Source organism: Megascapheus bottae, chromosome 8 (genome assembly GCF_031878675.1).
Source record: "Megascapheus bottae isolate mThoBot1 chromosome 8, mThoBot2.hap1, whole genome shotgun sequence".
NCBI lineage: Eukaryota > Metazoa > Chordata > Mammalia > Rodentia > Geomyidae > Megascapheus > Megascapheus bottae.
This window is the reverse complement of record NC_143516.1, coordinates 49,323,670-49,395,758: the sequence shown is the minus strand read 5'-3', so window position 1 is coordinate 49,395,758 and position 72,089 is coordinate 49,323,670.

Sequence of the window (72,089 nt, the reverse complement as noted above, 5' to 3'; positions counted from 1 at the left end):
CCATTGTGTATAAGTACCACACCTTTTTGATCTGTTCATCAAACTGAAGGGCATCTGGGTTGGTTCCATACTTTAGCTATGATAAATAGTGCTGCAATGAACATCATTGTTAATTTCTTAACCAGAGTTTTCTTTCTTTTTTCTCTTCCTTCCCTCCCTTCTTTCCTCCCTTCCTTCCTTCCCTTCTTCCTTCCCTTCCTTCCCTCCGTTCTTCCCTCCCTCCCTTCTTTCCTTCCTCCCTTTCTTTTTTCCTTTCTTTGTGCTGTGGTTTTAAGTATAAATCTTTGTCTTTTGTTCTTGTGCTGCTTTTAAGATAAAAAAGAACCCTTCCCCCATTTTAATTAAGATCCATTGGTTGTACAAGTGGTTTTCACATGTCCATATAGTCATACAATGTACCTTGAATTCACGCACCACTTCATCATTCCTTGTTATTCCCTTTCCCTCTTCCCAAAACAATTCTCACAGCTGTAAATACAATATTTTGATTATGCTTTAAAGGATTATCTCTTATAATATGTCCCTTTTATATAAGAGAACATTTAGAGAAGTCAGATAATATTTGGGGTATTAATCTTCATGACTTGGTGGTACTTTCCTACTCTACCCTTTTTCTTTCCTTATCACTGGCATAGGAAATATGAAAAGTGAATCTGATCCTTTTTATAGCAGCAATATTCACTGGGTTGCCTTTATACTTAGGAAATATTTATGATCATTGTTTAATGAGTAATAATGACTAAAGGACAGTGCTTGCTTTAATTAGAATGACATAATATAACATTTTAAAGTAACTATGACAAACCAGAGGACTACTATTATTTTGTTATGATCAATGCAATACTAAATAAGAATATTTATTTTTTAAATAATAGAACAGGTACTTTTATTGGTAAGTTTTGTTCATTTGTACATTTATCCATTATTAGGTATGTATAATCTAACATTAGAATAACATTCTAATCTTACTATAATATATGATAGGGAATTGGCTAATTATTTTTGAATGCTTATTATTTAAATTGAGTTTTATTGACTTTTTGTAATTGTGCTAAAGGATTTCTGGCGATATTTCCTTATATTATTACAATGAATTTGAGTCATATTTTTCCTGTTTTATTTTTTTCCTGTTAGTTTTTCTTCCTCCCTCCTACCTTCCTTTAATCTCCTCTCTCTCTTTCTCCCTCTCTTTCTCCCTCCTTCTGTCTCTCTCTGTCTCTGTCTCTGTCTCTGTCTCTCTCTTCTCCCTCCTCCAGCACGTATTTTTTTAACTCTAAGCTTTGTGCTTTGTGTACTAGACAAGTACTCTTACTGCTGAGACTTGCTTCTAGCATTTCTTGTATTGGTTAGTGCCATTCCATTTGTTCTTCCGTTCTTGGCATGTGTATGGGCCAACATTCACCTTTTTAAAATTTCCCAGCTGGATTACACACCACTTTGCCTAGCTTTTCCTGTTGAGATACAGTCTCATACATTTCCGTCCAAAGTGTACCTGAAGCTCTGATCCTTCTGATCTGTATTCCACTCACTGGGCGGACAATTTTTTTTTTCTTTTCTCTTACACTGACTGTTTTGGACATGCCTGATACTCTACTATTTGGGCCATATTCTGAATCCAGCATTTTATTCAGTAAATGGAAATAAAATTGCTTGAAAGTTATTTAGAATTTTCCTTTTCTGTTGGCATCCAGCTGCAATCCTCAGATCTCAGCATCCCGAGGATGATGACGCATTTGAGCCAGGGCCACTTGGCATCAATTTTTCCTTTTCCTTCTCTCTCTCTTTTTTTAAACATAAGGTGAAAAACTAAAAGTATTACATTAAGTTGGAAAGCATTGTAATCCATATGTATGCAAATACAAATGTAATGATGTTTAGTGACACAAAATACAAACACTTGGATAATCATCCTGTAAATTTTTACCTTCAATTTTTAACATATTTTATTGTTTTTATAAAGGTGATGTAAAGAGTGGTTACAGTTACAAAAGTCAGGTAATGAGTACAGTTTTTTTGGAACAGTGTCACCTCTACCCTCATTTCTCCCAGATTTTCCCTACTGCCTCCCCTCCCCTACAAGTTATTTAGATCATTTTCACCATAAAGTCTAGTGAGTATAAATGCTGCATTTATTCACCCTTTTCCCATCCATTTCTGTGTTCCCTCATATACTCCCCCAAACATACATACAAGACAAATGATACAGAAATTTAAAAAAAATAAATGAGAAAACAACAATGAAGCAAAAAAAACAAAGCAAAATAACAGAACACCTCTTGTTTCCATTTCTTAGAGTTCATTTAATAAACATCATTTCATATGATCATATGCACACAATTATTGAGGTCTTTAGGCTCTTCTAAGAATTTCTTAATTCCTTCAGTATTATGTTTTACATTAAAGAAATAATCTTCATTATTGTATGAGAGACAGCGCTTATAATTTCAAAATTGCTAGGTAACACACTGGCTTATATGATGATTAATTTAATAAGTAATACAAAAAGAAATGCTGGGCAATTTAGTATCCAACTAGATAGTCACCTACAGGAACAATGGGAGAATGGATTTGAGAAATTGTTGGAAATTTTGGTAATTTATCTATATTTTGCTCTGCAATTCTCCTGAAAAATCTGAAAAAGGACCAGGAATTGGAATAGTGGTCGAGTGCTTGCCTAGCATGCATGAAGGTCAGGGTTCGATTTCTTGGTACCACATACATAGAAAAAATGCTGGAAATGGCCTATGGTTCAAGTGGTTGAGTGTTAGCATTGTGAAAGTCCAAGGACAGTGCTCAGTCCCTGTGTTCTAGACCCATCACTGGCAAAAAAAAAAAAAAAACCTGAAAAACGCATAGATCTTAATCACCAAGAAAAGTGAAAAAGCATACATCTGAAAAACAAAACTGGGAAAAAAACACTTGTGAGATATAAATGAATCCCAAAATGATTTCACATAGTTATAGTTTTCCCTTGGATTCTAGTTGTTAAGGGTATAAGGCTTTTAAATGCATTAATTGATTTTATTAAAAGTATTGAGACTCTGGCATCTGGTGAGTATCTTTATTTTTTTTGGATTTTGTTTCCTTAGATGAAAGGTTTTTTTTATTCTGATTCATAACTACTTCAAAAGTTCTGAATGATACAAAAAATAATTGTATACATTGAGCTCCTGCACCTCAGGAGACGTCTTAGGACTTTTTAAACATTTGCAGCATCATTTGGCAATCCTCACTGCCACCAACCAAATGCTTACTTTGCTACAATTGGAAACCAATTTGGAAGCTCACATATAAATATGAAAGCCAAATTTTTGACTGAAACAAATGTTTTCAAATGAAACAAATGCTTGGGTTGTTCTCATGTGCCCAAACCAAATATTTTTCTTGTAACAATGAATATGCTTCCAAATTATCCACACTCTACATGGTTTGCTAAGTAAATGAGACTTTATATTAAATAATTCATGATAACTTCCTATATGTTTTTTCTACTGGATTGAAAAAATCAAATGCTGACTGTGGTTTGAAATTTATTGTTCTGGAGTCATAGGAACAGAATCTTTGAACTTTTTCAGAATGTTCATCTTAACTTCTGCTTTTCAGCTTTTCCATTTTCATTTCAAGTATAACTTATTCAAGAATACCTTTCTTTTTAAGTCAATTCCCACAACACTTCTATACTTATTCCTTTAATTTTATTTGCATTTTACATTTCAATGGCTATAGGCAAAATAAGGGCAATGAATCATATGATAGATAAAATGTAAGCAACAGTTATTCATTAAGTAAGTGAAAGACAATGTTACATACCCCTCGAGTTTGATTTGAAGACTGAGTTTTTTCTTAGAAGATACTCAGGTCCTGGCACACAGAATACAAATTTTTCAATCCATTAATGTAAACTGGATGAAGTCAGGATTTTTACCACGAATGCATTCAGAATACATTCTAAATAAATAAATATTAAAGAAATAAGAATAGAATCCAAAGTGTAAACCTACTCAGAATACTATTTTATTTTGAAGATGTACTTCAGTTAGAGAGTAAATATGTTAAGCAAATAGAAATGTGGAACCTTCAACTATTAAGTGGCACAATTTAGTTAAAGCTAAATGAGAAAGGAAAATGTTGTATTTGTCTGTTAAGAAATTTCATTTTAGAAGCACTCTGAGCATTTGAAATTTATTGATATTTGATTTTGCTCAGCTTAAAATTAACTATTATTTCCATATGGCTTGATTTATTTTGTAAAATACATAAAAATAATATTATGAAAAATGGGAGAAAATTAAAATGTGACTAGATATTACTATAAAATTCTATAAGTCTGCACAATATAGTAGACTACAATCCTAAATTGATGTTGCCCATTAGAAGACAAAAAAAATCTAAAAATATCTTTTTTTATGCAATAGTACATGATAATTGTGAACACAGCGAACAAAAAGACAACATATTAATTGTGGGGAAAAAAATAAAGTGGAATAATGGGGGGGGTTAAGATAAATTAAAGTGCCATATGCTGAAGGCTCAGCTTCTCAGGAAGCTGAAATCTAAGGATTGAGGTTCAAAGCCAGCCTGGACATGAAAGTCTGTGGAACTCATCTCCAATTAACCACTAGAAAACTGGAAGTGGTGTTGTGACTCAAGAGGCAGAGCACTAGCCTTGAGCTGAAGAGCTTAGGGTCATTCATGATGGCTGGTTGTATGGCCTAGTGGTAGAGTGCTTGCGTAGCATGCACGAGAAGACCCGGACTTGATTCCTCTGTACCACATACATAGAAAAGAGCCAGAAGTGGTGCTGAGGATAAATTGGTAGACCTCTAGCCTTCAGAAAGTCTAAGGATGGTGCTCAGGCCCTGAGCTCAAGCCCAGGACTGGCAAAAAAAAAAAAAAAAAAAACAAAAGATTAGGGTCAGTGCCCAGGCCCTGAGTTCAAGCCCATAGATAGATAGATAGATAGATAGATAGATAGATAGATAGATAGATAGATGATAGATAGATAGATAGATAGATAAAGAGGAAACAAATTATTTGGAATTTGCCATTCCTGACCCTAAATCTGTTTCTTGAGTCTTTGCTTAACTGGCACACCATTAACACTATGATCCAGTGTTTCTCATGTAATATTGCTTATCATGTCTTGTAGCTGTGTGTAAAGCTCACAAGCTCTTTCTTTACTACGATAAACACCAAGGTCTTTTCTGAATTGCTCATTTCAGAGCTGAGTCAGGAAGATGTATACATATACTTGGACAGATATAAAGAAAAGAAAAGAAAAGTACAAAGGATTTTAAATTACAAAAACATTGGGAGGGAAATTGTATCTTGCCTGCCTTAAATTTTATTTCTCCGATTATTTTAGTTTTAGATATATGCATGTTGTCAGGTCAGTCTGACTTTTCTGACCTGGACGGGGTGCTGGACCATTTCCATTTAAAAAATCTCCTTTTTTCCATGTACTTCATTTTGTGTGCCTGAAAGCTATTTCTTTTCACTGCATTCTTTCAGTTACCTTCTTCATGATGTCAAAACATCACAAAATAGATAGTATCTCCTATGAAAGGCATAACAAAAGTCTATATGGACTAGGCAACTTTGAAAAAAACTATAGAAGCAATTTCTTTGAAAAATGTAATTTGAGCACATCTAACTTTCAATGTTTAACCAGTCTCAAAAGATAGCTTTTAACTATGATATTTTTCATTGAATATCAAGTGAATCAATTGTTTTTTTATTTTATTATTTAATAATTTTTATTGTGATTAATAGAAGGGTTACATTATATTCATCAGATAGAAGGTGTATAACTTCACAAACATTGATACCCTTTCTCATGACATGGTCCCCATTTCCCTCCCACACTCCCCCCGCTTATCTTGATTTCCCCCCTTTTTTATCCAATTTCAAATAACCTATTAAGCACATATAAAATATTTCAGATAACAAGGTGAAATATTGTAACAATATGAGGTAACCAAGGGACAGCAAAAGAGATGAGAGTTAACATAGTACATTAAGGACAGTAGTCACTCATTATATGGCTTTTGTTTTCTTATCCTGTACTCCTCCTCATATTTTTATCCCCATTTCCCTCCCCTCATATTTCCCAATCATCTTGTTTTCCACCTTCCCTTCCCTAGTTTAAATAAACAAATAAATATTTATACAGTATTCTAGGTAACATAGTCAGATACAGTAACAACATGAGATTAATAATAAGAACAAAAAAGAGAGGAGAAATAACATATTGTATTAAGAACAACAACCGCTCTTGTTTCCATATTCTAGAGTTCCTTTCATTTACTCTTATCCTATATGACCTTATGTACATAGGTTTTGAGATATTGTATTCCTCTGCTACGAGGAATAAAAAATCAAAGGCAGAGTTATTAGGGATGCGGGAACAAATAATGGGACAGAAAGAATGTGAAGGTAAGAGAGGGAATGAATTTGGCCACATCCTGCACATTCATATATATACACATACAAAGGATTCTGCATAAATGTTTGCCTATGCCATATAGAATTCATTATGCATCCTGTTGTTATTGGATTTCTTGATCATGGTCATTCTAACCGGTGTAAGGTAGAATCTCAGAGTTGTTTTGATTCACATTTCTTTAATAACCAGAGACATCGAGCATTTCTTCATGTGTCTGTAGGCCATTCTTATTTCTTCTTTGGAGAAGTCGCTCTTTTAGTCCTTGGCCCATCTTTTAATGAGATGGTTGTTTCTCTGGAGATTAATTTTAGAGTGATTCAATTTTTTGAGCTGTAGATATATTTTAGATATGAGGCCTTTGTCCATTGTATGGTTAGTGAAGATTTCTCCCACTCTGTGGGCTTTCTAGTTAGTTTGCTAGCTATGTCCTTTGCCATACAGAAGCTCTGCAATTTAATGCAGTTCCATTTGTCCAATCTTTTTTTTATTTGTTGTGTTTCTGTGTATTTATTAAGAAAGTTTCCACCTGTGCCAAGGAAGCTTAGTGTATCTCCTATTATTTCTTCTAAAGTTTTTAGGCTGTCTGCTTTTTCCTCGAGGTTTTGATCCATTTGGATGCTGACAGGGATGTGGCCAGGAGGGATCACTACTACACTATTGATGCGAATGTAAACTCGTTCAACCACTATGGCAGTTCCTCAAAAGACTAATGACTTATGACCCAGCAATTCCACTATGTAGCATTTACCCAATTGTCCAGAAACAAGGACATACTAAAGCCACTAGCACAAGGACATTGCAGCACTATTTACCACAGCAATGATATGGAACCAACCCAAATACCCTTCAGTAGATGATTGGATCAACAAGATGTGGTATTTATATACAATGGGATTCTATGCTGCTATCAGAAAGAATGACATCGCCCCATTTTTAAGGAAATGGAAAGACTTGGAAAAGATCATGTTAAATGAAGTAAGCCTGACACAAAGAACATAGACTCAATGGTTTCCCTCATTTGTAATGATTATTACAAACATAGGACTCTCTTAGCAGAGGATTACAGTAGCTCAAACCCTGGATCCATAAGGCCACATAGGATGGGGCCAAATTAATGGACCTCAAGGTCATGGAAACAATAACTTAATTACAAGTGGCTATTGTGCTTTGTTTTGTTTTTTTTTTCTCTTCTCTTGTGCTGCTGTTTGGTTAATCTCATATTATTGCATTATCTGACTTTGTCACATGGTTTATTATATTTATGTTTATTTGTTTATTTGAAATAGGAGGGGAAGAAAGATTAGGGGAGGGAGAGTGGGGAGGGAAATGGGGACAAAAACATGAGAAGAAGTGTGTGAAAAATAATACATCTTCTATCTTGTGAATATAACTGTAACCCCTTTATACATTAAAATAAAATATTTTTTTAAAAAATTCATTATTCATACTTATTAAACTAATAGAATTTGATATCTAAGGACATCATACTCAGAAACAACACACCAGAAATATTTCCTTCTGTGTGTCTATAACAATATTAATTAATCAACATCTCCATATTGTGTATCCCCATGTCACAATCCTTGATAGCCATTGTAATCAGAACTACTTTTTTTGCATTTTGTTTTCTTTAAATTACTAATGGGGGTCTAGGAATTTGGCCTAGTGGTAGAGTGCTTGCCTACCATGCACAATGTCCCAGGTTCGATTCCTCAGTACCACACACATAGAAAAAATGCCATAAATGGTGCTTTGGCTCAAGTGGTAGAACTCTAGTCTTGAGAAAGCCCAAGGACAGCACTCAGGTCCCGAGTTCAAGCCCAGGACTGACTAAAAATTAATAATGCGTAAAATCTTACATGGTAAATGTTTGCTTAATGACACAAAGAAAATATATGAAGTTATGGAAATGAAATAAACACTTGAAAATAATGTCAAATAGAGAGAACCTATACAAAATTCTTACCATAAATTTTTATCTAATGGACAAAGAGTAGCTTTGACAAGGCCTTTGTAAGAATGAAAGGCTAGACAACTGCTAATGAAAAGGCTTAGATCTGAGAATCTCAGCTCAAGGCCAGTCTAGGAAGAATAATTCATGAGACCCTATTTTGAAATAACTAGCACTAAAACTTGGACACAGCATCTGGCTCAAGTGCCACGCATTCCAGCTGTAAGCAAGCAACTTGAAAAATAACTTGAGGACCTAAGTTCAAGTCCTACTAGAAACCTATATGCACCTTCAGGCAAACAATAGGAAAAGCTGCAAATTGAAGTTATATTAAGTAGCATTAGTGGTTACCATCCACTTTCAATTCATAATATTTTCATTCAGTAGTTACTTCTACTAGCTTTAAATTAACTGAGGGGGGCATTTATTTCATTGGCTCCGAGGAGAGGACCAGGTATGCTGTAGAAAATATTGTCTGCAAAGGCATCTCAACTGTGAATGGCATGTATCCTTCAGGACAATATCCTCTGTTTGTGTACAGCTCATTGTCATACTTCCCAATGTTTAGCAGAAAATAAAGCCTCAACAAGGTCTAAATCATTGTGTGCAAGTCTGAATAATTGTCCCATGAGTTACCAAAGTCTGTTCAAATTCTTACCAGTAAAGACATATATAATTGATATCTGTTTCATGGAATTTATTTCTAGTTCATTAATGGAATTTAATTATTAAAATATATAATATAATCCTATTATTGATATGTAAAGTAACTACAATAGTAGATAAGCTTAATAACAATATCTTTTACCAGCATGCCTACTTTGAAAAAAGTACTCTATTACTTTGAAATTTCTTTGTATGATGATTTTCCATCCAATTATCTATGAGTTTTGTTGTTCTTAAAATTTTGTTATTCTCTTCTTGTTGTTCTGTTTACCATGCTGGAAAATGAAGTACATAAGTTTCATTGAAAAATTTTTTCATGGCTTATATAGTATTTTCCATTTATACTTATATATAATTTTATATGTCAATAATATTTGATGTATTCTTCTGGTAAAAATTTGTTTGGGTCTCCCATTTTTATTTGAAACAAGTAATGTTTCAAAAATCATTCTAGCTTGTTTTAAGCAAGTATCAAAAAAGAACTCTGCAGAATAGGCATATGCTCAGCCAGTTTTGTCAGTTCATAACACATTGTTATGTAGTTATTTTACTAATTTGAACCAATAGTGCAATAATTTTTTAGTTTCTTTACAATTTCATCTGTACATCTTATTGACAAAGCTGCTTCTCATATATTATGATTACCTACTAAGGGAGAATTATATCACATTAGATTTAATTTTTATTTCCCTCATTTGTAGTTTTGAAATATCTACCTGTTCATTTTTAATGTGTATACTTAGGGCTTCTGAGATTTATCTTTGACTAATAATTTTTGTTTTACTTACAATAGTTTTTTTTCTTTTTTAATGTTAGCCATTTACCTTAACATATTCTGCTTTTAAATTGTCTTTTTCTTTCCATTTTTTTCTTCAATGATATTGTAAGCTTGAATTTTTTTGCCCATTCTGGGCTTGAACTCAGGGCCTGAGCACTGTCCCTGGGCTTTCTCAAGGCTAGAATTCTATCACTTGAGCCACAGGATCACTTCCAGATTTTTCTACATATATGATACTGAGGAATTGAACCGGGTCATTGTGCATGCTAGGCAAGAACTCTACCACTAGGCACATCTTCAGGCCCTTGATTTTTTTTAATATTGTTTGAGTTCATCCCTGTATTATTCTGCTATTTGATAATGGAGAAATTATTTTCTAATAAAATCATAAAGTTCTTCATCTCTATTTTTTTCTGAAAGTTCTATTTCCTTTTTCTTTAATTCTACATCACCTAGCATATTTTTGTGTATGCTAAAGATAAATTTCCAATTGCACAAGCATAATTGATATAAGTTCCACCAGAATCAAGAATTCAACTTTGTAATAAGTCAAAGACCCCTATATAGCGAATACTTTTCCTTTATTCTAACATTTTTAATTATCTGACTAATGCCATGAGTATTTACCTTGATGTTACATTAATGTATGACATTTGATATACTGTTATGCTTTTTTTCTTATTTCTTGCTTCTTCCCAGGATTATCATTAAGATTTCTAGCGTTTTCTTTTTGGTTAAAATTTCCTGTTTATCTTGACAAGATTTATGAAATAAATTTCAAGGATTTTTGGGTAGTATATCTATCCATGTTATACATGTGCATATAGATATACATATATAGAATATAGAATTTTCTTTAGAAATGCATGCCACTTGTTTCTAGGTACTCTTTTTCCTTTGATAACTGTAAATGACATAATTTACATTGTCTTAACACATTTTCTGGGCTGTTCTTATTAGGCAGAGGAATATAATTGTATGTTATAATTTGAAAATTTGATACAGAAAATCTTTACCATATCTTATCAGAAAATAATTTATTTGTTGTTTTTGTTTAATCTAAATACATAATTATGCCATCTATAAATATTTGTGCCTTCAAAAATTATACATAGAAATAAGAATAATATGATAACGTAAAATTACTTCCATACATAGTACTTTAGTTGCTACTACACCAAACCAATATTCTTATAAAAATGAGAAAAATACAGAACCTAAAGTCTAATACTTTATGTCCATCATAGACATAAAACTAGTATTCTGTAAAATTAAATCATGTCATCAATACTTAGCAGTAGCTCTGATGCCAAACATGATGTAAACAATTTTTTCCTTGACTTGCTTTAAGTTTGCTTGCTTTAAAATTGAGATATTTGAAGAAACAATGTTTTAGTTTATTTCTTTAGTCTCTTCAAACATTGCTAATTTAACACAAATAATATGATAAGAAAAAATAAGTTCATCATGATTTATTTCTTCAGAGGCCATTTTACATATAGTATGGTCATTAATCATCATAAGGATTTTATGAATATAGGTGCATTATTTCTCAGAACAATTCAGTGAGTTTTTAAAACATGTTGGAAGCTAGTATTTATTTTTTGCTGATTATATAAAACATGACACTGATTAGACTGTATTAGCAACTTTTAAAGAAAAAAATTACTATAGGGGAGGCATAATTATAACAGAAATGTTTTTTATTTTTCACCACAAATTCTACATGACTTTTTACCTGGTGGTAAGTAGTTTCAAGTAAATTGGACTTGTTAAAATTAATTGTTAACTTGTAAGTAAAACAAATTTATCCCTTAAATATATATATAATCATCCTATATGATTGTTATTCAATCGGAGATAAATTAGAAGTATTTTAGCTAATCTGATAATAACCAATCCATAATAACCAATACAGAATGTGAGATGAGGACTGATATTATTGTGATTTATTAGGATTCTCTTTTTTTCATATAGTTTATTGTAATTAATAGAAGGGTTACATTATATCCACCAGATAGAAGGTGCATTATTTCACATACATTGATACCCTTTCTCATGTCTCCCACCCCCACCCCTCATCTTGTTTTCCCCTTATTAGGATTCTCTTACTTAATCTTTGTTACTGATAATGATATGGACAGACCTTAGGCCATTTCCAACAACATGTAACTAAGTATTTCATGGGGAAATTCATCTCATTGCTTAAACTATACAGGAAATATTAATTTGATAATAGTTACCTAATTTGTACAGATCACTTTATTTCATTTTAGTTTTGGTCTCTGCAAATCCCACTCAAGTCCATAAGACATTTTCCTTGAAGTATTGTTTCCTGGGTGCTATTGCAGCCTAGTAGCCTTGAATGCTATAGATTGTGGCAAATCTACAAACTCAATGCTAACAACGAAGGAGAGAATTAAGATATTGCATTTAGGCATGTGTATTCACTCACCACCTAACATGGAAAAGTAATGAGTGTAACCCTCACAATGGTGGAGAATTGGGAGCTTTTAAATAGGGAGTTTAATCTCCTTTAGAGCAAAGCCACAGTCTCGGTTGCCCTAGGTTTTTGGCAAGGTTCCCAGAAGCTTCAGTCATTCATGAGCTTCACACTCTGTTCTTAGGAAAATTGCACTGGGATCTTCACACGGTGCAAGCAATGCTCTCATTTTGGACGATTCATCTGTACAAAATCCCCTCACACATGTATGTGCACGTGCTTGGTACTTAACTCAGCCACCACCGAAGAATGGAGTACTACTGGGATTTGAACCTGTAGTTGCAGGAAGTCCAAATATTTCAAACCTTATGTGTTGACTATAAAAACATTCCCTCTGGCTGATTATTCTGGAATTAAAATGTAGTTTATGTTAAGCAAGCTGGAAAATTCCCAAATCAAATAATCTTGTTTAGAAAAGCTTGTTCTTCTCTCTTTGGAAATGCTGAAAGCCACGGTTTTATTGCACCTCCGTCTCTCTGATTTTTTTTTAGTGCATTCCATGTTGTGATTCACAGAAGCTCTGTGTAATTTGAATGAGACTTTTTTCCTCTGTGAAACATGATAGATGTGATTTAAATATCCAGTGAAATATTTAATATTTGTTTGCTTATTTAAGTTCCAGAGCTTCAAAAAACTGGCTCTATATTGAGTTTTAAAAGCAAGGGATAGTCTCAGCACATACTGATCATTTAACAGACTATAACATGAGAATGCATGTTGATTGGTTTTGTTAAAATGGCTACATGTACACACCCACAAAGTTCCTTTATGAACTTTTATAATCGATGTTCATTTGATGTATACATTACTTGAAGTTGTCAATTCCAGCATAATAACAGGTGCATATTTCAGTTCATTTACTCTGCTTTAAAAGATAAAAATTTATATAAATGTCCAGCTTGAAAAATGTGAGAACAGGAAGCCTAGTGGGGCAGTTTGGAAATACATACAAATACATGTTCCTAAATATAATTAATTATACACACATACATATATATTTTCAATGAACAGTTAAACAGAAAATATAAAATGCAATGCATTCTGAAATAACAGATAGCATCAGAAGTAAAAAAGAAAGTCTGTTATATATCTTCTTAATACAAATGGTTTGCTCATTAGCTTCGCTGAAAATAAACAGGTTTATTGGAATCTTTCACGGAAATTTGTGTAGTAATTAAGCTATTTTAGTTGTTGAAGTTGCATAATCCTCAGGTAATATTAATTGTCAACATGAAGGGACCCTTTAGTCCTCCAGGTTGGGATGGAGACAGTCAGATATCCCAAACATACCGCTTGTTATGCCAACATCATGCCAGCTTATAATAGCTCCTTCCTTAGAAAGCAATTTTCTTTGATGTCATGTTGTCTTTCCTTCCATCATTTTCTTGCCTATTATTAATTTTTTTTGTGTAACTAATTTCAGTAGGGTTTCTGTGATTTAAAATAAATAAATAAAAAGTAGCAGAGAGAGGGCATGTCTGTAATCTTTTTCATTGATGGAGAAACTGAGGGATTCCTGGGATCAAGAATTCAGCAGGTGATCACATTACATTCCTGAGGCTACATTGCTTGCTCCATTTCTGAGGCGGCCATACCTTAACATGCAAAGGACAGAATGCAAGTAAAATGTGAGAAGACATTTGACAGGTTTTATTTCAAGTCTCTGTTTTGGAACATACATATTCAACTTAGTTCCATTTCTCTGTTTTTCTTAACCTAGGCAACAAAGAAATTACTTTCTATGGTTTTGGCATATTTTTATTTCCCCCCAATAGAAACCTTGAAAACAATAAAAACTAGATAAAATCATGTGTAACTTCAGTATTTTTTTGAAAAGCTCAATTTGGTATTTTCTGTAGATTTTATTATTAGCTGTACAGTATCAGATTAGAATTATTGAGGGGTGTTTGACCTGTTTCTCTGAAGACAGCTTAATTATTATGTAAATAAAAAGGATGAAAGATATTACAAAACTTGTGCAAGTATTCTGTAAATACCCATTTGTTTCAAATGTATCTATTTTCCTTATTGATATTTGTAATCAAGAACTAAAAATAAAATTAATTAATTGCAAATTAAAATTTTTGAGCAAGCATCCAAAACTGCTGCTACCAGCTGATGAAAAAAAATTTGAACTACTTAAGATTCTTTATATTATATTAAAATATGTAGCAATGCAGAATATAATTAATGATTCCCTACACAGAGCCTGCATTTCTTTTAAATTGCTTTAAAATATTACAAAAATATGGGTAAGTTTATTATTTACTAGTAACTTAATAACCAATTTAAGTTACCAGGTTAGAATGGTATAGTTGGAAATTTTATGCAAATGTAACTACACAGAAAAATTATTTGCATTTTTGTTAAAATAAAGGATTTAAAGGACTTCATTAGCATTTAATAGCATTCTTCCACTTTGTGGTTTTGTTTTTACTGATATGTATTTTATTAGCTAATATTCTCTCCAGCAATTGTGTGGCCATGTTTATTTAAACAATGAAACTAAACCTAGGCTATCTTTAAACTGAATTTAGGTTTTGAATTTTCTGAAACAAAACATTATATTTGTTTTTATGAATCATTTAAGGCTCTTAAGCCTTATACAATTATACATTACAATTTGGCAGTTTTTTCGAGTTTAAATTGATTTAATAGATACTTTACATCTATTAGGTAAATATGAATATTTCCCTTAAAATATATTAAAGAATTAGAGTGTTGATTTTATTGTAAAACATTGCTATATAATTCGCTTTTTGATGTAAAATCCTGAGGACATTTAAATTTAGTTCAAACTCCTTTGGAATTGCTTTTCTCACCTAAAATGACAACTTTGTCTTACTCATCATTCGGTAGTCATATTGTTACAACTTAAGAGAATAAAAGGCATATTTTATAATTACTATATTTTTAATTGTGACAATTGTCATAAAATAAGTTCCTACATTTTCTTCATCATTACTCTTCAGATGAAAATGAGAATATTTAGTTTGAGAAAGGTATTAAAATTTTAGTAAAAAAATGAACATTTCACAAATGCAATTGCTTGGCAGGTTTAGCTTAACTAAAATGAAAACAGTTCCATGAGATTTAAAGGTTGAAATTGTGATTAAAGAATCAAAGAGTTCTTAGAGAATAAATTGGTGAAAAATTTCTCCAATCAAAAAGGCAATATTGGAAGCAAGTTGTATTATGAAATCTACATTAAAGTGTTGGAAATAAAGCAATACAAGCTATTTTACAAGTGATCCCTTATTCAAATGAGGTTACTTGTGTCATAATGGAGACATTAAACCTAAAAGAATGTCTTCTGTTGATCTATCTATTCCGACGTTGCAAACTTTTTCTATTGAAATTTTTATTTTTTAAAAAGTAGAGGCAGAGTGCACAAAAGATAAAAGTAACTCTCAGTTTATTTGACGATATGACCATGAATTTTAAATTAAAATGTAAACAATTGACTTCATAGCAGAATCTGAAACCAGATTGTTTTTTTTTTTTTTCAATTTCAACTGCAGCAAACAAAGAAAATCAGTTCTGTGTTCAGCTCACATGTGTGGCTTGTCCCATGCAGCATCAGAGGCTTCTAATGATTCTTAAAAAAAGAAGTCTTAATGCTTTTGGCTTTTGCCACTAATTCATGACTCCAACCAATATGTAAATGATAACAATAAGGAAATGAATCTGACTATTGAAATGGCAGTTTCTCTAGGGAAGGAATATTGCAATTTAAAAACGAAGTATTATTTCAGCAGTCAAAAAATGTTTTCCTTTTCTCCGAAATAAATCTGCACCTTGAGATATATATTTATTTGAAAGAGTCATGCATTTTGTCTGTATTTGTTATTTTCTGAGACAGACTTAACCTATCTTTTTGTGTGATTTTGATACTGGTTGAAAAAAAAATAGCATCTCCAAGAGTGCTAATTAGACCCAATTATAATTTTTTGACCGGCCAAACTTCACTGTCATAGCTCACCTAGTAAAAAAAAAATTCATCTTTTTTTCATGCATATGTCTAACTTAGAGAAGCTCCACATTCCACATAAAGTAAATTTGCTAACTCTCAGTATCAGGAAGACAATAACTTACTGGTGCAATCTCTTTCATTAATTTCTAGCTAAAATGAAAATGAAAACACAACCATTTTTAATTGAAATATTTTGTTCATCTAACTCATGGTTCCTAGTGTGTAATGTGAAAAGATGGTTTCATAAAGGGACTGGGGGAAAAAAAGTTTTGATGTAGTTGTTCATTGTAAAAATTATAGATTTACTGGCAATGAAGTTTCCCCAGATCAATTTGTTGTTGCAGAAAGCAATCCAATATTGATGTAACCTACACTAGTTAACAAAAGGCATTTTGGTTAGAGAGCTTTGGTTAGAAATGTAAGGACACTAACCTAGAATTACCTCACATCTAAGTTTAGCAAACTATCATTTTCATCCCAGGCCCAGCTTGAAAAGTTCTCTACTCCCATCTAGTGGTCAGAATCTTACCTCGCCTTCCAAAAAATTAACAGTGTGAATGGTCTGTTGGTATTAAGGCGAATGCAACTGCTGTTTTATTGTCCGAATTAAATAATTAATGCAGTTAACAACATCTGCATAGATTAAGTAATTCAGGCTCATGGGTTTTGTTGATAGCAGTAATTTTAAAAGCAGTGTAAAATGGTTTTAGTCTGATTTATGGAGCATGGCCATGCTGCTGGAGCAGAATGAAGCTCATTGACTGAAAAACTCCCAGAATCACTCAGGAGAATTGCTTTAGCCGTACAAAAAACAATTTCTTATGAATATTTTATCAAAATGTCTATGTATAAAGAGAAAGGAAGTTCAAGCAATGAGGTCCTCTGTGTACCACAGAACTCCAGTATATATAGATATAGATAAAGATATAATATATATGCACATATATGTGTGTATATATATATACACATATATATGGAGAGAGAGAAATACGAACCTTACAGTTGTTACACTCTAATCATTAATTTTTGTAGCAAAAAGACTAGAAGAACCTTGGTTTTCTTTTTTAGATAGTTTTATTGTAATTAATAGAAAGCTTACATTATATTCACCAGACAGAAGGTGCATTACTTCACAAACAATGATGTCCTTTCTCATGTCTTGGTCCCCATTTCCCTACCCCACCCCAACCCTTTATCTTGTTTTCCCACCTTCCCTATCCTATTTCAAATAACCAAGTAAACTTACATACAACATATCACATAACAAGGTAAAATACTGTAACCATATGAGATAACCAAGGGACAGCAAAAGAAATGAGACAACAATCAGAATCTTGGTTTTCTATTCCTTGTTCTCAGAAGACAAAGGTAGATAATGGAAAAAGAAAAGTAGATTGAATTTCATGTTTCAGTTAAAGGAAATGTGCTAAAGTAGGTATTTTAAATAAACTTCAAGTGAACATGGCCAGCTATTGTTTGATATAGGTAAGATGCAGACCTCAACAAATGCTACATTAATTGGTCCTGGGGAAGGGTCAGCTATTAGAAAAAATAATCTTCATTGGCTGAGAAATGGGACTGGATTTTTTTTCAGGATGTGTTGAACTACCCCATTCAAATGCTACCATCAAATCTTCCTACTCTCTCTGCGGTTACTACACCTAGACACGCACTGTTTTGGAGAATAGTAATGGAATAACTGTGAGCTTATTACCCAGCTGAGTCTGTCTTGCTTCACTCAAAAAACATATTAAATATCTTTATACATATGATATTAGGTGAACTTCAAACCTCTGGGGCTCAGTCTCCTCTTGGACAGAACACAGCAACGTTCATCACAATATCCCTGGTAGGAATGGGAAGTCAGGACAGACAGTGGGACGTTCTCGACCACCTATGAACTCAAAGTAGTCACGGAAGATTCCTACAGAGTTTGGGGTTTGACTGGAGACAGGATGCTTATGATCTGTGTAAGAGTTGAGAACAATATGCTTTCTATAGCAAACAAATATGTTCAAACAAGTATGTTTTAAGGAGAAACTGAAGATTATTCTCTCAAAAGTGGACCTCTTAAAAGGAAGGTGTGGTTCAGATGATTGGGTGCTTATCTAATAAATGCCAAGTCTTAGCAGTACATAAATAAAACAAGAACAAATACCCCAATCTTACAAAACAAGAAAACGATCATAAAGATGAGTCCTCTATTTTTCCTTCTAGCAACAACTGGAGAAGAGCTTAAAAAATAGTTGGGGCTAGACATAGAATGAGTCTAAATATTTTGTCACAAAAGAAATCCAGATTGCTGTTGGCTAAATTAATTTCTTTGAAAATGTAAAACTTGCATATGAGAAAAATGTCATGTACAAATTCTTGCAAGAGGATCATAAACTCAATAAATACCTGAAAGGTACTTATGGATTCAATAATATAAGCAGCAAATATTATAATGATATACATTTTGTCAGACACAAATATACATATTTTATAGCATTTATATTTCAAAATTATATGTGAAGTTTTTTGTGTTGGAAGCAATATGTGTTAAGGGTAACATTCGGTGATTATTTTCCTTTATTGTAAGAAATAAAATGAAATAAAAACTGAGAATTTTAGAATTTGTGGGCTTAAATATTAGGCCTATTGATGGTGTTAGGCATAATTTAAAAGCTTATTTTTACCCTAGTAAAATTAAAAATCCAAACTCGAGAAAGCAAAAAATATTTTGTTAGAAATCAAGGCATTACAAAGAACAAAATACAAAATGCTAACTATTCTTAGAAGTAGCTAATTTATATTGCTATACCAACAATAAATTTCCTGGAAGGAACAAAAGTAAGCACTGATCAAGCTTTAAAAAAAAAAACAAGCTCACTCAGATCTATTCACTTGTAACTCTTCTTTTTCCAAAGTGCTGATTTCAGTGTTCACTTGAATATTCTAATGCCTTTAAATATGCATGGACATGTAATGAACAAATAAATGATAGACCAACCAAAAAGCACAAATAGCCGGATGTGTATATACCACTTAAATATTATAAATACATACATATGTATTATTTATTATAAATATATGTATAAAATATGGTAGATATATTAAATAACATTATTTTAATATATGCTATATAACAAACAAAATTCAATTCTCAATGTCTAAAATAGAAAAATATATTACTCTATGCTAAATACAATCACAAGTAGATTCTTATCTGCAGTAAATGAATTACTTTGCAATTATCTAGGTCAATAATTATTTAAGCAAAAATATAATTAGCGTTAAAGACACTATTTCCGATAAAATTAAAGCATTAAAATAGATACTTCATTTCTATACATATATAGTCATATATACATGTATACAAATATATAGTCATATATCATGTGTAATTTCACAGGCTACAAACTTATTTAAGGCAGATATTAGAAAGGAAAAACAATACTTAGTCCTGTAATATATATTTTTCACAAACAGCTTTAAAATAAAATAGCAAGTATGTTTCATACAAGTAACAGTTTAAATTCTTTTGGCTGCATTAAGCTTGTGAGAGGAATGTTTGCTTTGACTGATGTTAGGGGAAATACCAATGATATTGATGGGCTTGTATCAAGTGACACCAACCTAAAATTAACCCATCCAACAAAAATGTATTTTACTGCTGTTTTATCTTCTGAAAACAAAAGACAAGTATATGAATTGGATTGAACCAAATCTAAACAGGCAAGTTTACTAACAATTGCCAGGTGAGTCAGAGGAGTTCAGTTTTCCATGGAGAGACATTGAGAGCAGAATTTTTGCATAGCTATCTGGTTTGAAGCATTATGCTTTTGCTCCAACCCCCTTTTCTTTCCTATTGTAACAAAGAACAAAGGCTATCAAGAGAAAAAGCAAAATAGTCATTAAGTAGTAATTGGTAGAAGAGGCTTTGGGGTTAAAATTAATAAAACCAGCATGATGTACATTAAGACTGTATAAATATTTAAGGAACTACAGCTTCATTGGTGCTGTAAACTGATTAGCAAACCTACTTAATCTGGAGATGCAAATATTTCAGGTAGATAAAATAAACAGAGACTTGCTTGTTAGAAATCTGATCAGTTATCATTCTGAGAATGCTTTATTTCTTTTAAACTTTAATGGTGAAAATAAGCACTTTTGATGTTTTGTGTAAAAAAGGTTTATGTTGGATCTAATGCAAAGCAGGAAATGGAATCAGAAATAAAATCAGTGCAGATGTTTTCTTTTCTGGTCAGATCATGTATAATAGATGCAATTCCAGCTTTCCGAGTGTAAATTAAAGGGGCACAACAAACAACAAGAAAAAGGTTCCTCCTTCAGAACTATCTGGGCTAATATTGATATATAAACTCTTGACTACAAGAAGGTAAACCCTAATTCTTTATTTGCAACATTTAAAGAGAGTCAATGTAATTAAATGAAAAAATAAATAAATGCTTTCATAAACATCAACATTTTTAATAGTTATTACATTTCCTTTCAAAATATCTTATAGATGAATTTTACAGGTATGAATTTGGGTAATTTTAAACATGAAAAGTTTTGAAATCACATCTATTGAATATAATATTTGTATGCTTTCATTAGTTAAACAGGGTGGTATTTTACTGATATCTTGCAGTTTTAATTTGAATCATTTTGTATCGCAGACAACTTGACAATGTTTAGAAACAGAATTTTGTTTGCTATTCATGTGGCATCAAAATGGTCATGTAAGTAAATATTTTTTTTTCATAAATTGTGTGCAAAACTAAATGCTTACTATGGAAAGGTACTGTTGATTCAATAATTTCATCATTGCCTCAAATAATCAGTTAGGATCAGATCTACTGTGAAACATAAGATATCTGTCTTGAAACAGAAAACAGACTCTTAAATAATTTATGTATATGTAATCACCTAACAATATGTATGTACTTTAATAATAAGAATGTAGTATGTATGTTTTATATACATGTAATCACTGAATTTCTGAGACCAACAATGTTTGCCAGTAGAATACAACTGTAGAGGATAGATACTCACACTAACCCCAATGCATTCAAATATCTATTTCAATTTTCAATTTGTATTTTCAAAAACACCACATAAATGTTTTGGACAGGGAAAATAATGTTGGACTAGACAATAATGTCCTGTGGATAAATCAAAGTTTTTGTTGCCATTGACAGACTTCTGGGGAGAAATGTTGTAAATGAAACTTTACTCAGGAAACTTCCTTCCTGATTGATACAAGGTACTCTTTAGGTCAGGGAACAAGCTATGATGATGATCCATCAAAAAATACCTTGTCCTAAATATGTCAAACACTTGGGTTTGTTTTCTCCTTCGTGTTTTCTGTATCTTCTCCCTGGGCTAGTTTTCTTTAAAATATGTATTCTTGACATTAATCTTTAGCTATTGTCAATCCACAGTATGGTACCATATTCTAGACACTATTTTTATTTTACTATTACATACAAAATATTTACTGATTACATAATGAAAATGTTGATTATCTTTTTAAAGTAATACATTAATGTGCTCTGATTTTGAAGCAGAAATTTACATTTAGAATTGCTAAAAATGTGTAGCATTTATACATTTAAAATTTTTAATTCTAAATATCATATTACATATAGTCTATTGAACAAAAATGTAGGATAAGGAAGAAAGCATTTTTCCTAGAACCAAATTAAAGAATTCATCAAATTAAAAACAATCATTTGCACTTTTATTTTCCTCTATTTCTTGTAAGTAACATGATAGATCATTGTGACAATAAAGTCATTTGCCTTTACCTACACAGAAAATAGTTATGAGTACATTCAAAATAATAATATATAATATAAAGCTATTTCCTGACATTCACTCTCAAATAAGAAAGCAAAGTATATCTCTAGTGTCAATACCCATTAACAAATATTAGTTATTGCTTTAGTTGGTTTAGTTCTGCATTTTACAGGAAAAAATCAAATTCAAAAAATGCACGATAATTTCTTGGCTTTCTGAGATCAAAATTGTCCCATTAAATTACATGGAATAAAGATTCATTCTCTATTTCAGAAGAAGAAAATAATTCTAGACCTTTTCAGTGACACACATACTGTTACTATCTAATGATTTATACCTTCTTACTTTCCCCATAGAAGCAACTTACTAAAATTCTGAAACTTAAAGATGGCATAATGGTAAGACTCAAACATTGTAGCTTGTTAGGTTGGGAAAATTCATCACTTAGCCTAGTGATGCAAAGAAAGATGATTTCCCAGAAAGATGATTTAAAACATTTCAGTCGTGTAAAATAGAGGGGTTTTGAAAAAAACTTGAAAAAGTTTTAGTTCTTGGAATAATCCTATTTTTCCTTTAATGCATAAAATATTGAAATATTATGAAATCACAGATAATAGGATAAAGTTATTTGAGTATTCTGCTATCAACAATACTTACACTGAAGCACCATTATCCTTTCTGTAGTGATTAAACTTGGACAGATTTATTAAGCATCACTGTTTGCTAATGCCAACTATAATAATGATGAAGTTTCCTAGGACTCTCCTCTTAGTTGCTTTAATTCTTTAAAAGAAGAATCATATATAAACACATATGTATATTATCTTTCTATTCATACAACATAGTGATTAGGAAGGAATGGTTCAGAAGGATGAAAGGGAGTGAGGGGAATGATAGAGAATTGATAGAAACTGAATACTATTGAAATAACCTAAGCTGTATATATAAATTATGTAAAAAATTTGGTGTATTCCCTGGGGCACATGAAGGAAAGAGAAATGAAGCGGTTATTTTGATTAAATGTAATATATGCATGTATGAAATACATTGATAAATGCCCTGGGCACTATTAATATACATTAAAAATGAATGACAAAAATGTAACAAAGGTGAAGGTAAATTGAATGTGGGAAAATGTGAGTCTCTCTCTATATATACATATGTATATTTACGTATGTGTATATACAATAGAAAGGGTTGAATTTCTAAGAATGAGGGAGAGAGGAGGAGTGGTCTGGGATACAAGGGATATGGTTGCTGGGGTACATTGCAGCAGGTGTAGAAATGTAATGTATTCATTCTTGCACAACTAACGTGTACTAATAAAAAGGTATCACAAGCCAAAGGCACTGCCATTTTGTAATTTGCTTAAATTAACATATCATAGGTAATTTTCAAGTATTTTTGCCAACAATCTAGCACCAATTAGTGTCTTTTGGCTTAAGGATTTCCTGCAATAACAACAATTTCATTGATAGTTTAATATTAAAAACTGCCATAATTTTCTACCCTTATAGTTTTTATTAAGACCACATATTCCCTGAAATGAAACATGAAAATAAACATGAATATATAAGAGTTTCTTTTTCAGAATCCAGGAATATAAAGCAACTGTGAACTGCTAAATAGAAGGAGATTTTTCTACATGAGGATCTGACCTGTGAGTGACTGGGAAAAAACATATTACAAACTCTTCCCCTTATTAAAAAAAAAACAAGCCAGAAAACCGTGATGACCATAAATAGAACAAAAGTGAGTTTTACAAGCCTGAGATGAGAAAGAATATTAATGTGACATTTGATTAAAGTTGAATAGACATTAAGGTGAATAGTTCATTTCTTTCATATATTAAGTTTATGTTCAATTTAAGAATATCCGATTAGCTTTAGTATTCTTAGATAAAAATAGTAAAGTAAGAAAATTTAAAAATTATATAATGTCAAACATAAGATTGTTAAGTAAGGGAGGGAATATTTTATACAATAGAAAATATTCTGATGCTCTTTTAGATTTGTGAGCAATGAAATGCAGCTTAGTATTCATTATAGGGATGTTGTTTTATTGCTTCAAACTAACAAGTGTGAACTGTAAGATATTGTACTAGCTGAGAATGTCTTTGTTGCCCTCAAAGAGAAAAAGAAAAGAGAACACTAGAAGGTAGATAGCTTTGACATATTTATGATAATTATCTTCCTGACAGTACATAACAGAGATGAGTTAAGAGCTAAAGAAGTATCCAATTCAGACCAAGATTTAAATAACTAATCAATTTGAAAGAACAATGAAGTCATTTTTATCAGACATGTCTTCTTTTTTATTTTACATGATGAATTAATATCTAAAGAGGCTTATACAAGTAACAATTCTTTATGCTATTCTTTCAAAGTGATAAAAATAAGAATGACCTGAATTTACATAGATGCCTATGTGCGTGGTATTCATACATGTATGTATGTGTTTCTGAGTGTGGTTTTGTATTAATGTGAGAATGGCTCTCATTTATATTTGAAATGTGCTAGTAATGCTGAGCTAGCTAAAACTTATCCAGCACCCTTAAGGTTATTGAGTAGAGGAAAATAATAAATCTCAAAATCCTCTCAGCAATAATAGAATAGAATAGAATAGAATAGAATAGAATAGAATAGAGCATTAATGTAAATTTGGAGATACAAACAGGTACCACTATGGACAGAACGAAACACAGAAATTTACTTCTCCTGTAGTGCACTTGAAAAGTAGAAATAATTATATTTTCTTCAGAAATCATTAAACATTAAACATGAGATATATAAGCATTTTATTCTATTTAAATAGTTGTACAAAGGAGATTTAATTCAACACATTAGTTTAGGAGTACAATGCTCTTATCAGATAGCTACCTGATTGTCATTAATTTTCTACTATATTGGTCTGTGAGAATGAATTAAACACATATGGTTTCACAGTGGTCCCTTCTGTGTTGTATATAAGAAAGATCAGGAAGCCATTCTAAAGTGTAATTTACTGACACACCAGTGCTACTTCCAGTCTGTGCAGGACTTGTGCAAATTTCAGTCTCCTTTTCCTTTAGAGGATAGCAAGAGTACCTAGCTTCAGAGCTGTAACTAATGGTTCTGTCTTACTACTTTCCCTTGTTTTATTTAAAACAAGGCAAAACTAAACTTTCAAAGGGTAAAAGTTTCTAAGGCACTTAGTTAAGTTGCATTTCACAGCTGTTGAAGTAACAGTATTCCTAGCCAATCTATGTATCCACTTCTTCTTGGTGTCATTTTAGCCATGAATTGACAGCCCCATTGACTGTTTTATAATTAGGATAATGAGGACCGGAAGGTTGTCAGAAAATAATGTGAGGTGAATTGAAGTGAAATGCTAAAGTGTGACTGTAGCTCAGCTACCAATTGCTACGCCTACAATAAGTGGAGGGGAAAAAAAGAAAACCAAACACCACTGAGGATCATTTTTCAAAATATAAATGTGTATATTCTGTATTTTTCCTTTGTCCATGTTAAATGTAGGGATACACTAACAGGTCTTATAAATTCCATCTTGGGATATTTGACAGAAGGAATCTTAGAGAGCATCAAAATTCTTTAATATCCAGAGATGCAGAACAGATGATGCCATGTTTCTGGGCAAAAGAACAATGAAGGGCTTTGGGCATAAAAGTGAAAAAAGGAAGAAGACATTCCAAAGTGAGCAACAATCAAAAATTAGGAATAGAGAACTTCTGAAAACGCTGAGATCCATGTGTCACCTAGTCTAGTGATCCACCGAGCCTGCAAGGCTGGAGGGTTCATGAAGAAAGATGGAACATTTGACACTGGGGATTCTAGTGACACACAATGGAAAAGTAGGACTGACCGGTGCAATATCTAACTTAGGTTTGATCCACAAACTCAATTTTTTGGTATCTCATAGAATGACAGAATGACCTCACATTTATTTATATTTACTATTTTACTTATTTGCCTTTAAGTTGAAAAAGGTCAGCATCAACCTCAAGGGATTCAGGGAGAAAAAAAAATTAATTATTTCCCAAATTACTCTTAAGCAGCTAAGGTTCAAGCACCCAGACACTATCCCAGCACAAATTCCAATGCTGTAAGACCGAAGTACACCTAATTTGAGGTGGAGGAAGGACATGATTTTAGGCCTATAAGAAAACAATGTTAAAAAAATTGGGCTTTTAGAAAATTTCCACACAGGTGAGTTTAGAGATTGACTTTCGTTATTACAAGAAATATATTCATATACACATACATACATAGTCACCAAGAATCTTTATTCTTATGCCAGTGTAAGTATAGACATAAATTGATTCCAAATATATCTCAATATGAAATCAGGTCACCTTTTCAAGAATCAAGTAAGAATTTTAAATGGAAGTCCTTCATGTTAATAAACATTAACCATTTATTATTTCAAAAATTGATTTTTATCATCACTCAATGCTACTAAATAATTAAGAGTGCTTATCTAAAATGCTGAGTGGAAGAGAAGGGCTTGCTGAGCATGCACTAGCTGTAGGTTTTATCCAGTACTGGAGAGGAAGGAAAAAAATAGGAACAATTCTTTTTCGTCAGTCAAAATTGAAGAAAATAATCTCTATCTATAATTGTCTGTCCCAATTCATCTGAATTGAACAGATGCTTCATCTGTATGAGTGGAATGGGCAATTTATATATTCCATTCAACTTATTGTCCTCAGCCTCAGGGTAGCCATGCACAGGGTTCCACTTTATTAAATTTGTCCCCTTCTGATAAAATAATATGTTTCTCCTACAATTACAAAACCGTGTTTATTTTATTTGTATAATAAGGAATTTATTGATTCATTTGCTCCTCAATGGTGCAACAAATCTATGCGGAAAAGCCACAGTGTTTCTGATAGTCTTAGATACTGGAAATAAAGCAAGGATTATACAGTCCTAACTTTCAAGAATCTAGTGTTTTCAGATGTGAGTGGTGGATAAAAGTTAATTATATTAATGAATAAGATTAGTAAAAATAAAAAGCTATGTACTTCTACTTATTTAACAAGTTTTTATGAAGCATATATATAATGTTTATATCCTTTTGAGAAGTAGAAAATATGTGAGTGATGGATTGACAGAGTGTAAATGACCCAATTATCTGCCATTGTGATCATTAATTAGTAAATTATTACAACACAAAATCAGAATGTGACAAGTGTTATGGTGAAATAAATTCAAGAAATAGAACCTAAGAAAAGTTTATTAATAATGAGGTTAAAAGGAAGAGTTGACACAGCACATCTGATGGGTGAGTCCTGAATGGTCCATGAACAGTCTGCCACCATATCCCATTTTTACTCTTTGAACAATGAAGCTGTGTATGTTCAGAACCATTTTGTGTGTGTGTGTGTGTGTGTGTGTGTGTGTGTGTGTGTGGTGTGTGTGTGTGTGTGTGTGTGTGTGTGTGTGTGTGTGTATGTGTCTACTGAGGCTTGAACCAGGCCTGCACAGGGCCCCTGAACTTCTTTGCTCAAGGATACCGCTCTACCAGTTGAACCTCAGTTCTACTTTCAGCTTTTTGGTAGTTTATTGGAGACAAGAGTTTCATGGACTTTCCTCCTCAGGCTGTCTTCAAATCAAGATCCTCAGATCTTAGCCTACTGAGTAACTTGGATTACAAACTTGAGCCATTTCCACACAGTCATAAAACAAACATTCGTAAGGAAGTGCTCCAGGTGTAAACAGAACACTAATAGATGAGGACTGAGCAACGAACATTTATTACATTGTTAACAGAATTGTTTGCAGGAGTTAATCCTTGTAAAAATGAGGCAGATTTCATATGGTGCTGATTTTCTGAATATCAGCTTCCAGGCATGACACTTTTTCACATTCTCTTTCCTGTGGAAGACTCTAAAATTGAATTTGCCTGGTGTGAGTATATATATGACTACCAATAAGTTTTAAAATTTGGCATGGACCTCTTTTATGGCTATGTATAGATGAATAGATACTCTTTTTATGTATACTCTTTTCTGGAAAGGTTGCAGATAATCGTATAATAAATGGGATAATCATAGTGGCTTTAGAAAAAGCACAAGTATTAAAGAATAGCGAAAACAATAAAAATAATAAATTGAATACATGGAAGTGATAGGAAAAACAGATTAAGAAGATTTCTCATTATATTATTGGAGATTGTTTTGGTTTCTGTCTTTCATGAGAAAATAAGGTTTGGAAGACTTCTAAATTTTAGACTGAATCAAGGTGCACATTTATTTCTAACACTTGAAAAATAACACTAGGGTGCTGTCTTCAAATGTTTGCAGGTGTGGATAATTAAAATATCACACTTACTTTCCTGTGATTGTGAGAGCATCCCCATGTACACAGCTGATTTCAGTCAACTTCGCTGAACATTTTCTGAAGGAATCATCTATAATTAACAAAACTTCATGCACAAGACAGACAGTTCAGATTTGTAATTTTTACTGCAGTCTCTGTTATTTATAATCGAATTCCATTATTCTGAGGGAAAATAGTCATGAAATAATAAAAATATATCTATTTTTCATGTTCATACTGTTCCTTAAATGAGTATTTAGTATAAACATACAATTCATATTCAATATTACTTATGTAAAGAGCTTATTTTAAAAGTATAGAGAATAAAATGATTAGTTAATTGCAATCATGCATTTTGAAATTTTTTATCTGTATGAAATTACTGCACTTGAAAAAATAAGAGAGCAAAATAGGTCACAAATATACAAGAATTGGCTTTGGAATAGAGTTAACACAAATTAACTGTTTGAATCTAACCATGTTTTATTCTAAATGTTCTAGGACAAAAGGAAACACATCATCAAACCATAAAGATTTTTGAATCCTATTTCCTAGAAAATGTTGGTTATAGGTTAAAGGTGCTGTCTAGGAATCTGCATGTTTTCTAAATACAGTAAATGGATTCTGGGGTGCCATTCCCATCCACAATCAGAAGTGTAATACAGCTGCTTGATCACGAATGCCAAGTTATTTTTTTTATCTCTGCAAATGTAATGCTTGACTCTGCCTAACATGCAGTACATATTTAATAAATCCTGATGAAAAATCTAATTAATGGGTAACAGACTAAAACAAAAGCAATTGATATGGTTAATATCTTAGTAATTACTATTTTGAGAGTTGTACATAATTTTAATTCATTTCTTATTTATTTGAGCTGATAGATGCACTCATATTATTCTGACCTGAGACATAATATTGAAATAAGCAAACTTATTTACTGAAAATGTGAAAATACTTAAATATATTACTTACTTATGTCTATATTCTTCTCTGACTCATTACAAACACTCTAAACATTTAGTCCTGTGGTAATTAACTATTTATTACTATTTTCTGGCTTTATAATTTGCTGTCTTTTAAAATGAATTTTATTTCCTATTAACACTGTATCTTAAGTGCATAATTGGTAATATCATGCAATGCATACTCAATATTGCTTATAATAATGTTCTAATTTATAAATAGTTTTCTAATATATTGTTTCAACAAATAAATTTTAAGATATAAACACAGCTATACCCTTGAATTAGGGCAAGCAAAGACTTCAAGATAATAGATCAGGTAACATTGAAGGCAACTAATCAGGATGTTTCGACAAACACGATTATCTGGTATATAATTAACAAATACAATATGAGCTCACACATAAATTATGCCTGGCTATGATATCAAAATTTCACATGCAGGAAATAAACATTAATGTTTATTGGTAGCAGACTCTAAATAATACCTGTATAGCAGTTTAATAGCTTAAATCAGATGTATTAATTAAGCATTTTAAATCTGTCATAAATATTAAAATTTGAGTCTGATGTTTGAAGTGGATCTAAGAACAGGCCTAAACCCTTACTGCATCATAAATTTAAGCAGAAAACTAATGGCAAAAATAAAAGTTATTTAGTGTTTCTACATATGTCTTATTTTTTAACTGATTTCAATGTACAAAGCATGAAAATACATTTGAAATGTTAATGCTAAATAATGCTATAAATGTTAATTTACATTTATATGTATACATTAAAATACATTTGAAATAATAAAAGAATATGCTGTTTTATCATTGTATTTTCAAATATTTTCATTAATTTTTCAATTCACAGTTGAATTATAGTCCATGCTATTTTTGGAATTATTACTTTCCTGTGGCTGTATATATATTTTTGTTTTCCATTAGTATCCAAACTGAAAGTTTTCAACAACAAACATTTTTCAACCAGAATAAAACTAAATGATTTGGTGTAGAAAGTTAAACCTACATTAGTCAGTTCCCAAAAATTTTCAAAATAATCTCATTTCTCAAATAATACATAGACTTGAAAAGAAGAAAACAACAGTTAGAAATGATTCAGAATTCAAAGCTTGAAATTCGATTACAAACTACGCAATGAACTTGGTGACTTATTAAAACCCCTTACCACTAACCAAGTAACATGAAATAACACAACTACATTATGAAACCATTCTACTAACATATTTTCCCATTTTACAGGGCGGATGGTTTCTAAGGGAGTTACTTACTAAAATTTGTATTTTAAGAGAAAATAGAGACATCCAGAAGAAGATGAGTCTCCAAGTGGAGACACGTTAAAAGTGTATTTATGATAAACTAATTAGCATAATATCGTTGATATCTGCTTTGATTTTAATTTTACTGTCAGTGTGATGTCTAGGGGCGCAACAGTTACATACATAAGGAAGTGAGTACATTTCTTCTTGAACCTTAACTCTCCCACCCATAGTTTTCTCCCACTTTCCCTACAACTCGCAAGTTGTAAAGTTCATTTCCAACATATTGCCTTGTGAGCATCGCTGTTACATTGGTTCCTCCTTTGTCTCATCATCTTGTTGCACCCCTTCCCTTCACTAATTCAAATAAACAGACATATAAACCATATACCATGTACTAAAGCCATATACAGTGACTTACAGGGGATAAACCATAAGGGTTTGTGGGCAGGGAACAAAAAAGAAAAGAAATAACTTCACATAGTACATTATGGTTTCCCTCATTTGTAATGATTAGTATGTGTCTAGGATTCTTCTAGCAGAGGATCACAATCACTCAAAAGCTATATACATATGGTCATATAGGATGAGACTAAACCAAATGAACTCTAGAATATATAAACAAGAGAGCTCTCTTGGTGATTGTTGTCCTCAATGTACTATATGAAGTTATTTCTTTTCTCTTTCCCCCCTTACTGTTTATCTCATGTTGTTACTGTATCTGACTTTGTTACCTGGTATATTGTATATACGTTTATTTGAAATAGGGAAGGGAAGGGGAAAAACATATGATTGGGAGAGGATGGGGGGAGGGAAACTGGGAGTTAAACAAGGTAAGGGGTAACAATGTTCTAGAAGTAATGTACTCACTACCTGATTAATATAAGTGTAACCTCTCTATACATCACTCCCAATAAAATACGATGAAAAAACCCTGAAGCCCCCAAAGATAAACCTCTTGTTTCCATATCCTGGAGTTAATTTCACTTAGCATTATCCCATATGGTCACATATACATAGCTATTGAATATTGTGATCTTTTGCTAGGACTATCCTAGACCTACTAAATATTAAAAATGAGGGAAACCATGGAACCTATGTTTCTTTAGAACTGGCTTACTTCACTTAAGATTTTTTCCAAGTTTTCCATTCCCTTACTAATGTTGCAGTGTCACTCTTTCTGATAGCAGCATAGAATTCCATTTGGTATATATACCACCTTGATCCATTCATCTACTGAGGGGTATGGAGGTTGGTTCTATATCTTAGCTATGGTAAACAATGTCACAATGAACATAGCTATGCTGGTAGCGTTAGTAAGTCCTTGTTTATGGACATTTGGGTAAATGCCCTTAAATGGAATTACTGAGTCATAGTGGAGCTCTATATTTAGTCTTTTGAGGACCCTCCCTACTGCTTCCCGGAGAGGTTGAAAAGTTTATACTCACTGAGAATATGGGTTAAAATTGATATCTTGCCAGTTGCCAGTGACACACTTTTAATCTTAGCTATTTAGGATAGTGAGATCTGAGCAAGGTGGTTCAAAGCCAGCCCACACAGAAAGATCATGACACTCTTATCTCCAATTCAACACCAAAAATTAGCTGGATGTGGTGATTTGGCTATAGTGGTAGAGATGTGACCATAGTGATAGAACTCCAGCTTTAAGTTATAATGCTCAGGGAAGGCTTCAGGTCTTGATTTCAAGCCCTAATACCACCAGGAGAGAGAGAGAGGGAGAGAGGGAGTTCTGGGTCTATTCAAATTAAAGAGTAGACAGAAAAAATGAAAGAAAAGCATAGCAAATAGAAAATATAAAGATTAATAGTAATGTATTTGGTATATATTTATACATTAAAAACGTTAAATAATATACACAGGTAAAGTTAATAGAGAGTTTATATAAAATATTGCTTTATTGGTTTACATACATCAGAACTGATATATCTGAGAAGATGTAAGTGTGTAAATGATGTATAGAATCAGAAACCTATTAAGATGTCGTATCTTATGAAATTTTTAAAGGAACACTTTTTTTTTCTAGAATCTTTGGCATCTATGGTACTCACTTACAGAATTTGAATCTATTCTTTTTGTATTCAAATAGGAGTAATGAAATCTCTTCAACATGGATCCTTACAAATCTCAAAAAAATACTTGCTGAATGGAATTGAGAAAAGACAAAAGGAAAACCACCACTACAATATTACTATTTTTCAATGCCTTTCCTGGGCCTGTACACAATTTAATACTTACCACTTGAGTTACATATCGAGGCTGGCATTTTGCTCACTTTTTCAAGCCAGTTAGGCCAAGTTTTGGATCTCCATTCTCTTAGCCTCCTGAGTAGTTTAGAATAGATTAAAGATATAAGTGATCAATGCCCAGTTAATACATTTATTTCTAACCTATACTGATTTTTGTTAGTAATGTAATAGTTAAGCTTCTGTAAATTTTTGCCAGTGATCATCACTGTCTTTTTAAATGTTAAGCTTTTTCTCTATATGTGGAAAATTAAGCTTTCTCAAAAAATACTTTAGAATGACACTGTAATCTTCTAAGGCAATCTGTGCCATTACTCTAATAGCATTTATTTTCATCTTCCTTTTTGAATGCAAACATTGAAATAAGTAATACAAGGGGATGGATCTCCAACAAATATCAAAATATACATATAAATGAGCAAAAGTCATATTTGTCAGGAAACCATTGGTGTTTACACAAATCCAAATCCAAATCCAAATCCAGCAGTGTCTTACACTGCTGATGTCTAAATCTGATCTGATTTCTACTAACAAAACTACCTGAACTTTACTGATTAGGAGGATCTGATTCTCTACCACCTTTGTGTTATAATGATATTGGCTCACTCTGAATAAAGCATGTAACCCATCATTAAATGAAAGCTTCATCTGAAGTTTCATAGAGAAGCACCATCATCCGTGGAAGATGTAAGGCTCGCTACAATTACGGGTGAGAGTGAAGAATAAAGTTAAGAAACTGTACAATTACAAGCAATAAAGGCTCAAATGAAATTAAATGTTAATGATTCTGCCCTTAATTGAGTTTTACTCCCACAGCTACACTCTTTAGTAAAATATATTATCACATCATTTCTTTTACGATGCATTAAAAATCTGTATTATATTAAAGCATTCATTATTATGATACTTAAAATTGTACCACTTGCTTCATTGCACAGTATTGTTTATGTGTCAAGTTCATTATCACAACATTGCAGTTGTTTGTCAAAACTCTTCAACCTGGGAAATAAGAGTTAATTTAGCTATCATAGTCACAAAAATTTCCCCTCCTATTGCAATATTTATTTGATTTTAATATAAAATCCTTGGTGATTTTGACTCAAAAGACAAGGGTTTGTGTTCAAAAAATCCCCACTAATCAGGGAATCTTTTATACTTACTACAGATCCCAATAACTTACAGAGCTGGTTTGTGTCCAATTACATGTCAAAGAGAGAAAGTCATGCTTTGTTTTCAGTTTTTTTATTGAGGCAATGTGATATTATACTTAACTCACTCTCCAAATCTCTTAAACCTTAACAGGATCAAAGAATGAAAAGAGAAAAGAATAATACAATGTTGTGTTTTATTGCTCATTAGTATATGAGCATCGTTTTTTCATCAAAGTTATATGTGGAGCTGGTGCCAGAGTTTCATGCCTATAATCCTAGCTACTCAAGAGACTGCCAGCTCTGGAAGGAAAGTTCATGAGACCCTTATTTCCAATACACTACTCAGCAAAAAGAAAAGCTGAAAGTGACTCTGGGGCTCAAATGGTAGAGCACTATCCTTGAGTACAAAGAGGCTCAGACACAGCACCCAGGACCTGAGTTCAAGTTCTAGGACTGGAAGAAAAAAATGTAATATGGAGGCTATTGAGATTCTTTTTAGATTCAAAAGATCAAACTTATTTAAGCCTATTTTTTCTGAATTGATACTTCATTTTGGATTTTTTATATCATACAAATGTGTTTTACCATCACAGATTTAAGAGAATGTTTCTCTTGATAATTTACATTGATATTTTCCAGATTTAGACCATTGTCAGGAATCTTAAGTAACTGACCCTTTACCATTAATACAATTATATAATCAAACATTTAAAAATATATATTTCATAGTGTTGGCACATAGGAGTCTCAATGTTCCTAACACAAGAAAATTATAAATATTTGAGATAATAAATATGATAATTAGCCTAACTTGACTGCAGTATTAAAATATTCTTGTCTGCATAAATTTGTATGAATGTTGTGTAAAAATTTAAACCTTTAAAAATAATGTATAAATATATGATTTAAGTATGCACGAATAAATAATTTAATGCACACAGATGTTTTTAATCATGCTAAGATGCAGTTTCCATATTTATAAACAAAAAATTATTCTTGACTTGGACACTCAAAATTAGAGGCAGAAATATTATGTATAATGTACCTGGAAAAATGTAAATTATAATTATATGGAATAGAACCCAAGAATGCTGCTCTTACAACTTGACTAGTAATGAAAATAATTATTTTAATGTAGATCAAAAATATCATTCAACATAAGATTATTTTAGCCAAGCAAGGTGTCTCATGTCTATAATTCTCAGGAGGCTAAGATCTGAGGAGTGCGGTTCAAAGACAGCCTGGAAACTACAAAGCCAGTGAGACTCTTATCGCCAATTAATCATTAGAAAACAGGAAGTGAAGAAAAAAGAAATGTACTCATTTCCTTACTTATATAACTGTATCCCGTCTCTGTACATTACATTTACAATAAAATTTAAGTTAAAAATGGAGTTTAGAGACATTTATAAGGCAATAAATGTGTCAAACTTTTCATATTTCTTAAAAAAACGGGAGGTGAGGTTTTGGCTCCATGGTAGGGCGGTAGCCTTGAGTTGAAGAGCTTAAGAACAATGCCCAGGCCCAGAGTTCAAGCTCCATGACTGACAAAAAAAAAAAAGATTCTATTAATCATACATGCTAAAGTGTTCTAATACATTCCCTATCAATCAATACATTTTAAATTTTCTATTTTCACCTTAAAGTCATGGTCTATGACATAACTTTTATCAAAAGGAAAATACTAGCCTCTTAATGGATCAATATAATTTTGAAAAGTTTTACATTTCTTTTTTTGACAGATTGAATCAGAAGCCTTTTTTAGAGAGCTTGTGACTTCGAGCAGACACCTGGCCCAAAACAACTTGCACCTTCCAATACACTTAATGCTGTTAAGAAACTGAGCCAAGAGGCTAATAAAGAAAGCACAGAGAAAAAATAATCTCAACAAACAAGATCAACTCTGAAGGTGAAATGAAGAGGGATGTCCAGGTGAATTGAAGAGAGTCAGGAGGAGACAAAAGATATCCAGTAAAGGAAGATTGAGGTGGTGGGGCCTATGGTCAGATAGGAGTCTCACAAATTCATGGTACAGGTCTGGTAGGTCCAATACCCTCTAATACAAGTTTCTGCCCCTACTGCTAAGAATTCAGGCACGTCAGTCACCTTGGGGAGGAATGAGATTCTACCTGTAAAAATTTTAGGAAAGTCCTCATCATTTATCAAGATTTTTTTTTTTTTAAGGCTTTGCCTGGGTGATACCAACTGCAGTCTGAGGAGTCTCCAGCAGTCAGGGTTGGTTTTCTGTGACTGTACCCGTATGTCAGGAGGCTGTGAACTTAATCCTTTCCAAGATTATGCTGGGTGGGGTTTACCGAGCTTTGTACCACAGAAAGAGTGTCACACAAAGAAAGCTCCAGGAGAGAAGTTGGTAGAAAGGGTGACACAAAATCCTTAGCTTCTGTGGCTCTGAAGTGGTATGTGTAAGCAGTGTTTCATAGTTGATTGGAAAACTGCTTTGTATCCTGCACCTAGGAGGTAATGGTGAAGGTCAAAAATTTTTCTGAAATCCCGAGATTCATTTCTAGAGTAAGATAGATACGTGATCACAGGGATGGAATTAACCAATTTTTCAGAAGTGTTGGCAAAATGTTTACCTAAAGCAATAAATAGCACAAAGTTGACATCCTTTTTGTAATACAATGAAATTCCAGACTCTGGGTATTATATTACCTTCCTTGGGAACTTAAAAATAATTCTTTCTTTGGAGAGTATCTAAAATTCCTACTACTTTTTTCAAACTATGATATAGGGATTAGACTGTCCTTAATTTTTTTTAAAAAAAGAACAATGCTATTACATATATAAATGACATTGAATTCATACTACTCCTTAAAATAAATTATATTCAGCTATTGCATTTCTAATTATAATAAAACTAAATGAAATAATTATGCTTCAGCTGACTCTTACAGCATGAGTGTAATTGTAATTTAAGTACAATATCGTCAATTTAGTGGATTTTACTTAGCTCAAAAGCTATCTAATGACTGTAAAAGAGAAACTAAATTCCAATTTTCTAAAATTTGAGTAACAGATAAGAAACATTTAATCAAAAAATTTGTATAATATTAGAAGCATTTTTTATGTTAATACATGTTAAAAACATTAAAAGCAATAATTTAGAATGATATATTGCATCTAATCTCTAAAATTACAAAAAGATATTAAGAAAAAATAAATTTTAGATTAAACATATTCAAACTAGTTAATTGTGAAAATTAAATGGCTCTTATTAAATATGAGATAAATACTTTTTCAGGTTTTGAAATTGAAAATAAAATTTGGAATTAATTCAAATTTAAAGATGGAAATCAGTTTCTAAAATTCAATGTTAAATAGTGATTTTTTAACTTTACAATTTATTCCTCATTCATGAATTACTGTTGTTACAGAGTTTTGTTTTCATGGGAATCTTTATCACAAGAACGTAATATCTAGACTCTAAAACTAAAATATTCCCCCTTCCCACAGTTATAATATGGTGTGAAAGGGGAGGTTAATCATGTGACAACAGTTCCATCATGAATCAATCTCTATCTGAACCTGGATGACTGGATATCAAAGATGATGTCTGTTGACAACAAGTTTTCTTTCATTGACTGACAATGGTAAAGAAAAAGGGGGAGGTTCTATACTTCATTTCCATTCTTCACTCCTAGAACATTCCTAAAAACATAGCTAACACTAAAGCCAGTAAAAAAAAAAAAAACCCCTAAGGAAATTAATACCTAATACTTTTACAAGTTTCTGTTCAGTGTCTCTTTGTCTTTCCTGCTCCAAGCATCAGGGGCTTGAGAGGGAAGTTCTCCAAAAGATTTTAGATTACCTTCTTGCTGGGAGAGCCAGACTATTTTTAAGGAGATAGTTCTAAAATTTAGTCCTTTGAAGAAGGATTTCCTGAGACAGAATTTGCAAGATATTCTTTCCAATAATGTTCTTTGCTTCCCTCAAATATAGGTATAATAACATCAAATAAACTTATGAACCTGGATTTGAAAAGGCTCCTCCTCCATTTGCCAGAATCTATTCATATTTTTCATATCCAGAATTCTAAGAAAATGCCTAAATAATGATAAGCGCTACTTTTTAATGACTTTAGTAAATTATTTCTCTATCATTGGATACTCAAAAATAGATTGGCTCATCCTCAGAAGAGTCACTAAAATAAATTATAAGACATACAGATTAACATGACATAGAAAAAATGAGTAGAATTTCACAGAAGCCAAATCCTGGCTGTAGAATTATAATTACCAAAAACCAAATATGATCTTTATAAGTAATCTTTGTACTCCAATATTATGTTTGATATAGTGGCAAAGATGTGAGTACTTGACCTGAGATTATCATTTACACTTGAAATTTTGAAGCATATATATATATATATATCACTTCCATATAATGGTTTAGGTGATTAAATAGAAGAAAACAGAGGGTGTAAAATTTCAGAAAATATTTCAAATTACATGTTGTCTTCAGTATGTTTTGTTTACAGCCTCTACCTAATATGATAAATATTGTCCTGGCAGAATCTTGAGTCTTTTATCTTCTTATAGGATGTATGAATCAAAATCTTCTATGTTTAGCAAATGGAATGGTCAATAATATCATGTATAATAAAATCTTAGCTGACAGCTACATAAAATCTATTACTCATCTGTCTATTGGCAATGAAAACCACAAGCCTATTCATCAACACCCATAATGATGAGTTAGATGTCATGGTTTTAGCAATGTGCAGACAACAACCAAGATCAAAGTAACTACCACATTTGCTGCAGGCTTTAGAATTGTTTCTTCCCTAAAGATTGATTTCTGCACTCTGTCAAACCATTCTGTGGTCTTTTTAGTTTTGTCAGTCATGTTCAGACATTATGTGAATCACTGTGTTCATCATTCCTGCAAACCTATAAGAAGAGAGTAATACTGCTCTGTAGCTTTAATTGCCTAAGAACTTTCCACCTTATACTAAAGTCTGGGGGGGGATTAAAAACACACATTTTCATGCTGAATCTTAAGTAAATTAAATTTAGAGAACTAGACTAGATTCATGCCCTTGCTTTATTAGTATGCATTAGTTGTGGAGAGGACCTTTATTTTGACATATGCATCTTTTCTGATCAGATTTATAATTTTTATCAATTGACATCCTCCCCATGCTGAATAAACAATTTCAACGAATTCCATTATTGTTATTTTGAGACATGTATGTAAGTACTTCCTCATGTTCAGTCAATTTTACAATCGCCTTTTTGCTTTCCTTTTTCTACTAGTATCCTCCCTCATCTAAAAGAATTTGTTACATATTCTCATAGTTTAAATTTCAGGTATAAGTTAATCATGAATTTCATGGATAAATGTGCTCATCAGACTATCCACTTCTCTCTGCCCCTTGCCCCTTATCCACTATTACTGAAGTTTTCTTTATACTGTCTATATAAGCAGATCCATTAAAAAATATCCTTCACTCCTTAACAATCTTCATTTCTCCACCCTCTTCCCATCCATACATTTTCTTCGACAGTTACTAACACTTCTATATATGTACATAAGTGTCTGTATGCATTCATGTGTATTTTATCCTTTAAAATTTCCCTCCTCATGTACCATTTGTTCCTCTGTAACTGGCTTATTTAACTTAACATGTTATTCCCCAGATCTATCTAACTATTTGTCTCTAAATGATACAACTTCATTATCTTTCAGGCTTAATGATACTCCCTTTTATATATTGAACATGTTATTGATTCTTTCATCAGTTGTAAGATATTTAGGGTGCCTCCATTCCTTTTCTTCAAAAATAGAAGTGTAACAGAGAGTCAAAAGGCACCTTGAGAAAATAGGTTCCCTGGATACCTTCTGTCTCTTCTAATATGAAATACATTTTATTCTTCTTAAAAAATTTGTTTGTTGGATTAACAGAAGCAAGTGACACAGGTTCATTTTGTTTATTTTTAGACTTCTCTTTGTCTTGTTTGATTTCATTGGGCCATAGTTAGGAGCCCTGAGTGGTCAAACAATCTCATTGTATAAGTTTCTTTAGTTACTATGGATATCTCCAGTGCTTACCTCATTATCTTTTCTCAGATTTATGTGCTTGTCTTCTATTTAAATAGCTTCTCCTCTCCCAAAGGCAGATTCACCAGTCTTGCAGAGTATAATGGAGGAAAAAGATGAATGAAAACACCAACACTCCTAAGATGGTTAAGAGTTTCCTTTCACTTTGTTGTGCTAAAAAGTTCAAGTAATTACCCTCTCCTGTTTGAGCTCTATCTGTCTTTAAATGAGGAATTCAAGGCCACAGCACTGTGAGGAAAGTTAACAGGTAATTGTTTAATAGATGCAAAAGTGAGTGCCATTTTATTAATTAAATTTAAGATTTTTGCTCTTGTAGATGTGTTTATGAAAAAAATAACAAGATTCTCTAGCTCTGTAACCTAGAGCATTTGAAGTAAGAAAGGCCTAGAAATATTTGTTCTTTATGAAAACCTTTATATTAATAAATAAGTAGGGAAAAAGAAGAGTATAATCTTTTAATGTAGTTTTAATGCCAAGTTAAACATAAAAATAAAACCACTCTACATTTCACATAAGCCAGCTCAGATTCTTTAAAATAGTTTTATAGATAGCATCAAACAGTTGTTTATATGCCTGGAATCAATTAGTTAATATAAATTCAATATGCATTCAAAGCAAATTAATACTTTTCACAATGCATATTTATACAAAACCATTTTATTTAGCTAATGTATCTGGTGTGAGCATACATGAACCAAGCAGATTAAACATATCATTTATAGAATTATAGACAACTTTTTCTAATAATAGAACTCTGTGTGGGTGTTTCTTCCAACATTTCATCTATCAGCTAATAAAACTATCTAAGAAGCCTTATGATACTAGATATACATAAGCAAAAAAGATCAAAGGAAAGGTTAACACTTTTTCAACATCTGTCAACACTGTCTCCTGTTACATTTGATCAACTTTAAAGCAAATAAAAACACATGAGATCATTTACAGTAATAAAAGCAAATGCCACACAGCAGCTCCTTTGCTTTTATCCATTCTGCAGATCACTCATCACATACTGTCTGTGGGTAAGGGAGATACTGCTTCAGGATGCATCTTTGCCAGTGAGGCCTCCTGCTTCAGCTCTTCAAGGTTGAACATTCCCCTTTCGAAGTGATAAAGGAATTTACTTTGTGTCACTCTCTTTGTGAAACCTGGACATGGAAGCAGAGCAGAGAAGCCATACAGTTTCTTCTCCCTTAAAAAGTTAAAACTAGTCAGGCGCTGCTGCCTGACCCCTGTGGTTTAGGTACTGATGAGGCAAAGATGTGTGCAGCACTGTTAGAAGTCATCCAGAAACAGGGTAGTACAGGAGACTCTTATTTCCTATTAACCATAAAGTTGGAAGTAGAGAAGTTGGAATTAGAAAAACAAACAGGTGGAGACAAGCTTGGAGAAAAGATTTAGTATCCATAGGGAAGGGGGGAAAACAAAATGAGGGGTGGGGGTTGGGAGGAGGGAAATGGGGACCAAGGTATGAGAAAGGGTATCAATGTATGTGAAGTAATGCACCTTCTACCTTACGAATACAATGTAACCCTTCTATTAATTAAAATTATATATATATATATAATTAGTATCATACAAGGAATCTCTACATACACCTTGAAAATTCCTAAAAGTTGAAGAAAATCTTCTCCCAAATATTAAGGTAAGGGAAAAGGAAGAGAAGTGGGCTGATGCTTTTTTAAGTCTGATACTGAGAGTCAAAACACAATGAAATTAAAATTTGAGATTGAAACTGGGGACCCAATATTATACACTGTTAAAGCAAAGGGAAATTATGTTCACAAATATGAACATTATTCAATAATGTTCTCAGAAAAAGATTCTAATTTCAACATGGAAAGAGAAGAGAAAACAGAGCATAACTTAAACTGAGTAACATGTTTTGCAATACATAGTTAAATTTAAATGGAAGATAGTTCAATTGGTAGCATGGAAAAAAAGAATGTTAAATGTCAAGTGTAGTTATATTAAACAGCAAACAACAGAAATTGTATATATCAGTAGAATAATGATTTTTTTCACTTTGTAAGTACTTTAGAAGTGAGAACCTAACTTGGTGATATATTCCTATTAGCTCAGCTAATATGAAGACAGAGGCAGAATGAGTGCAAGTTCAAGACAATTTAGGCAACAATAGTGATACATTATTTCAAAAACAGATATTAAGCAAAGGCCCATCCAACCACAAAATCATCAGAGTTCCTGACTTTGTATGAACAGGGTCTCAACTTCATAGTTCAAATAATGAAAAACCAAACAAACCAACAAAAAGAAATAACTTCTAGAGGTACTTTTCCATACTTCTTTTGCTTCAAGAGTTGCTATTTCTGATGCTCATTTTGATTTTGCTGGCCCTTTTCCATGTTCTTGTTATTGTAACTATGTTTTCTCATGGCTGGTATCCAATGAGGCAAGATGATTGCACAAAACAAAGGGAAAGTAAGGAAAGAATGGATACTTTCCTAATGTATTTTATATTTTATTGGGAAAATAGTAAGATAATCTTTCCAATAATTATTCATTAGATAATACTCTGGATGAGTATCCATAAAAACAATTGATATTTAAAGAGATTAGTATTCTTGTTATCCTAGATTTTCTGGGATTTACCTAGTAGAAATGTTTTGCCCCTGATATACTCATAGATTTTTATAAACAAAGAAGAATTGCTCAGAAATGATTTAGCCAATTACCCACAAAGTTTCTCTCACATGCAGCTATAATAGTGGATTATTAGTTTGAACATAGCACAAAAATATGAAGCATATGAAGCATTAGAGTACAATAGTATTGTGAAACTTGTTCACGTGTTTACTTGTGTGTGGGTTAATAGAGAGGAAAATTTGCTTCCGAGGATTGTTCTTTGTCAGTATGAGGGAAAGAAGAGGGAACATCAGGATATTGAGGATAATTCTCTTACTCTGAAGCTCTGCTGTTGCAGAGTAAATAACCTACAAAAATATGACTTAAGCATGATAATCTAAAGACTCTTTAATCATTACACTTCATCATTTAAATTCAAGTCCTCAGCCCTAACTTTGTATTAGAGCATCCTAAGTAGTTTTTTTAATGCACTGGCATTCCACCCTAGACTACAGCTAGTGAAGATAAAACCTAAACCTAAGGATGTTTGGTCCTTTAAGCATACTGTGAGTGTGTTTTTAGGGTGGGATCAAGGATTGTGGAGTAGGCAAATTAATAAAGGAATAGAGGAAACACAATCATAACATTTGATGCACATCCTACAAAATTAAGGAAATTAAGTGAATTAGTATAGGGAGGGTAGGGGAGAGAATGCTAAAAGAGTTGACATTGATTGGGGTTTATTGATGAAATGCTAACTGAATGGCAACTGAAGATAATGAAAGAAAACAAAGAAAGTGCTACAAAAAGAAACAAAAGGAAAGATTACATGAGAACATCCACTCTAAATTTTGAGAACCTATCATGTGCTTGATTCTTTTATAATACAATTGGGGTAGAGCATTGAATGAAATAAAGTACTTGTACCCAAAACTTCCTACTTCAATTTGGAGAGACAAGATAAAGATAAAAATAGTTCATCTTGATCACATGAAGACAGGGAATTCAAGTGGACTCAGAGAAAATCTTACAGGGATAAACAAGCAAAGTTGGGATAAATGGAGGGAAAGAACGAGGAACACATAAGGATAAAATAAAGTATATGGGATAATGAAGAACAAGGCTCTGAATTAGAAAGCACGGCTACTCATGGCATCCTCACTACTAACAAGGAACAGAAACCTCCATATTTATTGATGTAGCCCTTCAAGTGTAATGACAAGAAAAAAAATGTTTTTTGGAAGGTTGCATTGCTCTTATTATTGGAACTTCTACAGTGTTACTTCAGTAGAAAGAAAAACCCAGAAGGCCAGCAAATTTGATAAACTTTATCTGCATATTTTTGTTTGAAATAATATTAATAGAGGATTTTTTTAAACCTAGAATGAAATTACATGAAAAACAAAAGAATAGGATGCGGTGATTTGTTCTAATATTTTTGAGTTGTTCAGTAATGAATACTAATTTTAAGGCATTTCAGCAAATAATATGATTCAGAGATAATATTAGTAATCAATGAGAAAGTAAGATGAGATAAAAATCTTCAAAGAAATAACCACAGGAAAAATATAAGAAAATGTAAGGATAATAGATTCTTGATCTTTGTTTCTATTAATTTTGTTATCAGCAAGAATTTTTTCATAGTAAACATAAAGATCATATGGAAAATATTAAGTTGCTCTGGTGTTACTGTACATAACATATTCTGTTTTAAAATAATTTAAAATAGTGAAGAAAATTGAATGGCAAGACTCTGACACACACTTTGAGTCACATACCCACACACATACATATGTGTGTATGTATTTCCTATATGCATGCAAACGTATCCAGTGATGCCATATTTCCAAATGTAGGAAAAGGATTTCTCTTTGTGCCAATGAAGTTGGCACAAATTAGTCCTCATAATTATTATAGAAGAATGCTGAAGTCTGGTAAAGTATAAAAGCACTAGTAGTATCCTGAATATATTCATAGTCCTTAGGAACTATTACTTGACTTGGTACAATGGCTTATATTTGTAATCACTTACAGAGGAAGTGATGTTTGATATGATCATGGTTTAAGACCAGCTAAAGATAAATGTTAGTGGGGTCACCTCTCAATCAATAAACCTGGCATGAAGTTGCTTATCTGTATTTGACTCACAAGAAAGACAGCAAATAAGGGGATGGAGATCCAAGACCAGCTTGAGGAGAAAGGGGACACTGAACTGTAAAAATAACTGAAGCAGGAAATGATTGGCTGTGTGACTTCTGTAGTGTCACATTAGCCTAGCAAGCATCAGACTATGAGTTCCAATCCTATTGCCATACAATCTAGAACATGCATTGAAGAAACAGGAGGATCATAGGCAAATTGTCCTAAAAGTAATTTATTTTCATACAAATTAAAAAATTTAAAAGCAGAAATATGTAAGGAGAAAGTACTACATGACCTGTTAAATACAAGTTAGAGAAGAAAACTCACAAAACCTAGCATGCTAAGCACATTTGCTATAGAAATCCAAGTACAAATTTATATGTGTTACCTCATCTGGTAGAATTAAGAGATCCAATTATTATTATTTTTTTAATAGTATGGTCACTAGTCCTTGGAGACCATTTCTTTGGAATGAAATACAGGTATTGTCATGCCTACAATTGGCCTCTGGGCCAAATACTGGAGTATTTTTTGCTTTGCCTTCTTTGTAGAAGCTGAGCACCTACCAAGAACAACAACAAGAAAAAAAAAATAGCAAAATGAAAAACCTTCCATAAGTATCCTTCAAACACAATAAAAGTGATTTTGTGAGCTACGCATTTGCAATTGCCTTCCGTTCCAAGCTCTAGAGAGCTCTTTGGTATCACTTGAATTAGGACTTTGGGCAAAGAGCCTGCTCACAGTGAAACTGTGATGATAGTTACTCTTGACCATGGTACATTGCTTTTCTGTCCCCAGTGAAGCCACTCCGGCACTGTGAGCAGTCGGAGAGCACAGATAAAAATATAGATAATAAAACGATGAGAGTTCCCTGAAGCAGATAAAAAGAAATACACATGCATTTCCTCCTTTTGCAGAATACAGTGTTGGAAAGAAGAGAAGCTCATCAGATCTCTCAATACCTTTTGTGTATCAGAAATATATCTGCAAATACCATTTACAGTTCTGGAGCAAAGCAATTTACTTGCTGCTTGGTTCCTACATTTACCATTAATGATAATTTGGGGACACATTTTAGAGCGTGACTGTTTATTTCAATCAATTCCAAAAGTGTATCTTGATTACAGAGGTGGAGAGCTGTGGCAAACTGTATTCATTTGAGGACGAATGCAATTGTTATAGTTAACATGCTTTCATTATCTCTTCACAACGAAGCATGCACATTAGGGATGAGGTAAAAAAAAGAAGGGAAGTTTTTTCTTCTTTCTTTTACTATTTTTCCTGTTTTCTTGTACATATCAACTTTCATTGGTTTGTTTTCTCCCCCAAAGATTTTTTTGAATTATATCAGAGTCCCAGGTCATGCACAGCAGTTTATATAAACACATAAATGAATGTCTGATATAAAAATTGAGACTAGTTTTCATGGCAGAACTATACTTTTCATTATGAAAAGTGCAATGCTACTTAGTCACTTGCAAGTCATTTTGTAGAATAAGCCAGGTTTATTGATATACTCTGATTATTTCCACATTGCATCCTCCTTCTTTCTTGAATTCCTTACTATCCAGGGCCTGATTCCGAGTGCACTGAAAATGCATGTTATGCTTACATCAAAGTGTTCAGACTTTAGGCTCGTCATCTCTTCTCTATACAAATCGTCTTCTCAGGAAAGGAGAGGAGCTTGTTATAACCTACAATCTCTCAGGTTTAAAATATAAGCTATAATAACTACTCTTCCACTATAACTTTACAAGAGTACTTTTTTCCCTCCCCAAACTCATAAATGTTAACTACATAGAGACTTTTATTTGTCTCCCTGTGTATCAGTTTTCTTTTGGCTTTATATGACTCCCAGAAATCTCAATTATGAATCTCTACAGTGAAGTAATTGTATAGACTGGGCAAGAATTCCTGGGTATGAAATCTGACTCTAGCCTTTATTAACTTCATGACCCTGGAAAGACACTTAACCTCTCTGACCCTTGATTTCCTCAGCTATAAGAGAGGGACTACAAAAGCACATTTTCCCAAGAAAATGAATGTTTTAGTTTAATTTTTTAAAGGGAAAGCTGGCAGATGATAGTTAAAAATTAACGTGGACTGAAAATAGAAATGATTATATTGTGAAAATAATACCTTTTCCAAAAAGGTAAAAATCACATTAAGCATTTAATCCTATCTTCATCTATTATGGAAACACTGACACCTCTCAAAATTACTATGAACTCTATTGTTTTTAAAGGAACTCAACTAGTCACAACATTTAAAAAGATAGATCTAGGTGTTTTATTTCAAAGTTTATCCCTACTCTTACCTGTCATTGTTTCCAGTTACCCTAACCCACACCAGAGGAAAGGAATGCAAGCTGTCTGAGATCATGACACCAACATCACCTTTCCTGACAAAGTGTGATGTCTCTCATGCATAGTCATGCAGGAACTGGCACAAGTTCAAGACCTCCTGAGAAACTGAGCATTTGCTCTTAAGTTTTCCTCACCCAAATTTAGCCTCTGGCAAATGAAAGCTTCAGCAAAGGAGAGTCACTTGGAGAGCAAAGGTAATTTGCAAAATATTGTATTTGAAAAATGGCAGTTCTTTGCTTTTATTTGCTTTTCTCTTGAACAAGGTTCTTTTTTTTTTTTGAGGTCCTATTTATACCTGAAGGGCTGCCTGGCTACATGAAACATTGTTTCCCACTCCACCCACTCAAGCTGTCAAAGCCATCTCATTTCAAAGAAGAGTAGGATTGAGAATTATTGTTTCAAAAACATCAGAGTCTTGAAGTCTTCCTGGAAGAAAATCCCTCTATAAATTTTACATGTCAAAGTGATAATGAAGTGAAATCAGACTCCATTTTTTTTTACTTCAAATTTTCAATAAATTCATCTCCAATTTTCAGGATGAATTACATTACATTATTTGGAGATTTAATTACACTTTACATCATATCACAGAACACAAGTTACAAAATATGTGAGTAGAACAACTATTGCTTTGATGTATCCCATATTAAGGTTATTGAGAAAGCATTGGCTTATCATTAAAAACGGAGACACTTTGGTTTCTTTTTTATTAAAGAATTTATTAACATTGAACTATGATTTTACATCATATTTCAAATGATGTATTTAACAAACAAGTATTCAAGAAGGGAATCTCTATATACAATCACTGGCAGATTTTAGAACATAATTAAAATTAGGCTGAGGGTTTGAATGTCATAGATACATATTAATCTATGTAATAAAATATTATGTCTATAGAGTCATAAATTAGAGTAAATCATGTTGAGTGAGACAAGTCAAGACCAAAGGAACAAAAGTTGCATGATATCCTTAATATGTGGCTAGGAGATCCAAACAGTACAAGCACAAGCACTCAATCCAGTCACTTTAAACTAGTTGAAAGTTCTGTATTCATTAATCATACTATGTCATATTACATAATTTTTATGAAATGATATCTTACTTCATTGCCTTCTCAGTCACAAAGGAGTGACATGATTTAGAATTTTGGAAGACTGATTTAGAGGACTAAGTATTGCTTTGTGGTTCTCTATAAAAAATAAAGAAAAGCAGTTGATAGTATAAGCTTTTCAACCTAGAGGTACATTAATTATTTACATATTTTACCAGAAATAATTACCAGCTATTGTAAAAAAAAACAACACTGATGCATTTAAAAACCTGTATATTGTTTTCCCATCCAAACATGGCAGGAAAAATGTTTTGGTTAAATAAAAACATACACAAACAAATAGGAAATTAGAGACATAGGTTAAATACCATCTATTGTAAATAAAAGTCAGTGTATTTATTAATTACATCAGGATTCATCTCAATAGAAAATGAAATTATGTAATAACCATTAGAACAAACTTTGTTGGTCAAAATTTTATAAACCTTATTTACATAATTTAAAATGAGCATTTTTTGCCAGTTGTAGGGCTTGGACGCAGGGCCTGAGCACTGTCCTTGGACTTTTTTTTCTGAAGACTGGAGCTCTACTACTTGAGCCACAGCACCACTTATGGCTTTTTTCTATGTATCTGGTACTGAGGAATAGAATCCAGGTCTTCGTGAATGCTAGGCACGCACTCTATCAGTGGGTAAAACTCCTGGCCCCCATAAGCATTTTTATAAACAGTGTTTGGGTGAATTAAATTGCATGTGACTTAGGTTTCATAAATATCTAGGAATGTAGTTCAAAAGTTAAAAAATATATTCTAAAATCATATTGTAAAAACAGGTTTAGACGTTTTAGTATTTCAGGATTTTCTACAAATTGTATCAAATTCTTACTTAATAGACTTTTATTAACTTTTAAAATCAGTGTAGTTGTGCTATGCCTATTCTGAACAAAGGTATTTTACTTTTCCAGTTACTCACACCTTAAATTTTATTACTAGCTCATTGCTGACATCTGGAGTATGAAGTGATCTCCTAAGTCTGGGTTTAATATCATTCATTTATATCTTTCCTTCCTGAAGTGTCTCTGTAGCTAACTGTATCCCTCTCTATTTATAGAGTCCTTAAGAAAAGTCTTTGTTAGGTAGACTGGATAAAGTTTAATCAATGAGTATTCACCCAAAGCTAGCATCTAGAAGCCTTATGTGCAATTGCAGGCAAAGTGATTATTAGTAACAGTATTATATTGTGCTTGTCTAAAAACTAGAAAGAGTCTAAAAAACTTTCAAGTAGATAAATGATCTAGATACAGACCACCTCATTGAAACTTTATAAAATGTATGCATTTATCAAAATACTAATCAGCTCTCCATTAATATATCAGCTTCTACATTTTATACATCCATTAAAATGAGATTTTACAAGTGAAGACATTTTCCAAATTCATAAAATTCACCAATGGGAAAGAAACACATAAATTAATAATGACCCAGTGTCATATGGAACTATAATTTGATTTGTACTTGATAAAATATTTGGCCGCATTTTTGAGAGTAATTTCTCTATTTTTTACAGTCTTTCCATTTATATATTTTTTTGCAAGTAAAAAAGCCCATTCAGTATTAATCAATTGTAAAGAATATATTTGGGGATATAATAATATTGTACATGAATCACTTAATAAAGAATTTAACTAAAACTATGTTCCTAGCGTTCTTTCAACACTCATATCTCCGACTTTCTGACCCGTCATCTGTGTGATCTGACACCAAGCTGTTGTTCATTAGATGAATGCTATCCATTAATTCCTCAGTTTCAACAGTAGCGCAGCATAGATAGATGATGCTGGTGGTGATGATGCAGAAGATTAGATAGATGGGGTAGATGACATATAGCTACATAGCTTTGGATATAGATATGTAGCATGTGAAAACTATATTGTGGTCCACCAAAACTGAATTTAAATGCACAGAGTATACAGGGACACAATCACAAAAAAAACCAAGCAGGAATAATCACAAATACCACAAACAAAGTTTAAGATTCATTTTAGTGTTGTTTTCAATCGATCCATTCTTAACCTGGCTCTGGAGAGGGTAAAGAGACTGAAATGTTGCCCCTACCATTCCTTTCTTAGAGCTGGCAGCTGTGTCAGAGGCCTTGACAAGTAAACCTTGGGCTACATATATGGACACCATGCCTGGACCTTCCGTGGGTTGTAGTCTCCTGTTTCAAAAGAATAGGGGAATCAATGTCTCTCACAAACTCTGTCTTAGCACTGATTGTAGTGTTAATATAGACGCTTCACTTTTTACATGTATCCATGGTAACCTTCCTCATGTGAACTCAAATAAATATGCTTGCTTGTGGGGACTTGGGACCTAGTACAGGAGAGCCTAGGGAACCGTTCTCTCCACTTTTATCTGTCTATTGTTTCAGTGTTTTCTAATTTTCTTTAGCCTGGTATCCTGTTGCACTAACCCAGGATGCTGTTAGCAACAATTGTGTATTTATTGAGTTACTACTATATGACATGTGCTGTTTCTACTACAGTTAGAGTGATACTTTGACATTTTATTTCCAGATTTACAAAAAGAAGATACTTTGCATTATTCTTTCTTTTATTACCTTCGTGTTTCCTCCCTACTCATATCCTCCCCAGAACTGAGGATTTAAAGAGTTTCCTTTTAAAGAAAACACTGTCTTGGGGGGAAAATGTAGTTTTATTATTCTTTCATAATATAAGGAGATATGTATAGCATTCTCAAGTTATAGAATAGTTTGTAATCATTTTAATCTTTAGTAAATTCGCAAAAATAGCTTTCTCTAGTTGTATTTCTGTGATAATGTCTAATTTTTTAAAATTATATTTAAGTGCAGTTCTGTTGCTGTTGTTTTGTTGGTAATGAGAATTTGAACTGAGGCCCTTGCCCTGACGCCACATCTACTGTATCACTTGATTCATCAATCCAGACTCTTTGCTTAGTTTTCTATTTTCTGTTTGAGGGTAGCACCTCTCACACTTATTCCAAGCTGGTCTGTAAGTTGCAATACTTTCTTTGCCTCTGGATTAGTGGGGATTTTAATTATGTATGACCATGCCTTGTCTCATGAATAAATTTCCCAAGAGAAGGCCCACGTTTACTTATGTGAAAGAAAAGAAGCAAGCACATAAATTTTTCACTTAAAAAATATTTACAGGGACCAGGAGTTTGGCCTAGTGGTCGAGTGCTTGCCTAGCATGCACGAAGACCCAGGTTCGATTCCTCCATACCACATACATATTGAAAAGTTGGTGCTGCGGTTTCAGTGGTAGAGCACTAGCTTTGAGGGAAAACCCAAAGACAGTGTTCAGGCCCTGAGTTCAGTCAGTCACCAAGACTGTCCAAAAAAAAAAAAACAATTTACGTCCAAGTGGAGTCATTCAAAATACGTAGAAGAAATGAACCAATATAATGAGACCACATGGCATTTTCAATACAAGTTGTAGAAGTGAGTAGAAAACAAAACAAACCATTGTAGCTACTAAGGCCCAGAACACACAATGCACATTTAATGATTAAAAACAAACGTTTTGTTTCCACCACAGACAAAGGAAAGCAATGGCTTTCCTCTCAGTAGGGAATTTCCCCTTTCATCACCTGAGAAGCCTGGCGTCCATGTTGAAAGCAGAATGGTGTGTGCGGCACTTCCTGCTTTCCAACTGCAGGTTGTTTAGAGTGGCAGAGCAGATGTGCTCTTGCTGATGACAGCTGAGTGCAATGATGCAATAAGCTCACAGGATAGCTTACACATGAAAGCGGCAGAAGTCTACCAAGCCTTTCACAAATCACTTGTCCTACTCCTCCCCCCAAACTTAATCCCTTTCGTACAAATCACCTTCTTTCTTTGATGTGAAATTTTATTGCATTTATGAGACTGAAATGCTAGGTTATAAAGAATTTGGTTAACTTACACAATGAGACTGTGCTTCCAAAATTCAAACTTATGGCCAGTTTAATAGAGTCAAAAGCCAAAGTCTCCATCAGGTAGGGATCATTTTTTCTCTGTCTCTTGAAGGATCTGTTCTTCAAAACACCTCAGTTGATTTACTTTTCCTCCTGAGACATGTGTCATTGTAACAAATCTCTGGTCTCTCTTTCTGTGAAAAATTGTTTACTACTATTATTATTTCTTTTTAGCAAAATTATGAGGACAACAAAACTTTCCTTAATTCATTTGTTTTGAAGCACTGTGGAGTTTAGACATTATTTTCAGTGGTCCCACAGTTTGAGTAGCAAAATTTTCTTTTTTTTTTTCCCATGGGTATGTGTGTGTGTATATGCATGTGTGTGATAAGGCTTGAACTCTGGGCCTAGGCACTGTCCCTGAGCTCTTAAGCTCAAGGCTACTACCCTACCATTGAGCCAAGTCCCACTTCCACTTTTCTAATGATTAATTGGAGATAAGAGTGTCTGGGCTTTGAAGTGCCTGCGCTGATTTTGAATCTTGATCCTCAGATCTCAGCCTCCTGAGTAGCTATGATTACAGGCATGATCCACTGTGACCTGCAAAATTTTCTATTTTTAAAATCAGATTTTTTATTATATTTAGTTTTATGAAGGATTAATATTCTATGTATCATTTTATAAGTATCTTGATCAGTTTCATCCCTTTTATCGTTTTCCATCTATCTAAATCCATCATCTCAGTTTACCTGGTTTCTTAAAATATACTCTGGATATTATGACATCCACTGACAGCTAATGGTCAGAGAGTTTCACCAGTAAAGTATGATAAATATATAAATATAAATACATTATAGTGTACAAATTAACATATTTCTTCTGGATCTTGAATTTAGAGTCTGGGAATTATCCCTGAGTAGTTGTACTCAAGACTACCATTCTACAACTAGAACCAGAGCTCAATTTCAGGTTTTTGGAGGGGCTGGCGGTCATGGACTTGAACTCTGGGCCAGGGCTTTGGCCCTGAGCTCTTCAGCTCAAGGCTATTACCATACCCCTGACTGAAGCCCCACTTCCCGTTTTCTAGAGGCTGATTGAACATAAGAGTCTCAGGTTCTTGTGTACCTGTACTGGCTTTGAACCCTTGATCTTCACATCTCAAGCTTCTTGAGTAGCTAGGATTACAGGCCAGTGCCACTGTGCCCAACTAATTTCAGATTTTTTCATGCTTCATTGGAGGTAAGTCTCAAAGACTTTCCTCCCTAGGCTGTGTAGCTATAGAATTGACCCATGGGTACCGGAAAATTATTTTCATATATTAAATACAGTCATGTCCTGTAGCATCTCATCTAAAAGGAAAAGCTCAGTGAGCCTAAGCACATTGTCTGACTTGTCTACACACATGAGTAGATGTTATTTTAAATGAATCATTACATACGAGTTGATATGACACTATGTATTGTGACCCAGAATATAATTACTCTACAGTCCATATTTCTCCCATCCAAGTACTAACCAGGCCCGACCCTGCTTATCTTCTGAGATCAGACAAGATCGGGCACGTTCAGGGTGGTATGGCTATAGACTATAGTCCATATTTCTACTCAAGTATTTACCTTATAATTAAATTTTTCATATTTTATTGTAATTAATAAAGGGTTACATTATATTCACCAGATAGAAGGTGCATTATTTCACATACATTGGTACCCTTTCTCATGTCTTGGTCCCCATTTCCCTCTCCCCACAACCGCCCCTCATCTTGTTTTTCTCCCTTCCCTATCCAACTTCAAATAAACAAAAAGCATATATACAATATATCAGATAACAAGGTGAAATACTGAAACAATATGAGATAACCAAGGGACAACAAAAGAGATGAGAAATAACATAGTACATTAAAGACAACAAGCACTCATTTTATGGCCTTTGTTTCTATATCCTGGAGGTCCTTTCATTTAGCATCATTCTATATGGCCTTAAGAATCTAGGTTTTGTTCTATTGTAAATCTCTGCTAGGAGAGTCCAAGGTTCCTACTGATTATGACAAATGAGATAAACCACTGAGTTTATGTTCCTTTGAGTCTGGATTACTTTACTTAATATGATTTTTTTCTAAGTCTTTCTATTTCCTTACAAATGGGGCGATGTCATTCTTTCTGACAGCAGCATAGAATTCCATTGTGTATAAATACCACATCTTGTTGATCCACTCATCAACTAAGGAACATCTGGGTTGGTTCCATATCTTTGCTATGGTAAATAGTGCTGCAATGCACATCGTTGTGCTCGTGGATTTAGTATGTCCTTGTTTCTGTACATTTTTGTATCCTACAATCTTCCTAATCTTCTAAAGTTCTTTCCATTCTCAAGGCATGGAAATTTCTTAATTCAGAAGCAGACTAGCTCTAATTTAAAAAATATTAAAGTGTAATCATTGAGTTTTTAGCTAGTTTAAAATACTTCATTATGTCACCAGGCACTGTCATGGCTTCTCAGGAGGTTGGGATCTGAGGATTACAGTTCAAAGCAAACCCAGTCATGATAGGCCATGAGACTCTTTTTTTTTTTTTTTTTTAAGTGTGGACCAGGGTATTCAAGGCTCTTATCAGCACAGGAGCACCAGACAAGGTTATTTATTTGGTTTAGTACAGACTATAGGTCAATACAAGCTAAAAATGTAGAAGCCAAGGTTTAAAAATATTTTGTTACAGTCACTGAACTCATAATTCGTGAGAGCCGGAACTTAAGACATTTACCTTACTCCCTTTACCTCAACCTTTGTAGGGTCCAGATCTCAGCCTTCTGAGCACTGGTGAGGAGGTATTCCAAACTTACCTCTTTTCTGGTCTTACAGCTCAGAGTTCCCTACCTATCCAGTGACAGAGGTGGCGAAAAGAGCTCCCAACTTACCTTTAAATTTTTCCCTCCTACAGTGACGGTTCTTTTGTTAACTTGTCTGTGACAGGCAGCTTGAGCATCCCTGCCAGTTTGTTTCTATCACAGCATAGGTCAGGAAAGGGATGACAGAAAAGGTGGTAGTGATGAAAAAGCTTTGGGTGTTTTACATTAGCATTTTTTGCTGATACTGGGGGATTTTTTTGTTTTGTTTTTGTCTGTGTGGTGCTTAAACTCTCTGAGCCTGGGTGCTGTTCCTAAGCTCTTTTCAGCACATGGCTATTTCCCTAGCCCTTGAGCCATGGTGCCACTTCTGGTTTTCTGGTGATTAATTGGAGATAAGTGTTTCGTGGATGTTAGTGCCCGGGTTGGCTTTGAACTGAGATCCTCAGATCTCAGTCTCCTGAGTATCTAGAATTACAGGCGTGAGCCACTTCGCCCAGCTTGGTAATGGAGTTTTAACTCAGAACTTTGTACTTGCTTGGCTGGTACTCTACCACCTGAGCCAGGCTTCCAGGCTGGCCTTTGGTGTTTTGGAGATGGGAGTCTTGAGGGGTTCTGCCTGAGCTGGCTTCGAATCCTCATCCTTTTGAATCACATATTTGAGTCATTTGCCCCAAACTAAATGTCACCAGGGCATAATAAGTTCCTTTCCTGGCAAGTCCACATGTACACTGTCCACCCACCACTGTACTCTATTTAAAAGGGTGAAGACATGCTCCATTCTCAAGACATCCTCACATGTACCTGAAGCCCACATTTGGCTATTCCACACGTATCCGGACCACAGTGAAACGCTACCACCGCCATCAGCCCATGAGAAAAATAAGAAGTGTCTCTGTGGCTGAAAGTGGTAAAGTGCTAGCCTTGAGCCAAAGAGCCCAGGGAGAATGCCCAGGCCCAGAGTTCAAACCCCATGATGGACAAAAAATACAAAAATAAAAAGTAAAAATAAATAAAAAATATTCATTTTTGAAGTGCAATATATATATGTATATATATATACACACACCAAGGAGAATATTTTCCTATTTACATGAAAACACTGGTGAATACTATTTTTTACATGTTGTACTATTTTCAAGAAATACCCATTTATTTTACAGAGCTTGAGACTTTGGACAAGTATTCGTTATTGAGCAAATCAAAATTCCTGCTGTTTTCCTAATATCATAATTACATTTCTTCCGTGTACAAGCCATGTGTGCTATTGAATAAATGCCTTGAATACTATACATTACAAATATGATATATTATATAGAGTATATATACTATACTATACTTTAGATATACTATATTTATACTATATATTATAGATATATAGAGTATAGTATAGTATATAGTATAGTTTAGATATATATAGTATAGTTATAGTATAGCTCTATCTATATATGTTATTTATAGATAATATAGATATAATATAGATATATTATATAGAGTATAGTACAGTATATATAGTATGTATATATGGTATAGTATACTCTATATAGCATCGTATATAGACTATAGTATATATGCTCATTTAGGCATTATATATGCATGTCAAATATGTAAAACTCTTCAAACTCTATTCGGACACTTAGCATCAAACATACTACTTTGCATAGGTAAGGCAAAGTTATGCCAAATGAGTATAATGTTTCATCATTTTTACAATAATCTGTATTTGTCTGTGTTCTTAGAAGTCTTCAGGTTTAGCTGGGCAACTGTAATTCTAGCAACGCAGAAGGCTGAGATATGAGGATGGAGATTCAAAGCCAGCCTGGGCACTAAAGACCATGAGACTCATCTGCAATTAACAATTAGAAAACTGGAACTGGTGCGCAGGCTCCCTGAGCCGAAGAGCTCAGGGACAGTGCCCAGCCTGAGTCCAAGCCCGACGACTGACCAAAAAAGAATGTCTTCAGATATGGTATGAATATAGTTTTGTACCATGAATCTCTATGAATCTACAATCATACCATGAACAGAATATAAATTTTAGCAGTAAGCCTTGTATAGATTTCGACATGGTTTTGCTTTTATTTTTCAAATTATTTGAGTTCACTTTTTTATCTCTAAATTATACATAAGGTGAAGATATGTGTTTATATATTTGTGTTCACACAGCTTGACATAATGTGCATACATTGGATTAAAAATTCAGCCAGCATGATATATCTGCTTAGGTACATTTTTTTATCCACGTAAAATTTGGGATTTTTTTTGGCAGTGTTAGCCTTTAAAACTCAGGATTTTCTTATTGTTTTGCTTATTCTGCTCATACTCCTCAACTTAACTCCATCCCTCCTTTTTTCCATGTAATAATGACACTTCATTTGCATTAGTAGGAGAGGCTATCAACAAACTCAGAGGACAGGAAAGTGAATGTGCCAGTTAGTGGCAGAAAATCCTAAACAAGGCAAAGGGAACTTAATTTTATGTCTGTTTGGTACCAGCCCTGAGACCTGAACACAGTGAGTTTTCTACTCAAGACTGGCACTCTACTTCTTCAGCCACAGCTCCAATCCACACCTACTTTTTGCTGATTTGGAAAGGGTCTCATAAACTTTTCTATCTAGCAGATTATGTTCTTCATCCAGGGTCAAGGATCTCAGTGTCCTATGTAGCTAGGATTAGGAGTATAAGTAGTTGGTACACAGTTTAGCATATAATTTTATTCACAAATATATATGTGTTTATATGAGTATATGAATATATTGCATTCACATATATGTATTTATCCATGTTTATATGTGCATATATGTGTGTGAGTATATTCTTATATATGTATTCATTATGATAAAAATGCTTATTTTAGAAACTCTTGATTGTTGTTTAACCTGTTTTCATTCCAAACATATTTTCATGTTGAAAATAAAACTACTACCCATATTGATTTTATTTCAGAATCAGTTTCTCTTATGTTTTTATTTTAAAGCCATTTAGTACCTTTAAGTAGTTGTACAAAGGGGATACTTTTTTATTAAACAATTTATTAATCTTGATTTTTACATTTTATTTCAAATGACATGTTTAACAAACAATTATTCAAGAAAGGAATCTATATACACTCACTGGCACTTAGATTTTAGAACATAATTAAAATTAGGCTGAGGGTTTGTATGTCACAGATACATAATAATCTATGTTATAAAACATCCTATAGAGTCATAAATTTTTATGTCTATGTAGTTGTGTTTATATTTCCAATACTATACCATAGCATTGGGCACACAAATATTGAGTCATTGTTCTTGTACTGTTTGGATCTAATAGCCGCATATTAAGGATACCATGCTTCTTTGGCTCAAAAGGGATACTTTTAACAAAGCAGTTCATGAATGCAATGCATGTTGATTATTGTTCCCCTTCATCATTCTAACCCCCCCTTCACATCTTCCCTTGCCTTACATTTCTGTGCTATATACCATGAGTTCTTGACTGCATATTCCCCTTAATTCCTCTCCCCTTTATCCCACCTCTCTCCTTATAGGTACCTATTTCCTGGTATTTATTTTGTTGAGCTTTGACTTTGTCCTTTTCCAGACTCTCACTTTTTAATCTTTCCATCAAGCCTTCTATTCAGTTTCTCTTGTGTTCTTCAAGAACTCATTTAACAATTTTCAAATTGAAATTACCTCATAAATGTTGGTTATATGACAGACTTTGCTCATGTGTTCTATAAAGACCATAAACCATGTGTTTTCATGACTGTTGGCTGCCCCACTAGGAGAGACAGCTCTATAATTGGTATATCATCTTTATTATTTAGGCTTAATGTTCATATAGCATCAAAATGAACCTGTGAAATATACAAGGTATTTATCAAGCTTCTGCTCTTGTATAGAAAATGCTTTCTAGATCAATCTTCCTATACAAAACTAATGGGCTTAATTAAGTATGATTTTTTATGACCACTATAAACAGATCTTACTCTAAGGCAATATCGCTGCACCTCATGTTTCCTTCTATCTTAGCAGAGTGCTTGGTATATCTATTCTGTATTCTCAATGGACTCTCCTATCTCCCAGTTATTATCTCTTAGCATTGCTCTAAATTGTTCCCTCTTCTGCTCTCAATGGTATGATTACTGGTGGTTTGCTAGAACATGGGTAGACTAGCTTTCACTTGAAAGCTCAGTAATGAATTGTTGATGCTCCACTTCTTAACTCTTTTTGCCTGGTCCATTAACATCATCAGTTTTATTTTCCAGTTCCTTTAGGTGCTATAATTATGCTCCATTATCTTCTTCCTCAGTCCAGAGGAACAATGATGCTTGTTTTATATTCAGGCTGACAAGAACAAATAAATGTAGACACTGTATAACATTCCTTATGAGTCTGTTCTTCTCCAGGATAATAGGCCAGGTTATTTCTTCATCAATGCTTATAAATAATTTTCTTACTTATCATGCATTTGATTTGTTTTTAGTCCTATATCAGTTACATCTCAATGTCTAGCAGATAAACATACAATTACATGTATTATTTTTGAAAAGTTTTATTTTATTGTACAATAAATATAACATTCAAGTCATAAGGGAAATTTTTAATATTTGGTTAAAAACCTACAAAATACAAAATAACAAAATAACTCAACTGCTGCACAAAGAAAAGGGTAGAAATGGTGGAGTACCCTTCGGCCTATGACACCGGCTCACACTCCTTCCAAACACAATGCAAATCTAGCTGCATATGCATCTGAACCCAGCTTTGCTGAAGCCAACAGTTATTCATGTGGCTTTCCTTTGATTATCCACATGGCTTTATTGCCATGCTCTTTCAGCTACCAGCTGTCTTGCCCTCTGGCAGTCTCCAGCTTTTGCTCTTCCCTGAAGCAGTTCACATGGCCCCCTATGATCCTCTCAGTTCTGTCTCTGATTCTAATCCCTATTGGTTCGTGGTAGTGGAGCTTTTGGCTTCATCCAGCAATTTCCAGTTTGAAATGCTGATTTCTCCCTTTGGTTCTCTTTCTGACAGCATTAGCTAGAAGGAAAACAATTGTAATAAGCTACAGATTATTTGTTTATTTCACTGGCATCCAAGGCATACTAATATTATACAAACATGGTAAAACCTACAGGTGGAAATGTTGGATGATTTATACATCTATTTAGAGGTCAATGCATTTATGAAAGGAATAAATGTTGCTCATTTTTAAGTTCAGAAAGAGCATATTGTTTATGAGAGAAGATTCAGTGTTTATTCTAATTTGGATCAATTAATTCTATAGGTAGTATTGCTCATAAGCCACCACCTCTCAGATAAGACATTTATCTGTCTCTCTGTCTCTAACTGCTACTCCATCGAGGTGGCCCTTCATTTTGTACTTCCTTTTTCATATCTTCTGGGTTTTTCTGCCTAGTTTCACAGAGATCACTCATTGCAGACCATAGTATTTAATGCTTTAACCCCAAAATAGCCTAATGCTTAGCAATAATTAAGATTTGACACTTAAATCCTAATTGCATCTTATTTCTTGCTCTAGCATTCATTCCATTGAACAAAGACAAAAGGCATGCATACACAATATCTAGCATTTATAGAGTGTATCTGGTGCTAAAAGCAAAACAAAGTATATCCTGTGTTTTATGAATAATATAAACCATCTTGCTTTATTATTATGGAGTCACTGAATAGTGCTTCCTTAACTGCTAACTTGCAAATGTTGCTCTGACTATAAGGGGAGAACTCCTTTCACTTCTTATTGTCATCTAATGAGATAATTATTTATTTGTAATGAGAAAAGGTCACTTCCTCATTCTAATACCTCCTAAAGTTTCATTCGTTAGTTTAGTTTTCCTTTTTAACTTTAGGCATGTCTACCATCAAGTCACACTATTGACAAGAGCTAATGCCAGCATGTCTTTCAACAAGTTTCCCATGAGTTAAAAGACTCTGGTATAAGAAAATGGATAGTTTAGCTAATGCAGTCTCAGTTCTTGAAAATTCAAATGGCGTGTCTTGCTCAGGGCAGATCAGTCATGTAACTGTGAAATAAAAACGATAGCACATTCATACTTGTGAATAAATATTGCCAAATGAAGCCCTAGGAATCTCGGTTCATTTCCTTTAACTATAACATGCATTCTTTTTCTCTTCACTGTATTTTTACTTCTAGATGATAGTGGCTACAATTTTCTTTTAAATCCTTCTGACTAATGCCAACACCAACAAAAAATATCTCAATATCTAGCTGTTACTCCAGGCTTTCCATTTGGGAGCATAATCCTGTTGAAGTTAAACCATGTCACCCTATACTAATATCAACAGGAACTAGAAATCACTCTCAGTGAAATAGTAAATATAATCTTCAGTACCTAATACCCACTTCACGTCAAGAACTGCAAGGTCAAGACAATAATAAATTGTGTGCTTAAATATGTTCAGCTGCAAAAATTGAGCCACATTTTTGCTAAGAGATCCATAGTGGTATATTTCAGGAAGCAAGGGGAAAAAGATGCTGGAAAGATCATGTGATTTCTAGCACTGAATCATTCCCAGGCCTATCCAAAATTTCTTACAAAATGTAAAGTAGGAATACTAGCCTCTAAAAGGGAAAACTGAGTTAGTTTCTCAAGTCATTCAAAAAGTAAACTACGTTTATAATGAAGCTGAGAACTGCACAATTACATCTGGCTTCACAAGACAAGATTTTAGAGACAGCTAAAACCCAGTGTTCAGACAGTAGCCTAACAGTTCTATGAGCACATGGACATAGAGAATAAACTCTTGATCCAAGTGCGTAGAACCTATTTATCCTAGCCACTTAAGTGACTGAGATACAGATGGTCAAAAGTGGAGGTCAGCCTGAGTGTAAGATTTTATGTTCTTAAAAGCCAGTAATACTTGCCTGCAGATATGGCTCAAGTGGTAAAAGTGACAACTAAGGAATCAAGGTTAGGATGGATGTAGAGCAAGTACAAGATTCTCACGTCAAACTCTGTGACAAAAACTCAGGGGTGGGGGATAACTAAGAAGACCTTGAAATAAAATTACCCAACTATTTACCATGGAGTGCTCTTAAGGCAAGAAAGTTCAACCTACAGCCTATGAAGTGAGTATATTTTTGTCTGTTTTGTAGTGATATTTATGTTCAGGGCTTTGTTAAACAAGCACTCTACCACTTGAGTCACATTCCAGGTTCCTTTTTGTTTTATTTAGTTTTGAGGCCAAGAATCTCACATTTATGCCTAGATCTATTTGTCCTGTCATTCTGTTTACATTTTCTGCAGAATTGAGATGATAGGTAGATATTACCATCTGCCTTCACTTGTTGAGACTAGACCTCTTAAACATTTTTACCCAGTCTGACTTTGTATGATCATCTTCCCAGTCTTCAAAGGATTATATGGTAGGACCGTATTCAGTTTGTCTTATTTTTCCTCATTTATTAGTAATGATGATGATAAAGATAATGTCTCAACATTTTAAAGCTGGTAGACTTAGAGAACATGATTATATACATATATAGTATTAACATATATATATATATACTTAAGCAGATTTATAGTTACTCATAATGTATAGCTTAAAATTTATGCTTTTGTAGTATTTTGGTGATCTTTCATCTCACAAAAAACATGAATTCAAATTTCGAATTTAAGAAGAATGAGGCATTGGTAAGTAGATGACTAGTAATTGATCACCTATGAGTTTCATGGCTTTTTTCTAAGCAATTTAAAATTATCAAGGTTGTTAAGAAAATAACATTGACATTTAGCATGGACTTCTGGGATGATTCAGAGGAAATAAGAACATTTTCTCATTGTATGTTCACGAAAGTATTTCAATTAGTATTTTGACCCTGAGGCTAGATTTAGGTAGGTGTTTGACTGGTTCCAGTGTGTGAATGACAACTAGAATGACATCACTGTTCCTTCAGCTTGACTAAACTTCACACTTGCTTTTCCCCTGCCTGTAGAACTGTTGGTGTCTCAAAATTATTGTGCCTTTGGTAGACAGAATGTTTTAAGGAAACTGAAGAAATTATGAAGACAACAGATGCATGGAAGTCATTGTCTGAATTCCTGTAGCATGTTTGTCTGGAAGCTTTACTTTGAAGCAGATGTGAAAACCATAAAGCTTTCTACGGTCTAACTTCCCTAAAAGATGACCATAAAGCTCTCATTCTGTGATGTTTGGACTTTATTCAAAGGACTTAATGTGCTTTTTCTTTGCCAGTTTACTCTAACAGACCTTTTCCATTCCTCTTGCAATCATATTTCTGGTGCTCCACTAAAATATTGTCTTGAGACTTTAGTCATAATTTCTGATGATAATTTGTGTTTCATAGAATATATCTTAAATATATGTGTTTGTTTGTTTTGAGGTTTCAGAATTGGTGTTTTGCTATGCTCTCAGAAATAAGTCTTTTGTTACTTGAGGAAAGAAATCGTTCTTCCCTTCAGGACTCTGGCCTTTCTTAGAGCATTTAATTTACATAAATGCTCATTTTACACTGCTTTTAGGCTCTTTGAGTTATATTGTTATTTATATATTTATTTTTGTCAGTCTCTGGGCTTGAACTCTGGGCCTCCAGCTCTTAAGCTCAGGGCTAATGCTCTGCTACTTTAAGCCACAGGGCTACTTCTACTTTTGTGGTGGAGATAATTCTCATGGACTTTGGTGTCCAGGCTGGCTTTGAAATGTGATCTTCAGATCTCAGCCTTTTAAGTAGCTAGGATTACAGTTGTGAGCCACTGGTGCTCAACTTGAAATATATTATTTTAGAAATCAGTAATATCTATCTTGGAGACAAAAGGTCCATGCTCTGAAAACATAGCCATCAAGAAAGAAATATCTTATATCTCATTTTGTGTGAGAGGTTAAGAATGCAACTTTGATAAATTCTTGATTTATTCGCCTTCTTTCCCCTAATGTCCTCTAGTACTTTCCTCTAGCACATTCAGGTACTTAGAAACTCCCCACTTTGTAGCTTCTGATGATGTTGAATTCTTTCTTACGTTGCTTTTCCTATAGGAGTAATATGCAATAAAATATTCTGAAGAATTCAATCAATTTCTCTGCATTTTTTCTTTTCTTTTTAACACTTAGATTTTGATACATGGAGACTATGTGTGGGTCATTTTTCCCCTTAGGTACTGTTCTTATTCAATGCAAGTAATCTCTATTTTTTCTATTGTGATAATTTTAAATTTTTGATTGAATTATTTAGGGTATGTTTCTAAGTGCTTACAAATAAGCAAAGATCTTGTTCGAGGTGCACAGAAAAGAAGAAAAAGGATGAGACAAATGGTTTTCCATCAAACTAACATGCTTCCATACAATATAAGAAAAAATCCATACAATGAAAAGAAAATTTACAAAATTGCAGAACACATTTGCAAACTATTTATGTGACAAGGGGTTAGTATCTGGAACCTATTAAGAACACAAAGATCTCAACAGTGTTACACATAATAACCCAGTTTAAATTGGGCAATAGATCCAAATAGACATTAATCAAAAATGCATAAAAATTGCAAATGGAAAAATTCTCATCAGTCACTAATCATCATGGGTACGCAATTCAAAACCACAATGAGATGTGACCTCATCCCACTAAAAAATGACTACAGATAACAAGTGCTATGTGGATGCTGTGAAAACAGAAATCTTAAAACTCTCGGCAGGAATCTAATAATGGAAAACAGTATAAAAACATATCAAAATAATTTAAAATACAACTACCACAAAATCCAGCAAGCAATCTCACTTAGTCTGCCCAAGTGGAATTTGTACTCTGATATTCAATGAAGCACTATGTGCACAAGAGTCAAGAAGCTGGAGCAAACAAACGTCCTTCTGAAGTGGAACATATGTAGAAATTGTGATAGCTCTTTATAATGAAGTCCTACTTTGTCAATAAAAGCATAAAATCCTGCCATACATGACAACATGAATGGAACTAGCATTATGGTACCAAAGATAATACTAGATGACATCATTCACATGTGGAATCATAGACGGTAATCTCATAGAGTTGAGAGTAGTAAGGTAGTTACCAAGGTTGGGGTGAAATGGGAAAAGGTTGATCAGTGGATAGTATAATTAGATAGGAATAAGAATTTTGAGTGTACTATGATACAGTAGGATGACAGTAGATAACAATACTTTATTGTACATCTCAAAATGATAGAAGATTTTCTGAAATGTTTGTCAAAAGGAAAAAATATTTTTTTGAAAAAAATTGAATTTAATTAGATTAAAGAATTACACAACATGTATGTATATAGGCAGACACAGGTGGCTCACGCCTGTCATCCTAGGTACTCAGAAGCCTGAGATCTGAGGATCACAGTTCAAAGCTGGCCCTTGTCACAAAAAGTCTCTGAGACACTTATCTCCGATTAACCACCAGAAAACCGGAAGTGGTGCTATGACTCAAGTGGTTGAGCGTTAGGCTTCACCTGACAAGCTCAGGGACAGTGTCCAGGCTCAGAGTTCAAGCCCCATGTGGAAAAAAAAATCATGTAGCTATTCCATAAATGTGGAATTTCATGCTTCTATGTATCTCCATAAGAAGCTTCTTCAGGCTCAATGAAAGTTTGATTAATTGAACTCAACCAGAGCTGAGACATTGCTTTTATTTAAGTGTTCCCCAGTTACAGTACTTAACAAAACTGAGAAATACTTTCCAGAGAATTAAAAACTATGCTTTTTTCACACAATGCTCCTACTACAAACCAAATAGATGAGATTTTCATCCAACAAATTATAGCTTTTTGTCATTCTTGAGATTCTAAGATTATTGTATACCAAAACAAATTGCTTTGATTATAGATTAAGGGATCCCTAACATCTTTTTCTGTCACATGTTTGTTGGCACCTAAGTTTTTCTGCTCCAGAAAAAAGTGGCCACACTTCCTGTCTTTGTTTCACTACTTACCTCATAAGAAAATTTTTACTTTCAGAAATAATAAAATGAGGTAAACTCATCCATCTCTCCTCTTAGCTGTCTATTTCCAATTTCATCTGAAGAATTGAAATCATCAGAACGTCTTCCTCTACACCAATGTTACTCACACCTATGGAAGGCAAGGATGGCATCATTAAAAACCTTGAGTGAAATAGAGAAACTGCCTGCTGATGGCCTGAAGCAGGAACATTTGACAGGACACTCACATGACTCGTATGCCCATTTAGTCATTTGAGTAAAATGCTTAAGCCTGACATATTGTTTTATGACAATTACTCTTTGATTCCTAATAAACTTCTTCCAATACCAGTTATCATGAGAAAAAGATATCATAGAGAAAAAGGATGGTTTTCTCCTTCACTAGCCACTGATATTAGAGTTCTATATTATACTATAATTAGCTTCAGTACTATTATTCATTGAGTGAAATATCTGGCATTTTTTCATTTAATATACATATTTATGATTGTAATCATTCACGACCTGAAGTATTCTGTTCATGATTTGAATTATAGTCCCAATTATATACTAACATATATAGAGTCATGTGTTTAATCATAAATTAATATAGTAAATGAGGTTAATTACACAGAATGCAAAAGCACTTGGGATTATGTTGACATTTTTTTACCAGTGCTGGGCCTTGAACTTAGGGCATAAGCACTTTCCTTGGACTTTCCCAAAGCTAGAGCTCTTGAGCCACAGCACTATTTCTGGCTTTTTCTATGTATATGTGGTACCGAGGAATCAAACCCGGGTCTTCCTGCATGCTAGACAAGCACTCTACCACTAGAGACAAATTTAGGCCTCCCCCCAAACTGACATTTTTAAAGCCATTATTTTATTGGCTTATTTTATATGAATGTTGAGTTGAGATCATGATACAGAAAATACGTTGAAAGTTGTATAGCATAATATATAAAAGTGATTCTACACTACTTCTTCTTTTCAAAACCATTGCCACATTTTCAGTGAACATTTGGGGTTGTTCATATTAAGATCTCAGTTTGCTTTGATGTACCTCCAACTGTCTGCCCCAACCAAACTGAGGCTATTGATGACTTTGCTTTTCTCACAGTCTTATTCAGAAATAATTATTTTCCACTGCATTCCAATATGAACCAATTAAATCCTGTCAATTTCATGTGACTTCAATTTCAAATCTCTCAATAAAACTCTCACTTTTTAATATCAAGTGATACTCCTTCATTTATAAATTGTCATTACTGGCTAGTTGTTTTGTATTATTACAATAGAACATCTACTCTCATATTGTCTCCTAGGTGTATCCACTAGTCCATCCTCAGAGAACTTTAAAAAAATGCTCCAATAACATTCCTCAGTATAATAAAGGCTGTGTATCACAAACCCACTTAATGGCGAAAAGCTAAAGCCATCCCCTTTAAAATCAGAAATGAGAAAAGATGTCCACTCTCTCCATTCCTCCTTAACATAGTCTTAGAATTCCTAGCCAGAGCAATAAGGCAAGAAGCAAGCATAAAGGGGATCCAAATAGGGAAAGAGGAAATAAAACTTTCCCTCTTTGCAGATAATATGATTCTGGATTTAAAGAATCCTATAGACTCCACTCCCAAGCTCCTTGAGCTGATTCAAAACTTTGGAAGGATAGCAGGGTATAAAATTAACCCCCAAATTTCAACTGCCTTCTTCTATCCCAACAGTGAGAGGAAAGAGGCAACAATCAGGAAAGCAACTCCTTTTGCAATAGCCTCAAAGAAAATAAAGTACTTAGAAAGTAACTTAACTAAGAATGTAAAGGACCTTTTTGATGAAAACTTTAAGACTCTGAAAAAGGAAATTAAAGCAGAACTAAGGAAATGGAAAAACCTCCCATGCTCCAGGATTGGAAGAATCAACATCGTGAAAATGACAATCTTGCCAAGGGCAATATACACATTCAATGCAATACCCATCAATAAACCACTGTCATTCTTTAAAGAAATAGAAGAGGCAATCCAAAATTTCATATGGAACAATAAAAGACCCTGTAGAGTAAAAAACACTTCTTAGCAGAAAGAACAGCGCAGGAGGAATTTCAATACCAAACTTTAGACTCTATTACAGGGCTATAATTATCAAAACAGCTTGGTACTGGCACAAAAATAGGCCTGAAGACCAATGGAATAGACTTGAGGACCCAGATATTAAACCACAGACCTATTGCCACCTTATTTGACAAGGGAGCCAAAAAAATAGAATGGAAGAAAGACAGCCTCTTCAACGTGTGGTGCTGGCAGAACTGGTTAAGCACCTGCAAAAAACTAAAGTTGAATCCTTCTAGCTGACACACTGAAAACTTTACAAGAAGGAACAGGAGATACACTAGGCTCCTTGGCACAGGTCGAAACTTTCTTAATAAGGACCAAGAATCACAACAAATCAGAGAAAGTCTGGATAAGTGGGACTGCAGTAAACTGCAGAGCTTTTGTATGGCAAAGGGCATAGCTAGTAAATTAATTAGGAAGCCTACAGAATGGGAGAAGATCTTCACCAACCACACAATGGACAAAGGCCTCATATCTAAAATATATCAACAGCTCAAAAATTTGAATCACTCCAAAATTAATCTCCAAAGAAACAACCATCCCATTAAAAGATGGGCCAAAGACTTAAAGAGAGTCTTCTCTGAAGAAGAAACAAAAATGGCCTGTAGACACATGAAGAAATGCTCAACATCTCTGGTCATAAAAGAAATGCAAATCAAAACAACTCTAAGATTCCACCTCACTCCAGTTAGAATGGCCAGGATCAAGAAAACTAATAACAATGGATGCTGGAGGGGATGTGGCCAGGAGGGATCACAACTACACTGTTGGTGGGAGTGCAAACTCGTTCAACCACTATGGAAAGCAGTATGGCAGTTCCTTAAAAGGCTAAACATAGAGCTCCCCTATGACCCAGCAATTCCACTACTAGGCATTTACCCAAATGTCCAGAAACAAGGACATACTAAATCCACTACAGAACGATGTTCATTGAAGCACTATTTACCATAGCAAAGATATGGAACCAACCTAGATGTCCCTCAGTTGATGAGTGGATCAACAAGTTGTGGTATTTGTACACAATGGAATTCTATGCAGCTGTCAGAAAAAATGACATCGCCCATTTGTAAGGAAATGGAAAGACTTAGAAAAAATCATATTAAGTGAACTAAGCCAGACTCAAGGGTACATAGGCTCAATGGTTTCCCTCATTTGTCCTAATCAGTAGAAACCTTGGGCTCTCATAGCAGAGATTTGCAAGAGAGCAAAACCTAGCTACATAAGGCCATATAGCATGACATTAAATGATAGGACCTCTAGGATATACAAACAAAAGCCATATAATAAGTGATTGTTGTCCTTAATGTACTATGTTATCTCTCATCTCTTTTGCTGTCTCTTGGTTATGTCATATTTGTACAGTTTCTCACTGTTATCTGATATATTGGATATATTTGTATTTGGTTATTTGAAATTGGATAGGGAAGAGGGGAAAACAAGATGAGGGTTGGGGGTTGGGGGGTGGGAAATGGGGATCAAGACATGAGAAAGTGTATCAATGTATGTGAATTAATGCACCTTCCATCTGGTGAATATAATGCAACCCTTCTATTAATTAAAACAAAAATATATGAAAAAATGCTCCAATATGCTTGTTATGATATAATAAATATGTAACACATATACAATATAAAATATGTACATGTGTAATATATAACATAATAAATATATGATGTTTATATTATCATATAAATTAATATATGATAAACATATGTTATATAATGAATATACAAATACATAAATATTGTAGTATTATAACTTTACTATTTAATTACAATACTACTATACAGATTATCATACCACAATATTACAAAGATTGTGATATATTCATAAAGGGAGGTATTTTCTTAGAAAAGTTGTGAAAATTGTACTAATTATATTCAATGCAGGGTATTTTATTAGTCATCATATATTCTGTCATATGTTTTTCTTAATTAATGTCAATAGAACTACCTCAATCCAGTTGTTTACATAAAATCCCTGAATCCCACATTGGTTCCTTCTTATTCTCCTATATAATATTCTCAGTATGGGCAAGAAGTATCTTATCCTAGGTTCCGTTTACATTTTACCACTTCTGCACTCAAAGCAGAACTAAAATTTAAACATTTACATGATTAACAGTTTTCTCCATATATATTCCAATGCTTCATTTTCTTCATGATATTTTTCTGTATATCATGTAAAAACTCAAAACTTCAATCTTCCAAAGCCCTGTTATTGAAAGGAAAAGGACCTTCTGAGAAGTTTCTGTCTTTATAGTTTAGAAGAAATTACAATTATTTCTGTGAATTCTAAGAGCATGCATATACTATGCAAAGCCAACAGTACTCCTGAGATGAAATGTATTGATATTAATATATTTAATACAGACTTGTGTTTGAAACTTTGAATAAGAAAATATATGTATTTTGGTAGTGAGTTGTTTAGAATAGTTAAATACATTATAGTAAAATAATGCAGAATATAGATTCACTTCATAAAATCAGTATGAACTAGCATGTACTTTTTAAAAATTTTATTTGTTGGGATAATATATAGAGGTATTACAGATACATTGGTCACGTAGTAAGTATATTATTTCTCACATATTTATACCCCTTCTCATGCTTTTGTCCCTGATTCCCTTCCCCAACCCTTCCCAATCATCTTGTTTTAATCCTTTCCCTTCCCTGTTTCAAATAAACAAATAAACATATATACAATGTACCATGTAACAAAGTCAAATACAGTAACATGAGATTTACAGTGAGGATAAAAAATGAGAAGGGAAATAACATAGTACACTAAGAACAACAGTCACAAAAGATAAAACTCTTGTTTCCAAATCCTAGAGTTCATTTCAGTCTCATCCTAAACGACCCTAGGTAGGTAAGTTTTGAACTATTGTAATCCTCTGCTAGAAGAGTCCTAGTTGAGTGCTATGAATTGTAACAATCAGCCAGGCATGGTGGCTCACACCTATAATCCTAGCCTCATTGGAGGCTCAGATCTGAGGATCGAAGTTCAAATCCAACTTGGGCACTAAAATCCTTGAGACTCTCATCTCCAATTAACCTCCAGAAAACGGGAAGTGGGGTTATGGCTCTAGTGTTCCTGGAAGCCTTGAGCTGAAGAGCTCAGGGACAGAGTTCAAGCCCCACTACCAGACAGGAAAAAGAAGAAAAAGAATTTTAACAATGATAGCTATGCTACAGGATAATATGTTGGAAGTGAACTTTACAATTTGATGAAGCTGGGGGGAGGGAAAGTGGCAGAAAAATATGGGAGGGGGTAACAATTTTTCATGAGATGTACTCACTTCCTTATGTATGTAAACTGTAATCCCTCTGTACATCACTGTGACAAGAAAATAAAACCTAAAATAAAACAAAATATTAAATCACATATGAGATTAATAAATGCACAGTTCATCAGTTTCAAGGCATTCCTTGCTCAGAATGTTAAGTATATGAAAGGCTAGAATATTAAAGGCCATCCTTTAATATATGTTCCTAATACTCAGAACAGAACTTGGTGAATCATCATGTTGCAGCTAATAGATGAGCTTGCCTCCATGAGTAACCTCTATACTTTTCACTGAAATATGAAGACCATTATTTGTGATCTAAAACTCAAGCAATCTATAGTTTAGTTATTATTTTAACATTCAATAGTATAGAAATAATTAAATGCTAATGTTTCTACTCAATCACATATTACAAAGAAAATGTCAGCACATCATATGTATACAGTATGAGATTAAACAATTCTCTACATTGAATTACTAAACCATTAGAGAAAATGCTTACATCAATTACTCTGTTAACATATCAAGATACCTAACTGGATCTCAGTTTCCAGAGTTTTAAGTTTTGTGACTCTTGCTCCTAAGAGATTTAAATATGAGAGAATATCTTATTAAGTGAGACTATGTAGAGGACTAAGGAGGCCTAAAGATATTGTATCTTCATATATTAAGGTTCAATAACAAATTAATTCTGCAATGCA